This window comes from Dromiciops gliroides, chromosome 2 (assembly GCF_019393635.1).
Source record: "Dromiciops gliroides isolate mDroGli1 chromosome 2, mDroGli1.pri, whole genome shotgun sequence".
Taxonomy (NCBI): domain Eukaryota; kingdom Metazoa; phylum Chordata; class Mammalia; order Microbiotheria; family Microbiotheriidae; genus Dromiciops; species Dromiciops gliroides.
This window is the reverse complement of record NC_057862.1, coordinates 190,399-261,450: the sequence shown is the minus strand read 5'-3', so window position 1 is coordinate 261,450 and position 71,052 is coordinate 190,399. Positions and strand designations below refer to the sequence as shown.

The following is a 71,052-nucleotide window of genomic DNA, read 5'->3' as shown; positions in this document are numbered from 1 at the left end:
TCTAACTTTTCAGAAGTCATATTCATGTTCTTAATTTCTGAAAGCAGTAATTGAGTTCCCCTGCTATTATAGTTTTACTCATTATTTGTCCTTGCACCTCAATGAACTTTTCCTTTAGTTATTTAGATGCTATTTTATTTGGTGTACATACACACACACACACACACACACACACACACACACATATATGTACACCAAATATATATATATGATATACCAAAGTCTTAGTTCATTGTTAATGCTCCACTAAAGCTTTTGGAATACCCTACATATATATTAAGTATTGATATTGACTCTTTTTGTTTGTTTTGTTTTGTTTTATTTTGTTCTTTAGACTTATTTTTCAAATTACATGTAAAAGCAAATTTTGACATCAATTTTTTTTAAAACTTTGTGTTCCAATGTCTCTTCCTCCGTCCCCTCCCACCCCTATCCCAAGAACTCAAACAATTCAACATAAATTATACATGTTGACTCTTTACCTTTGGTGCCGTTAAGTATAATGTAATTTCTCTGTTTATCTCTTTTTATCATGACTATATTCACTGTAGACCTATCTGAAATCATGATTATTACACTTACTTTTAAAATTCAGCTGAAATAAAATGGATTTTGTTCCATCTTGACTTTATGTGAATTATTTTGTTTTGAGTGTTTCTTGTAAACAATATTATTTGATTCTGTTTTCTAATCCATTCTGCTATGGTCTTCTGCTTTATGGATGAGTTGCTTAACACTTGTTATCTATAAGTGAAGAGACCCATTTCCTGTCTCTTGAAGCTCTTTTCTTCCCTTTCCCCCTCCCCCCATCACAGGTTTTTCCTCTTTAAATATTTGAGTTTGTTTTTCTTATGGCTTCTAATTCCTACCTATCCTGCCCTCACTCTTACACCCCTCTCTTCACCCTCCCCCCCTCTCGTTGTCTTTAATCTTCATTTTGTTCAGGTGAAAGTGAGATTCATAGGATGCCCATTTCCTTTTTCATCCCTTCTACCATGATTTTATAATATTTATATGATGCACCTATATTATGTGATCATGATTTCACTCTACTTTCTCCTTTCTTCCCCAATATATTCTCCTTCTTTTTCCCATTTTTTTTCTTTTCTGAGACCATCAAAACAGTACCAAACCACCTACAGGCCCATTCTCTAAATCTCTGACCCCATTGGTATTCTGAGAAGACCTTTGTTTCTTGTTTCCCATTAGCATAAACCCTCCATTCCCACATATTTATTTCCAATCATGCAAACATGTATCTTTCTATATTTTTCTTGTTACTTGTATATCTTTGTCTTCTCAGTTCTGACCTTTCCATCAGGAAAACTTGGGAATGCTCTATGCCCTTAAAGAGTGATGTTCTTCCCCACAGGATTGTATTTAGTTTTGACAGGCAGGTTATCCTTTGTTAAAGCCTTTATTTTTTGGTTGGGGGACATTATATTGCAAGCACTCATGTCTTTTATTGTGATCATTGCCAAGTTTTCTGTGATTCTTGCTGTGGTTCCTTGGCACTTGAACTCTTTCCTTTTGGTTTTTCATTTGTTTTCAGTTGTGTCCAACTCTTTGTGATCCAATTTGGGGTTTTCTTGGCACAGGTACTGGAGTGGTTTGTAATTTCTTTCCCCAGCTTATTTTATGGATGAGGAAACTGAGGCAAATAGAGTTAAGTGACTTACCCAGGGTCACACAACTACTAAGTGTCTGAGGCCAGATTGAACTAAGAAAAATGAGTCTTGGGGGTAGAGCCAAGATGGCAGAGGAAGGGTAGTAAACACTCAGACTTCCTGACACAATTACTCTAAAAAACCCTCCAAACACAGCCAGAAAACAACTCCTGGATCAGCAGAATCCACAAAAAGATGGCTGAGATTATTTTCCAGCCAAAGACACCTTGGAAGTTCAGCAGAAGGGGGAGCTGGGCTGGGAATGGAGTCCAGCCCCGAGATCACATTGACACAGATCCAGCCCCAGGAAGACTGCACCAGAGAAACTTACCACTGAGCCTCCAAATGAGCTGCAGTGCCAGTGCCTTCTGGAACTAAACTCATAGTCTGGTGAGAGGGATGAATGGCTGGCCAGGGTAGAGTCTATGGGGGTGTATGTGGAAGCTAAGGGGGGATTTGGATGTCCTACCCAGTGGAGAACCAGGAAGAAACCTTGAGTGGTGTGTACAAAAATTAATTATTCATAACTATAACTAACCTGGAAAAATTATATATAATTGGATTTATGAAAAATTATGATTATATGAAAAAATGATAAATTTAGAAAAATTATAATTGGGCCATAAGTCCCATCTGGGTCACCATTAAATATGTGGAAATATTTTATTAACTAGGGCTAATTTTGGGGGGATAAACTATGGATGACTAAACTGGGGACTTTTGACTATTTGGCTATCTGACTGCGTTTAATTTAATATGGGCTGTTTATAAAGTTCCACCACACTGCTCCCAAACTGATAGACTAAAGATTAAGAAGCCTCTTAACCAAATAATCAAAGCAGAGTTTATTTATGAGATACTATTTCAAATTAGGAATACAGGGAAATAAAGTACAACCTGACCGCTTTCCTGCGGTCTCTTTCCCACTTGCTGTGCTTTGAACTTCTTGAATACAATAAGGGCCTTAGCCACTTCCGGCCTCAGGGCACGTTACACTTTCCCTGGTTTGTATCAAGGCCTGTAACCTTGTCAGCCCCACCTCTCCTTTTCCAAACCAAACTCTCCTCTGTCCTTGTCCCCGCTCCCCTCTAGTCAAGTCTATCTAGTCCCTCCTCCTAGTCAGCCCCTCCTCTCCAATCTTGTCTCTCTATCTAGTCCGGCCTCCTCTAGTCAGCCTCTCTCTAGTCTGCCCCCCTCCTCTAACTCCCAGGTCTATATATACCTTTTCTTCTCTCCACTCAAATCTTGGGGCTTCCTTCGCCCCCACAGACCAAGCTAATCCGCCAGCCAGAGCTGCAGCTGGTGGGGGGGGGTGGTGTGCTCTCGAGCCTCGTGCCTCAGCACAGGCCATCCGGGATCCTTCAGATAGCTCCGCTCAGGTCGGAGGGAGCTGGGGGCTTTTTTCCCCCCCAGCTGTCTGACCTGGTGTCTTGTATAGCCCACGGGGCTTTTTCGCTCAGCTGAAGCTGAGGAGGAGGGGGAGAGGCCCTGAGGGCCTAAGGCTTTCTAATCTCAGTCTAAAGGTAGGGTCCCCAAATCAAAATAAATTTCCACAGGTGGCAGGCCAGGTTGGGTAGGGGTGTAGGCTCATCAGAGCTAGCAACCAGGGCACATAAAGTTTTGCTGGCTGGTTGATTGGCAAGTTGGCCTGGGGTTATCTACAGATCAGAGAAAGGGCCAGGTGAGTGAAGAAACTGCCTTTCATTAAATTATAACACCTGAGACCTCCTGAAGCTTGGGACAGTATATCCTGGAAGCAGGACTCCATACTAAGGAGTTAAAAGTCAAGTGAAAGATGGGCAGAATGAGTAGGCAGAGAAAGTTGCAAACCATAGAAAGGTTCTTTAGTTACAAGGAAGATCAAAGTTCACCCTCAGAAGAGTATAGCAATGCCAAGGTCCCTATATCTAAGGCTTCCAAGAGAAATATGAATTGGTCTCAGGCTATAGAGGCACTCAAAAAGAACTTTGAAGATAAAATTAGAGAGGCAGAGGAAAAAATTGAAAGAGAAATGAGGGTGATGCAGGAAAGACTTGAGAAAAAAGTCAACAGCTTGAAAAGCTAAATGGAAAAGGAGATACAAAAGCTCTCTAAAGAAAATAATTGCCTAAGAATTAGGATTGAACAAATGGAAGCTTTATGAGAAACCAAGACACAATAAAGCAAATCCAAATGAATAAAAAACATAGAGAACAATGTGAAATATCTTCTAGGAAAACTGCTAACCTAGAAAATAGATGCAGGAAAGATAATTAAAATTATTGGATTACCTGAAGTCCATGATCAAGGAAAGAGCTTAGACATCATCTTCTAAGAAATTGTCAGGGAAAATTGCCCTGGTATTCTAGAAGCAGAAGGTAAAATAGAAATTGAAAGAATCCACTGATCACCTCCTGAAAGAGATGCCAAAAGGAAAACTTACAGGAATATTATAACCAAATTCCAGAGCTCCCAGGTCAAGGAGAAAATATTGCAAGCAGCCAGAAAGAAGGAATTCAAATACTGTGGAGCCATGGTAAGGATAGTACAGGATACAGCAGCTTCTACATTAAAGGATCAGGGGGCATGGAATATGAGATTCTGGAGGGCAAAGGAATTGGGTTTACAATGAAAATTCACCTATCCAGAAAAACTGAGTATAATCTTTCAGGAGAAAAAATGGGACTTCAATGAAAAAAGAGGATTTTCAGGTATTTGTGATGAAAAGAACTGAACTGAATACAAAATTTGACTTTCAAATGCAAGACCCTAGAGAAGCATAAAAAGATAAACAGGAAAAAGAAATCATGAGAAATGTTAAAAGGTTAAACTGTTTACATTTCTACAAGGGAAGATCATATGTCTAAATCATAAGAGCCCTCTGAGTATTAGGGCAGATAATAGGAATAAATTTAGACAGAGGGCACAGATGGGAAATGATTAAGAAGGGATGATACCTGTAAAGGGTTTATTTTTTTGTTTTTCTTTTGTTTTTTTTTTTTTGGGGGGGGAGTCAGGGTTAATTAGTGTCTTGCATCTGAGACTGAATTTGGGCTTGGGTCCTCCTGGGTCCAGGGTGGATGCTTTGTTCACTGTGTCACCTAGCTTCCCCATGATGACATCTTTGAGGTAAAATTTAGTGGGGAAAGGAATACACTGGGGAAGGAGATAGAGGAGTGGCAGAATGGGGTGAAATCTCACATGAAAAGGGGCAGCTAGGTGGCACAGTGGATGAAGCACTAGCCCTGGATTCAGGAGGATCTGAGTTCAAATCCGATCTCAGACACTTGATACTTACTAGTTGGTTGACTGTGGGAAAGTCACTTAACCCCAATTGCTTCACCAAAAAAAGAAAGGAAGAAAGAAAGAAAGAAAGAAAGAAAGAAAGAAAGAAAGAAAGAAAGAAATTTCATATGAAAGAAAGAGGAAAGGGCATATGGAATGGAGGGAGAGATGGTGGAGGTGTGGGGAAGTGAAGGAGCCTTATACACTTCAGAATTAGCTCAAAGATCTTAATCTCAGCAGAGTTGGCTCAAGGAGGGAATAACATACACACCCAATTGGGTGGAGTAATCTATCTAACCCTGCAGGAAAGTAAGAGGGGAAAGGGATAAGGAGGGAAGGGTGAAAAAAGGGAAGGCAGAGTGGGGGAGGGGGCAGTCAGAAGCAAAACACTTTTGAGGAGGTATAGGGTAAAAGAATATAGAAAATAGAGTTAATATCATGGGAAGGGAATAGGATGGAGGGAAACAGTTATGATGATTGATTATAATGGCAAAACATATGGTACTTACTTTGCTGGGCTATTGTGAAGAAAATTCTTTGTCAAGTTTAAGGTACTATATAAAAGTTATGATGAACAAGATGCTATCAGAAAAACCTGGAAAGACCTACATGAACTGAAGCAGAGTGAAATGTACTTTATACAAAATAACAGCAATAGTGTAAGATGGTCTACTGTGAAGGACATGACTATTTTCATCAATGCAATGAACCAATATAACTCTAAAGGACTTATGAAAATTACCATCCATCTACAGAGAAATAACTGATGGTATCTGAAAACAGATTGAAGCATAATTTTTTTGGTAGTTCCTTAATCTGAAGTTTTTATTTTGTCTGTTTTCTTTCACAACCTGGCTAATGTGGAGATGTTTTGCATGACTACTCATGTATAATTTATATCGAATTACTTGAGTTCTTGGGAGTGGGGGATAGGGAGGGAAGGAGGAAGAGAAGTTGGAACACAAAGTTTTAAAAAATTGATGTCAGGGGCAGCCAGGTGGTGCAGTGGCCTTGGATTCAGGAGGACCTGAGTTCAAATCCAGCCTCAGACACTTGACACTTAACTAGCTGTGTGACCCTGGGCAAGTCACTTAACCCTCATTGCCCTGCAAAAAACAAAACAAAACAAAACAAAATTGATGTCAAAATTTGTTTTTACATGTAATTTGGAAAATAAAATTCTAAACAAAAGAAAGAAAGAAAGAAGAGTCTTTCTCACTCCAGGTACAGCCCTCTGTATTCACTTTACTACCTAGCAGTCCCTTGATATATTATCTAGACCCCTTTTTTTTTATTGCAATTTTCAGGTTGCCCAACAATTCTTAATTTTCTTTGCTTGATCTGTTTTCTGTGTTGTTTTTTTTTGATACAATATTTCTTTGGTTTTCTTCCTCTTTTTTCCAACATTTTGACTTAAAATATTTATTTTCTTATTGAGTTTTTGATTTCCATTTGGTCTATTATAATTTTCAGGACATTCAGTTTTTTGGTGAAGTTTTCCAGTTTGTTGTGAGGTACCAGTTATCCTGATCATTATGTTTGTAGACCTTGTGAACAGTACCTTTTTTTGGTCTGAGGCTTTAATTGGATTTGTTGTGGGGTCACTATCCTCCTCAGGGTTCCCCCTGGGCATCCCTCACAGTATTTGAAGGTTTTCTTGGTTGTTTATTTCATCTACATCACTTTCTAGGTTAGGGTAGTGGGCTGCTTTTGTGTGAAGCTCCTCAACTGAATGATGTGGACAGGGCCTGCCTTGGTCCTGAGTATAATAACCAAGCCCAGGTCTTTCTTACTAGGTGTTCCAAGGCTGCTCTGGTCCTGGGCTCTGCTGGGAGGCATCCCCTCAGGCTTGCTACAGATTGCATCTGACCTTTGCAGATGTAAAGTTGCTATCTGTAAGGGGATAAAATTCTAGCTAGACTGTCTAAAAATCTAATGAGTGGTCATCATAAATTATAAGATTTAGCAAGAGTTTAGACTTTTAAGTATTTTTTTTTAATTAAAATTTTTTTTTTGTGGGGCAATGGGGTTTAAGTGACTTGCCCAGGGTCACACAGCTAGTAAGTGTCAAGTATCTGAGGCTGGATTTGAACTCAGGTACTCCTGAATCCAGGGCTGGTGCTTTATCCACTGTACCACCTAGGTGCCCCCCTTAAGTATTTATTAAGGAGCATAAGAATTTGGTGAGGAGAGAGAAAGAGGTCAAGATTCCTTCATCTATCTCTCTGTGGGGGCCAGCATCTCAGCTCCACTCAAACCAAGGTCCCAGGCAAAAGAGAAGAACACTAGCTCCTTCCTCCTTCCAGAAGCCCCCTCTCCAAAAGGAAACAGGGGCATACATACACACACACACACACACACACACACACACACACACACACACACACACACACACGGGCGCGCACGCGCACACATACAGCTCCAAGCTAATTGGCTGGTAGCTTTGATCGACAGTACCCATGAGCAAACATCACTTCCTGATAACAAAGTCACATGGCGATGTCCTCAGGCCAGAGCTCACAAAATGTTCCTCCCAGCAGGGGGCATTATCCAACTCTCACACAGAGGGCTCAGCACTGGACCATGGATGCTAAGGGGCTTCTGTCCTGAGTATTCAGGGACACATTGTACTCCCTTCTGTCCCAGTCTGGCTTGTGAATCTCAGGGTCTACACAGGATTCTGGAAGTCCTTCTCTGTGGCCCTGGGCAGAGTAGAAGAACTTGCTGGTGATGCTTCTTTCTTTGTAGACTGGCACATTACTAAGCCCTGCTGGGGTTTCTGCAAGGGATGAAGCATGCCACTGTCCTCCCACACCCTCTTTTATTATTCCTTTTCAACCCCCTCCACTCTCCCTCTCTTCTCAGATGAAATCACGACAGCTTTCTATGTGTTTTGTATTTGCCTGTCCATGTCACTTTCCCCATTAGACTCCTTGATGGCAGGTGAAATTTTGCTCATCTTCACATGTAGCTCCACAATCCTGAACAGTGCCTGAAATCTATATTAGGTACTTAATAAATGCTTATTGATTGACTGTTGATGCTTCTCCTGTTCTGTAAGTGCGAACATCTCCCCAGGCTTGATCTTGGGGCCTCTTCTCTGTCTACAGTCTCTAGGTGATTTGATTAGTTCCCAGGAATGTAATGACCTTCATTTCTATACAGATGACAGACACCCAAAGCTATACATCTAGCCTTCCTCTTTCTTCCAAGCTCTCTCAAGTCCAATATTGACGGCCATTTTTTGATCATTCCAAACTACATTTCCCATAGACAACTCAAAATCAGCATGTGCAAAATGGAACCTATTATCATTCCTTCTAAAGCTAACTCCGTCTACACTTCCCCATTTCTGTTGAGTGTACCATTGTCCTTCCACCCTCTTCCCCCCCTCTCCATCAGTTTCCAGGTCTTGGTGATTTCAATTCCATCACATCTAGAAATCAAAGTCTTCTCCATCCCGACAGCTTCTGCTCCAGGTCTCACCCTCACCTCGGGGACAATTACAGTGGTCTCCTCATTGGGTCGTTTTCAATGTTTTTCATCAGCAGATTTATGAAAACCCATTCTGTTCCAAGCTATCCACTCTTCTTTTGTCTTCCAAATTAGATGCCTGAGAACCTTTTCATGGGAACATTTCCGAATTTGCAGTTAACTCTGATCAGTCACTAAACATTTACTAAGCTACCTCTGTGTGCTAGGTACTGTGCTAAGCACTGGGGCTACAAAAAGGTCAAGAAGATATTCGCTGCCTTTGAGGATATGACATCTAATGGGGGAGCAACATAGAAGCTATATGCAGGACAAAGAGGAGATCATGCACTAGAGTTAAGAGGATTAGGAAAGACTTCCCAAAGAAGAAGGGATTTTGGGGGGACTTAAGGAAGCCAGGGAGGCTTGGAGTTGGGGAGGAGGGGGGAGAACATTCCAAGCATGGAAGACAGTCAGAAAAAATTGCCCAAGATGAAAGATGAAGAGTCTTGTCTTGTTTGTGGAGCAGCTGGGGGTGGGGTGTGGGGGTGTGGGGGTGTGGGGGTGTCTGATGTCACTGGACTGAAGAGCCTGGGGGATAAAAAATCTGGAAAGGTAAAAGGGGCCTGGGTAACAAAGGGCTTTTGTACCTGATGTGGAAATTTATTTTGATTTGGGGACCCTACCTTTGGGCTGAGATTAGAAAGCCTTGGGCCCTCAGGGTTTTTTCTGTGTGAGGGGCTGGTGCCCCTCCCCCTCAGCTTCAGCTGAGCCAAAAAGCCCCGTGGGCTGAGACACTAGGTCAGACAGCTGGGGGAAAAAGCCCCAGCTCCCTCTGCCCTGAGAGGATCTATCCCAGAGATCCCAGGCTTGTTCAGGCTGGCCTCTGTCGTAGCCCACACAGAGGTCCCTGGGGGCACAGCAGGGGGCACAGGCCCCTGGAGCCCTGGGTGTGGTACAGAGCATCCCCTCCAGCTGCAGCCCTAGTTTGGCTGGCGGATTAGCTTGGTGTGTGTGGGGGCGCAGGGAGCCTGAGATTTGAGGGGTGAGAAGGAACATATATAAAGGGAGAACGCCAGAGGACTAGGAGGAAGGGAGAGGCCGGAAGGTTAAGAGGTTGGAGAGGTATGGACAGAAAGGGGCTACAAGGATGCTAAGGAGACTGAGACTATGTAAAGAGAGGAGGAGATGGTACAGGAGGTTAGAGAAACCGAAGGACAGCAGAGAGCACAGAAGCGGTCAGCGCAGGGTACAGGTTGGAGAAAGCGAAGTTGGAGAAAGCAAGGAGGCCAGGGGGATGCTGGAGCACTAGGAGAACTCTAAAAGAAGGTCTGTTGGTACACAGGAGGAGGCTAAAAAAGTTCCAGGTACAGCAGGTGGAAAGAGACGTGCCAGAACACAATCAGGTTGTACATTTTATTTCCCTGTATTCTTTTTTATTTTTTAGTTTTTTTTTTTTTGGCGGGGCAATGGGGGTTAAGTGACTTGCCCAGGGTCACACAGCTAGTAAGTGTCAAATGTCTGAGGCTGGATTTGAACTCAGGTACTCCTGAATCCAGGGCCGGTGCTTTATCCACTGCACCATCTATCTGCCCTATCGCCATCTACCTGCCCTGTATTCTTAATTTTAAATTGTACCTCATAAATAAACTCTCTGCTGTTAAAATGGAAGAGGCTTCTTAAACTTTTGCTTACAATTTGGGAGAGGTGTGGAGAAATTTTTAAATGGCCTGTACTAAGTTAATAGCAATCAGATAGCCAGTGAGTCAAAAGGCCACAGATTAGTCCTCCAGTCAGATTAGGCCCCCCAAATTAGGCCCAGCTAGTCAGCAAAATATTTCTACACTGAGGAGCAACTGGTGTTTATTGACTAGGAGACTGATGCAATCAGAGCAGAGCTCTAGAAAAGTCACTCTAGTGACTGAATGGAGGATGGGTTGGAGTGGGGAGAGACTGGGGACAGGCAGCACCCTCCCCTCCCCCCCCCAGCAGCTAATGCAGTGGTCCAGGTATGAGGTGACCAGGGTGGGGACCAGGGTGGGGACAGAAAGAAGTGGATTCAGGAAATGTTTCAGAGGTGAAATTGGCATGAGGTGTGTGAGAGAGAGTGACAGGTCCAAGATGTCATCTAGTTTGTGAGTCTGAGGGTGTGGGAAGATGATGTTCTCAACTGTAATAAGGAAGGTGGGTGGGGAGGGTTTGGGGGAAAGATAATAAGTTTAGTTTTGGACATGTCTAGTTTAAAACGTCTACTGGACATCCATTTCAAGATGTCTAAAAGGCAATAAAAAATGAGAGATGAGGTGAGTAGAGAGGTTAGGACAGGAAAGGTAGATTTGAGAATTGTCAGCACAGAGGTGGTCATTAAATGCATGGGAACTGATGAGATCATCGAGTCAGGTAGTATAGAGGGAGAAGAGGGCCCAGGACAGGCTCTGTCAGAGGGTATGAGCTGGGTGAGGATCCAGCAAAGGAGACAGAGCAGGGGTGGTCAGAGAGGGAGGAGGAGAACCAAGAGACAGAGGGGGATGCCATGAAAATCTCAAGAAGAGACTATCAAGGAGGAGAGAGTGACCAACAGTGTCAAAGGCTACAGAGAAGTCAAGGAGAATGAGGATTGAGAAAAGGCCCTGGGCTTTGGCAGCCAAGAGATCATTGGTTACTGTGGAGAGGGCAGTTTGGGTAGGATGATGAGGTCAGAAGTCAGACTGTAAGGGGTTAAGAAAAGAGTGAGAGGGGGCATCTAGGTGGCGCAGTGGATAGAACACCGGACCTGGATTCAGGAGTACCTGAGTTCAAATCCAGCCTCAGACACTTAACACTTACTAGCTGTGTGACCCTGGGCAAGTCATTTAACCCTCATTGCCTCATTAAAATAAATAAACAAACAAACAAACAAATAAATAAATAACATTCAAAAAAAAAAAGAGTGAGAGAAGAGTTCAGGAAGAGAAGGGTTTTATAAGGGAAGGCAGAGGGAGAGGTTAAAAGCCATGTTATCTTTGGATGACATGAACTCAACCTAGAGAATACATCCTGGGTGAATTTGCCTGGCTAACCCCTTGCAAGCGCAGAATCACAGAATTCAAATATTTGAGATTATGGGGGGACTTCATTGACCATGAAGCACAGCCCATCCCTCAAAAGGTACCCTTCCTATCACATATACCTGTGGCTATTCAGCTTCTGCCTAGCGACTCATCCCATGCCAAGGCTACCTGATTTAATTTGGGAGAACACTAATTGTTCAGAGATTTTTCTTGATGTCAAGCCAAAATGTCCTTTTTGCAGCTTCTGCCCAACACTTCTGGTTTTGCTTTCTAGAACAAGTCCCAGGAGGGTTGCACAGGACAGTCCTTATGCCCCAACTCCAATTCTACCATTAACCAATTCTCAGAAGATGTGTCCTCGAGACCCTTCACCAGCCTGGTGACTTTCCTCAGGACACTCTCTCCTGACTGCTCTCCTCAGAATCTCATACAGTATTCTGTCTGACCAGGTCAGAGTCTTGGGTGGGGGACAACATTGACTCCAGGGTGGCTGAAGCTGGCTCTTGGATTTCAGTGCCCAACTAACTTGGCAGATGCCAAGTTAGAACTTGATTCATTGCTTTGATTGACTTAGAAATATAGACTTAGAAAGTGATGTCAATAATACACATTAAAAAAACCCAATAAACAAAAAATAAATGTTTTATAGATACCATCCCTTCATGTTCAATTCACACCTGTGCCTGCTATCTAAGTATATTACATTCAGCTGCACTAATACTGAGAAAGCTCTTATGATTTAGAAGTATTTTCTTCCCATGTAGGAATGTAAACGGTTTAACCTTTTAACATCTCTCATGATTTCTTTTTCCTGTTTACCTTTTTATGCTTCTCTAGGGTCTTACATTTGAAAGTCAAATTTTGTATTCAGTTCAGATGTTTTCATCACAAATACCTGAAAATCCTCTTTTTCATTGAAGTCCCATTTTCCCCTGAAAGATTATAATCAGTTTTGCTTGGGTAGGTGATTTTTGGTTGTAATCCCAGTTCCTTTGCCCTCTGGAATATCATATTCCATGCCCACCAGTCCTTTAATGCAGGAGCTGCTAGATCTTGTGTTATCCTGACCATGGCTCCACAGTACTTGAATTATTTCTTCCTGGCTGCTTGCAATATTTTCTCCTTGACCTGGGAGCTCTGGATTTTTGTTATAATGTTCTTGGAAGTTTTTCCTTTTGGGATCTCTTTCAGGAGGTGATCAGAGGATTCTTTCAATTTCTATTTTACCTTCTCCTTCTAGAATATCAGGGCAATTTTCCCTGACAATTTCTTGGAAGATGATGTCTAAGCTCTTTTTTTGATCATGGTTTTCAGGTAGTCCAACAATTTTCAGATTATTTCTCCTGGATTTATTTTCCAGCTCAGCTGTCTTTCCAAGGAGCTATTTCACATTGCCCTCTATTTTTTAATTCATTTGGATTTGCTTTATCATGTCTTGATTTCTCCTAAAGTTATTAGCTTCCATTTACTCAATCCTAATTATTTTTTTAAAATTAATTAATTTATTTTTGGTGAGGCAATTGGGGTTAGGTGACTTTCCCAGGGTCACATAGCTAGTATGTGTCAAGTGTCTGAGGCCGGATTTGAACTCAGGTCCTCCTGAATCCAGAGCTGGTGCTCTATCTACTGTGCCACCTGGCTGCCACTCAATCCTAATTCTTAAGCAATTATTTTCTTCAGAGAGCTTTTGTATTTCCTTTTCCACTTGGCCTTTCAAGATGTTGACTTTTTTTCATGCCTTTCCTGCATCAATCTCATTTCTCTTTCCATTTTTTATTCTACCTCTCTTACTTTTTCTTCAAAATCCTTTTTGAACACTTCTATGGCCTGAGACCAATTCATATTTTTCTTGGAAGTTTTGTATGTAAGAGCTTTGACTTTGTTATCTTCTTCTGAAGATGTATTCTGATCTTCCTTGTCACCAAAGAAACTTTCTATGGTTTGCATTGTTTTCCTGTCTGTTAATTTTCCTAGCCTATTTCTTTCTTTTTTTTTTTTTAGTGAGGCAATTGGGGTTAAGTGACTTGCCCAGGGTCACACAGCTAGTAAGTGTTAAGTGTCCAAGGCCGGATTTGAACTCAGGTACTCCTGACTCCAGGGCCGGTGCTCTATCCACTGCGCCACCTAGCTGCCCCAAAAACATGATTAGATGCTACAGAGTAGGTGGCAATGCCTTAACCGTATATGTGTTGTAAAGGCCACTAGGACCTCTTCCATCCTTATCAAGGGGAATGCTAACCTTCTCTCCTTTCGTACAACATCCTAGCCTATTTCTTGACTTTTAAGTACTTCTTAAAGTGGGGCACTGCTTCCAGGATGCACTGTCCCAAGCTTCAGCAGGTCCAAGGTGGTACAATTTGAGGAGAGGCACATTCTGCACTCACCTGGCCTATGTTCTGGTCTGTAAGTCACCTCAGGCCTGCTTGCTCTTTAACCCAGGAACAGAAATCTGGTTCACCATGGTTGTAAGCTTGGGTCTGCCTTCACCCCTCCCCCATCTGGACCGCTGCCACTCAAGACTGCTTCCTGGTTCCAAGCATGGGAAACACAACAGAGTTACACCTCAGTGCCAGCAGAGACCCCTGATATCTCCCCCTGACCAACTGCTCAAACTCCTCACTGGTCTGTGAGCTGAGTTCTAGAAGTAGCCATTGCTTCCTCTAGAACAGCCTGCCTGGAGCTGGATCTGTACAGTGCAGCCACAAGGCTGGGATCCACTCTCATCCTGTACAACAGACCTTTCCTGCTTACCTTCTAATCCATCTTTGGCTGGAAAATGATCTCAGGCCATCCTTTTGTGGGTTCACTGTCTATGGCATTATTTGGAGGCATTTGAAGACATCCTGTCCAGTAATGCACATTTAACTCAAAGCTGTCTACTACATTTTGTTAAATATTGACCAGCAATACGCCCAGTCTCCCTCTCTGTTCCTAGAAGCTGGTAAGGCTGACACCACACATTGCTCATTTATCGTGGTCATTGTAATTCATGGCTAATTCCTTGTAGTTCCTGTACCCACACACTCGTCCAGTTACTTCGCATTTATTTCTATTGCATGTCATATCTCCAGCCTCTCAGAATCTTTTTGGATCCCATCCCTATCACCCAGTGTATGTATGCTCTTCAACACAGCTCTGTGCCACCAAGACTGTCATTGGAGTCCTTGACCAAAAGGCCCAATTGCTTGAGACTCTTCTCCACTGAAGACATTGACTTATTAAGGACTTCTCTGTACCTCTGACCACTCAGCCAGCCTGGGGTCCATCTGGAGCATCCATCTTGTGGTGTGGTCAACTCCACAAGAAGAGCATGACATTTTCAAAAACTTATGAACTAAACCATGGTACAATGGCTAGAGCACTGGACCTGGAGTCAGGAGGGCCTGAGTTCAAATCTGACCTTAGACACTTACTAGCCATGTGATTCTGGATAAGTCACTTGCCTCAGTTTTCTCTACTATAAAATGGGGGTAAATATAGCAGCTACCCTGAATGGTCATTTTGAGGATTGAATGAGAGAATCTTTGTAAAGCACTGTGCAAACCTACATGTGCTCATTCTTGATGAGTCTCCACTGGTTCTTCATAATAACACACTCACTTTTCTTGGAACATCAGCCATTTGAAAAATAAATATTTTTATTTAAAGTTTTGAGTTCCAGATTCTAACCCTCTCTTCTTTTTTCCCCTCCCCACTCCCTGAGGCAGTGAGCAACCAGATAGAGATGATACGTGTATAATCATGTAAAACACGACCAGCCATCATTTTGTACAAGAAGACTCAAATAAAAGGGAAAAAATGAAAGACAGGAAGTGAGAAACATCCTGCTTCAGTCTGTTCCGTCAACATCAGTTCTTCCTTTGGAGGTGGAGAGTATGTTTCATTGATAGTTCTTTGGGATTGTCTTGGATCATTGTATTGCTGAGAATGGTTCACAGTTCTTCATCAAACAATATGGCTGTCTCTATGCACAATGTTCTCTTGGTTCTGCTCACTTCACTATACATCAGTTCATACAAGTCTTTCCAGGCCTTTCTGAAGTCATCCTGCTTGTCATTTCTTATAACATGGTTATATTTTATCACCATCATATACCACAGATTGTTTAGCCATTCCACAGTGGATGGGCATCCCTTTGATTTCCAATTCTTAGCCACTACAAAAAGAGCTGCTAAAAATATTTTTGTACAAATAGGTCTTTTTCTCTTTTTCATGGATGTCTTTCGTATATCTTTTTTATTTATTTATTCATTCATTTATTCATTTATTCATTTATTCATTTATTCATTTATTTATTTATTTATTTATTTATTTATTTATTTATTTATTTATTTATTTATTTATTTATTTATTTATTTTTTAGTTTTTTAGTGAGGCAATTGGGGTTAAGTGACTTGCCCAGGGTCACACAGCTGGTAAGTGTTAAGTGTCTGAGGCCAAATTTGAACTCAGATCCTCCTGACTCCAGGGTCTGTGCTCTATCCATTGAGCCACCAAGCTGCCCCCCCCCCCCCCCCCCCCCCCGGTCTTTCGTATATCAACCTATCAGTGGTGTTGTTGGATCAGAAGGTATGCCTGATTTTATAGCCCTTTGGGCATAGTTCTGAATTGCTTACTGGAATGGTTAGATCTTTTCACAACTTCACCAACAGTGGATTAGCATCCTGGTTTTCCTACATCCCCTCCAACATCCAACATTTTCCTTTTTTGTTATTTAGTCACTCTGATAGGTATGAGGTGGTACCTCATAGTTAATGTAATTTGCATTTCTCTTATCAATAGTGATTTGGAGCTAACAACTACAACACACAAAGCTGGTTGATTGGCAAATTGGTCTGGGGTCATCTAGGACCAGGAAACAGGTCGGGCGAGGGAAGAACCTGATTCTCCTTAAATCAAAGCACCTGGAACTTCTTAAGCTTGAGATACTGCAGCCTGGAAACAGTGCCCCACTTTAATGAGCTAAAAGTCTAGTAAAAGAAAGGCAAGATGAGCTGACAGAGAAAGGTGAGGAACATAGAAAGTTTCTTCAGTAACAAGGAAGACCAAGGGGCACACTCAGAGGAAGATGTCAACATCAGGGCCCCTATATCTAAAGCTTCCAAGAAAAATACGAATTGGTCTCAGGCCACAGAGGTGCTCAAAAAGGACTTTGAAGATAAAATTAGAGAGGTAGAGGGAAAAAAAATAGTGATTTGGTGCATTTTTCATGATTATAGATAGTTTTGTTTTCTTTGAAAACTGCCTGTTCATATCCTTTGACCACTTATGAATTGGAGAATGACTTGTATTTTTATAAATTTGACTCAGTTCTCTATATTATTTGAGAAATGAGGCTTTATTAGAGATACTTGTTGAAAAAAATCTTTCGCTATTTTCTGCTTTCCTTATAACTTTGGTTGCGTTGGTTTTGTTTGTGCAAAAGTTTTTAAATTTTATATAATCAAAATGATCTATTTTACATTTGTAATTCTCTCTATATCTTCTTTGGTCCTAAATTCTTCTCCTATCCATAGATCCATCAACCATCTTTTCAATGAGTACTCTAGAGTTCTCCCTGGAATTCCAGACCATTCGTCAATAATTTATTAGCTCCACTGTCCCCACTCTCCCATTTCTAGAAATAGGCACATTTGCCTTTCCCCATTCCTAATGTGTCTCTTCTGGCTTCTGTGACCATTCCTATGTCCCTGAATGATCCAGCAGCCACACCTGCCAGCTCTTCCAGGAGCCTGGAATGTGTTCTGGATGATAGCTCCCTGAAAACAGTTTCTGTTGTCCTTGTCCTCATCTTGCCAGACAAGGAGAATGAGGCTTCCAGGGGTGAGCTGAATCAGGAGTGCCTTCCCCTAGAAGCATCCCTAATTATCAGTTGAAAGGAGAGGGATTATTTATTCGGTCAAGATCGAACATGGTTTCCTTTAGGTCCCCTCTACCCCTTTTTGGGAAGAACTATTATAGATCCCTCCTCTTAGGCATGGCTGTGTTGACAATAAAGTAAAATGAAGAAATAAAAATATGAAAATTCATCAGAATTCAGTATGTTAGTTTAAAATGTCCTATTTCTTAAAAAAAAAAATCTTGTGGGTCAAATTTCTCAATTTCCTCTTGTTGTTCCTTGTTCCACGATCAGGAGAAGGCAAGGATAAAAAGGAACATCAGCTCTCAGAGTAACTTCTCCTTTTGAGGCAACACTGTCAGAGCAGAGCTGAGCCCCTTCACTGGGAGGCTGTGCACATCCCAAGGCAGAGAGATGGGCAGAGCCACAGCATGGCTCCCTGAGCATTATTGGCATGCAGGTAAAGCGTTCCTTTTTTCTCTCTATTGATGAGAGTTCTTTTGGACCAGGGAACATGGATGTGAGGGTTAAGAAGAGGCTCTGAAACATGGAAGGCATGTGGAAAATGTGAGTGAGCTCTGAACAGGGCTGGAGGCACAAGGCTAAGATCAGGAGTAAAGCTGACCTTAAGGAGTAAAGTCGGGGCTGCTAGTCAATGTTTAGCAACTGGCTTTCCAAAATCACAAGAAACCTATTAAAGTTAATCTGAGGGGTTTTTTTTTTTGGTGGTGGTGGTTGTTTTTTTGTTTGTTTGTTTTGTTTTGTTTGAGGCAGTTGGGGTTAAGTGACTTGCCCAGGGTCACACAGCTGGTAAGTGTTAAGTGTCTGAGGCCGGATTTGAACTCAGGTACTACTGACTCCAGGGCCGGTGCTCTATCCACTGCGCCACCTAGCTGCCCCACACCATCACTTTCTTAAGTCTAGGCGATCAACAAAACAAGAAATTAAGCTTGAGGAATATTCTCGCTGAAAAGTTCACAGTCTGGTCCAGAAGGGGTGGCAAGACAAGAGGGAGCAAGAATAGGCAAGAAAGAGGGAGGAAAGGACTAGAGGAAGGAGAGAAGAAGAAATCAGGAAGAAGTGTTTCTGTTTCCTCACCAGCAGCAGATAAAGGCCCTCTTTACTAGGCACCCACTTCATGCAACAGACAAGGGCAAAGTCATCTATCTGGTCCAAGGGTGGCGGGGGTCAATGAGTGGGAGAGTGTTAGGCTCTGACTATCACACTCATCTTAGAGTGGCTGCAAGTACATGTGTGGGATGCTGGGGACTTCTGTGAACCTTGGCAATGATATTTTCCATGAATGAATGCTGAAAGAGAACAAATGGACTGAGGGAGGGAAGCGATGGTCTGGTGGACCTGGCACTGATGGAGTATGTAGTTCCATGGTGTTTAGGGAGGAGATGGAGGGAAGGGAAAGAGAAGCCATGTGGGGAGGAATTGGAGGAAGAGTTGGACTGAGGCTATGGGTAAGAGGGAGAAAAGGAATGGTGAATCAAACGGGGGGCAGCACCGTCAAACACCCAAAGTTGGCCAGCTATCGTTCTGGGGCTAGTAGAAACAGTCCATGTTTTAGAGCTGGATGACTGTTTCATTCCTAAAAGCCCTTCCCTTCCTCCTTCCTCCTTCCTCCTTCCTCCTCTAGAACTTGTCCAGGGGCCTGGAATCATCACAGTGCTCTCTAGGAGCTCCCCTGAGCTTAGCTCTGAACTTTCCGCAGTCTAGGTCTGTGTCTCTGTTACTTTCCTTTTTAATGAAGGAGGAAGGTCTCCGTAGAGCCCACTCCCTTGCGATGCCAAGGTCCTGAGGTCACTCAAATTGTACTTGGTGTTCTTTCATCCCTACAGAACTGGGAAGATGCTGGCACCAACTGCCCTTCTGGGCTTGTGGACTTTCCCTCCTGTTGGTCAGTACCTGTTTCCTCAGCAGCTGTGTTGGTAAGTTCTGGGTCCCTCTGATCCCCGTTTTCCTAGCCTGGAGATATGAAGAAGCCACAGGGAGCCTATAGCACAGCCCGGCACAGAACAGTGGGACTGGCCCTGTTCTAGCACTGGGCAGCTTCTGGGGCACTTTGCCCCCCTGCCTTGTGAGGTAGACTGTGCATAAACCAACTGCTCCAATTTACATAGTGCCTTTCCCACAGGGCATCACAGGGCAGCTTGTTGGTGGAGCTAGCAAGCTGGATCTTGGGTCTTCTTGGCTCTTCTGTCCAAGAGCCCTCCCCAGAAGCCAGCTCACAAGAACTGAAAAGACCAGATGCTTGCCCCAGTCCTACAAATATATGGTAGAGAGGGATTGAGACAACTCCCCAAATTCCAGAAGAGTTCTCTGGAAAGGAATAGGAGAAAAGGGTGCAGGGGGAGGAAGCACATAAAATGGCCAAGGACAGTGGCCACCTAAGAGACCCACTGGGCAAAGGGTTGTAAAGGCTGCCCTTGCAATGGGGTGAGGCCTGGAAGGATTCTGAGCATCTGGGAGCAGACACTATACTAGGTGATGCTGGCATGAGGAAGTGCCATTCAGCAAAGACCCTCTTTTAAGGAAGCTTATGAAGGAGGCAGGTTGTGCAATGTGTCTGTGGGCTATCCTGGGGAAGGGAGTGTATCAGTGGCTTCTAAACTCTACCACCAGGCATTGCTCTGTGCCTCAGTTTCTTCCTCTGTAAAATGAATGGGCTCAACTTGATGACCTTTGGGGTTCTTTCCAGTTCTAAATGTTTGACCCCAGGACCCCTGGTTTAAAGAGTAAAAGGTTACAAATGTGGGGAGACAGTTGAGGGAGAAAAATGGGGGCCAGAGAACCAGATCTCAGCCAGGGCATCATTTGGGGGTTCCACCCAGTTTCTGTCCTGGCCTGGAGCTGGAGGCTGAGATGGCTGGTAGAATTTGGACAAGTATTTCTGAATGAGCAAAGGGAATAAATGGAGCAAGTGCCAAGGACCCTAGGTAATCTCCGTGTGACACGGCTTGATTCTGGTCCCATTCCCTCAGGGTCAGGTCCGCTACATTTGACCCCCACAGAGTTCTCTCAAACTTTCCCTGGAGGGTCTCGAGGGTCTTTCTTCTCTGCCCTAGCTCAGGCCCACACCAGTTGGGCCCCCCATATTTTGGGGGCCATAGTAACCAGCATTCCCATTCCATTGAGCCCCTCAGCATTAGATTAGCTCTCCTGAGGGATATTTGCTTCACACCCACGCGACAGACCAGGCCAGAATGGCCGCACATTTCTCAGCAGGTCCCCTAGCATCTTTTGCATGGCTGATGCCATTTTAGGTCGTCTAGGCATACGCTAAGCCCTTCCACAGTAGAATTCAGACCCTGTGTCCTTTGGACTCTCATCCAACTCAAGTCTGTGTCTCTCCTTCAGGGACTTTGGAGCCAGAGCTGAGGCTGGCCAATGGCAGTGGCCCCTGTGAAGGGTTAGTGCAGCTGAAGTCTCAGGGCCAGTGGGGGACGCTGTGCAGCAAGAGCTGGAGCAGAAATGAGGCCTCTGTGGTGTGCAGGCAGCTGGGCTGTCCCTCTGCTGTCAGCAGCTCAGGCTGGGCCAACACTATTTATGGATCTGGACTCTCATGGTCGAGCAATGTTTCCTGCCATGGGAACGAGTCAGCTCTCGGGGACTGCAGGCAGAGTCAATGGGGACGGGAGCCCTGTACCCCCAGGCAGGAGGTCCGAGTGAACTGCTCAGGTAAGACTCACTGGCCTCTTCCCACACCCCAGAGAGAGAAGGAAGAGCCACTTCCTGGGAGGCCCGGAAGAAGTGGGGGCACCAAGATGTAGCTCACATCAGACCGTGTTAGAGACCCCCTGCCCACTCTGTGGGCAGAGCTGGGCTGCCCAGGATTTCCCTGGACGGCTGCCAACCTTCCCATCTTCTCTCTCGTTTGACTTTCATGAGTCTCAATCAGAGTGGAGGGAAGAGCATCCCCTGTGGGAAGGGTCAATCCCGAGAGCCAAGCCCCAGTTCTCCTTCTCTCAGCGTCCCACATCTCTAAACACCCAGGTTGGCTCGCTAATCTTGGTGGGCAGACTTAGATAGAGCTGCCTCCACAGCTTTCATCAGTTCAGCCAAAGCCAAGCTAGGTATCCTCAAAGGAGCTTTATCAGGGGACCAGGAAAGGCATTGAGGTGGGCCAGCAGCAATGTCAATAGGTCTTCTGATCTCAAATACTCCTCCAGACACTGGCTTGTGGCCTGGGTAGCTCACTAAGCTTAAGAGGCACCACAGCCTCCAATCCTCAGCCAGACAGAACCAGGGTTTATGGCCTAATGCTGCGATGAGAGATCGACAAAGACTTGTGTGTCAAAAGAGCTGGGATCTCCCTGATGGGGTCATTCCCTTCCCTGCAGCAGGTCCCACCTCATCCCCTCCTTCTTTTCTGGTGAGGGTCATGAGCATGGGCTTTGGCAGATGGTCTGCCCAGCTCCCTCAAGGCCTTCTTCTACCTTCTGATTCTTGGGTTGTGTGTGTGTGGGGGGTTGTCTCCCAGCATGATCGCCCACATCCCTTTCCAGACATCTGAGCTTCTTTCTCACCCATCATCCACCACTATGGTGCTGCAGGATGCTCTCTCATTGTCCTTGGGGTCACTAGGTGCTGCTTCTGAGACTGAAGAGCCGGGGGGCTTTTCATCTCCTGGAGAAGCTGGGTTTCATTGATATGGTGCAGCCTGACCTCTACCTGGTCAGTCCTAGGCCCAGCTCACAATCTGCTAAGCTCTAGCTCCATAGGAGTTGGAGGAGAGGGCTGTCTGGAGCATGAAGGGAGAGCTAAAGAGGAAGGTCTGAGGTGTGACTGATTGTCCTGATGCATGAGTGAGGCGGATGAGAGAGAGAAGTCCTGGGAATTGGAGAAGGGTCTAGGCTACGCCAGGGGGAGGACCTGAGGGAGGAGAGCTAGGTGATGAGCGAGTGTGGCAGAGCGACATCTGAATGTGGCTTGGGGGGTACAGCCACTTCCTCCCCTGAAGCTGGGGATCCAAGATGGCGCAGCCATTTTGGCAAGGGGCCAGGAGGGGTATCTGGAGGGGCTGGGGAGGAAGAGACGGGCTCTGAAGTAGAACTGGCCAGTCGAGGCAGCTTCAAAATGGCCCAGGGGACAGGGGAGGTGGGACAGACCAGGGGCGGGGGTGAGAAGGGGCAGGAGACCTCACTGGGCTTAGTTCTGAGGGAGCAGAGATTCATTAGCCACAGCACAGGCCAAGAGAAACTGCACTGGCTCCCAGCTCTCCTTTTTCTTTTCTTTTTTAGAATTTTATTTTCCAAATTACATGTAAGAGCAAATTTTGACATCAATTTTTTAAAAAACTATGTGTTCCAACTTCTCTTCCTCCCTCCCCTCCCACCCCCACCCCAAGAACTCAAACAATTCAATATAAATTATACACGAGCAGTCATGGAAAACAGCTCTACATTAGCTAGGTTGTGAGAGAAAACATAAAAACAAAACTTCAGACTAAGGAATTGTCAAAAGAAATGTGTTTCAGCCTGTTTTCAGATACCATCAGTTCTTTCTCTGTAGATGGACTGCAATTTTTCCAAGTTCTTCAGAGTTATATTGGGTCATTGCCTTGCTGAAGATACCCACGAGTTTCCCAGTAGATCATCTTACACTAATGCTGTTATTTTGTATGTGGTACATTTCTCTCTGCCTCAGTTCATGTGGGTCTTTCCAGGTTTTTCTGATAGCATCCTGTTCATCATAACTTTTATATAGTACCTCGAACTTGACAAAGAATTTTCTTCACAGTAGCCCAGCAGAGTAGGTACCGTTTGACATTATAGTCAATTATCATAACTATTTTCCTCCATCCCGTTCCCTTCCAATGATATTTACTCTGTTGTCTATCTTATTTTGCCCTAATCCTCCTCAAAAGTGTTTTGCTACTGACTGCCCCCTCCCCCGCTCTACCCTCCCTTCATTCACCCTTCCCTCCTTATCCTCTTCTCCTCCTACTTTCCTGTAGGGTTAAATAGATGACTCCTCCCAATTGGGTGTGTGTGTTATTCCCTCCTTGAGCCTTTGAGGTTAAGGCCTTTGAGCTAATTCTGTTTTCTAAATTTTTCTTCCTCCCTCCCTCCTTAACTCTCCCTATGAAATCAAGCAATTCAATATATGTCATACATGTGCTGTTATGCAGAACATCTTCACCTTTCTCAAAAGTGTTTTGTTTTTTGCAGCTCCCTCCCCCAAACTTCCCTTTCCTCCTTCCCCTCCCACTTTTCCTCAAAGCAAGAATATATTACTATACCCTTGAGTATGCATATTATTTCCTCTTTGAGCCAATTCTGATGATAGTGAGGTTCATTCACTCCCCCACTCCTTCCTCTTCTTCCCCTCCACTCCATAAGCTTTTTTCTTGTTTCCTTCTTGTGAGCTACCTCTCCCCAGTCCACCTCTCCCCTTCCCCCTTCCCCAGTCTCTTCCTCCTACCCCTCAACCCTATTTTAAAGATGTCATCCTGGGTTAGCTAGGTTTCACAGTGGACAAAGCACCATCCCTGGGCCCAGGAGGCCCAGGAGGCCCAGAGCCCAAATCTGGCCCCAGACACAAGACAACCTACCCTGTTTGCTCCACAAAGAACAAGGATAGGCAAAAAATAAATACTTTACAAATACCATTCAGTTCAAACCTGTGTCCTCTGTGTATTCCTTACTGAAAAAGTTCTTATGAGTTGGAAGTATTATTTTCTCATGTATGACCGTAAATAGTTTAACCTTTTAATGCCCCTCATGATTTCTTTTCCCTGTTTACCTTTTTATGATTCTCCAGGGTCTTGTATTTGAAAGTCAAATTTTCTATTCAGTTCAGGTCTTTTCATCACAAATGCAGCGCCATCCATTTTTAGGGCTAGTTGATCTGGCAGGTGAGTTGTTACCCACTTCCATGGCCCCTGTCCTGGCTCCCAGCTTTCCTGTGTCCAGGACCAGCCCCTCCATCCTGGGACAGCCAATCTACTGTCTCCTCTTGGAGCCTGATCCCTCCCTGGTGTGTGTGGCCATTGTAGGGCAGGGGTGCATTCAGGTTCTGAGTGCAGCATGCACACCCAAGGGTGTGTCTCTGGGATCAAAGAAGAGGGTACTTGTAAAAAGCACTTATCTCAGTGCCTGACACACACCAGATGCTACATGAGTGCATACCCACTTCCCCTTCCCCTTCTCTGGGCATGCTGGCAGAGCAAGGTTGTGCCCAAGAGCTTGGGTTAGAGATGCCCGAGGTCCATGCACATGTGCAGGGGTTCGAGAGGGAGCTCAGGTGTCTCTGATGGTATCTCTGAAGTCAAAGGTGTAAAGACCCAATGAGTGTAGAGGCTCCTGGAAGGATCCAGTTTGAAACAGGAGGTTCTAGAGAGTGTCAATAGGATTAGAAAATGGAATTAAGGCAGGATCCCCAGGAAGGGCAGGGCCAAAAGCTCAAGGTCTCAGAAGGAAGGGAAGTGAGACTATCCAGAGAGGGGAAAGAAAAGAGAAAGGGACATATTTGCTGGGTACCCCAGTCCCTAACTTCCATATCAAGCTCTCTGCTTGTTTACTTCTTGTGGAAAACTACCAGAGAATTTAGGACTCTGGCCACCTGGCAGTCTAGGTTCTTGGTGTGTTTGCGTGAGTGTATATATGTGTGAGTAAATGTGTATGTGGGTGCATATGTGTGACTGTGTAAATGTGTGTCTAAGTGTATATGCACAAGAGTATGAATGTGTACAAATCTGTGAGTGTGCATATGTGTATGTATATTGCAAGTGTGTATTGTGTGAATGTATGTATGAGTGTGTAAATGCATGGGAGTGTTTATATATGCAAGTGTCTGTGCACATGTGTATACAAATGTATGACTATATACATGTGCATGCGAGTGTGTAGGAGTGCATGAATGTGTAAATGTGTGAGTGTATACATGTGTGCATATGAGTGTGCATGTGTGCATGAGCATGCAAATGCGTGAGAGCATCTTTGAATATATGTTCAAGTGTGTATGTATGTGAATGCGTGCATGAGTGGGTAAATGTGTGTGCGTGTATATGTGACTCTGTGTGTATATGTGTGTATCTCTGCCTGACACATTCTCTCTGGTGACAGAAGCTTTGTCCCCATCACAGAAGGAGCAGACCTGGAAGTGAGGCTGGTTGGTGGCCCAAACCAATGCATCGGACGTTTGGAGGTGAAGTTCCAGGGTCAGTGGGGGACCGTGTGTGACGACCTCTGGGGCAAGGAAGATTCGGAGGTCGTGTGCCGGCAGCTGGGCTGTGGCACAGCGTACCACATCCAGAAGTCACTGGTTCCTGGCACTGGGACTGGCACCATTTGGATGGATGATGTGGGCTGCCATGGCAATGAATCTTCTCTCTGGGACTGCAGCCACCGAGGATGGGGGCAGCACAATTGTAACCACCATGAGGATGTGGGGCTGGTCTGCTCAGGTGAGACCTGTGGGGAGGCCCTCCCTGAAGCAGGCCCTGGACTCAGGACAAGGCCCTAAGCAGGGGGGCTGCTCCATGTCCTTGCCTGACCCAAGCCTAGTTGCTTGTCTGAGTGTACGCCATCTGGGCAGGAATCTCTTGCTCCCCTGCCCTACAGACCACCTTGCTGGGTTAACTACCCGGCAGGGCGAGGCTCTGGCTTCCAGAGGCAGCCCGTGGTTTGGTCTCTTAGGAGCTTCCCAGTACTGTCTGAGTGCTTGGCCAGGCCGTGGTGGCTCAGGCCCTCCATCCAAGCCCCAGCCCAAGCCCAGGGGTGGGGGGGGCAGGGTTTGGGGGTGGCCCACCCCTTTTTATTCACTAATTCTTGTTCTTCCCAAGAATTCTCTGGAGGAGCAGGAGATGGGGGTGACTCTAAAAGAAAGAGAAGGAGAAAGCAAGCTCTGCCTTAGCATCTCCAGTGCTCTTCCCCACATCCTCCCAGGCACGTCTCAATGATAGCACCTGCTGGGCCTATCAAGCGTGGCCCTGGGCTTCCACCTCTCAGTCCTGAGGACCGGCCCAGATGTGATCAAGTCCCTCCTTCCACAGGAAAGCCCTGTGTGTGAGGGAGGGCTTCTCTCTGCCCTCCTCCCCAACCTTTGCCATGATATGTTTTGTACGTAGTTAAATGCTTCCCCCTCATCTCCCATAATCAGGGGCTCCCAGAGGGCGGCAACTGTCATCTGCATCTCTAGGTGGCTGGCACGCAGTAGATGCCTAAAAGGGTTTGTTGGTTGACAGGCCCCAAACTAGATTCTGGGTCGGTGATGATAGTAATGGGCAACAATCCAGGGGATGTTTTCTAGGGATCCCCAAATGTCCCTTACAGGATTCAGACATGCCCGTGCCCTTCAGGGTCCACGGCTCACTGAGAACGTGCGTGGGGCCACACCTGAGAACACTGGTGTTCCACACCGGGAGAACCATACTTTGTGGCCCTGAGATTCCATCCGTGCTCTTGTGAGGCAAATGTGCTGCAGGTCCCCTGGCTTTGTGCCAGGGTCCTCCCTCTGCAGCGCTCCACCAGCAGCCCTCTATGGCATGGCAGGAATGACTGTTAAGTTCCCTCCCCATTACTGATGTTTCTCTCCCCACCTCTTGCAGACGGAGCAGATCTGAAGCTAAGGCTGGTGGGTGGAACCAAAAATTGTTCCGGGTTGGTGGAGGTGAGAGTTCACGGACAGTGGGGTAGAATCTGTGACAACAGCTGGAACACCCAAGCGACCGGGGTGGTGTGTAGGCAGCTCGGATGCCCCGCCCCCCAGAATGCTGTGAGCTGGTTTAATGGCTCGGAGGAGGTGGAGCAGATTTGGTTCGGGAGCGTTCGCTGTCATGGGAATGAGTCAAGCCTCTGGAACTGTGACTACAATGGATGGTCTGGCTGTTCGTTCCAGCACCATGCGAAAGTGATCTGTTCTGGTAAGACACCTGGACCCTGGAGAGGGGAGGAGGAATGAGGGTCACGTTCAAGAACGTTCTTTGTCCTTACTTCTACCCAGAGGCAGCTAGCCGAAAGATGAGTTCAAATCCAGCCTCAGAAGCTTACTAGACATGGTCTGGCCTTAGGGAAATTATTTTGGCAGCCATGGTGAGGGGTAGGGTTAGGAAAAAAAGATTCTTCTACCTGAAAAGTGGTCAGGACTTGACCTAAGCTCCTGAATGTGTGGTTGGAGAGAAGGCAAAAGTAATGAGGTTGAGCTAGTGATTGATGGGGTGAAGGAGGGAAAGTAAAACAGCATCTGTCTTATGGATGAACTTGGGTGCCCTTGATGGAAATAGAGAAACTAGTGGAGGGATGAGCATGGAGGAGAGTAATAATTCTCATGTTGAGCTTGGCACACTGAGGGACGTCCAGGTGCTATTTGAGGGGGCTTGACCAGAGCTCAGATGAGAGATTAGATTCTGGAGTCACCAGTGAAGACAGGGATGATTGGATCTGTGGGAGAAGACAAGGTCACCCAGGGAGAGAGTGTTTGCAGCAAGCAAAAAGAAAAGGGTCAAGGCCAGAGCAATTGGCATCAGCACACTGTATGCCCCTTTCTAGGAAATGCAGCTTGATGGGCGGTGCATGGGTGGTCTCCTTCCCCTCCCCTTTGTGATGAGAGTACCTTTTGCTTAGATCTTAGATGACTCCAGGAGACCCCTTCTTACCCACCCTTTCTCTGCTTGTCCTGCCCATGTGTTCAGAGGTGGTTCATGTGACCAAGCCCATTTCCCAGACCCAGTCTCTTGGCCAGCTGGTGACCCCCCAGATGCAGCATTCTTTTCACAGCCTGGACCCCAGCGACCTCGGGGTGTTTGTCCAAGACGTCACAATCTGTGACAATACCTTTGAGGTCTCTCTGGTGCTAAGCGTGATTCGCATCCACATCAATCACCAGAAGGGGGGCTTGGATACAGCCTCAGCCCTATGTCCTAACAAACAGGCCAACAAGCCCCAGTCCTGGAGCCGCTGCTCCTGTGATGGCCCCGGCTTGGTCTGTCCCCTGGCATCTTCTGCCTAGAGGGAAGGCAGCCGCTGCTCCCTCTCTGAACACTCACTTTTCCCCTTGAAGAACCTCCGTTTCCCTTGCTCACCTCCTGTGTGTGGCTGTTCCTTTTCCTTCCTCTCCTCCTCCTTGAGACCCCAATGTAACTCCAACTTCCTGAGCAGAGGCGAGTTTTCCTCTCACCCTTGATGATTTGCATTTCCCTTTTTTAATATCTCCCTTTCCTTCCTAATGAGGGTCGGAGAGAGATGTCCCTCCAGGTCCTTCAACATCCCTTCCAGGAGGGACGCTTGTCAGCCAGTCAGCAGGCATTTATGAAGTTCTCACTCTGTGACAGGCCCTGGGCTACCAGTGGAGGCAAGAACAAAGACAGCTTCTGCCCTCCAAGGGCTTCGTGGAGGAAGACCATGCAGAAAGAGCTCGGTCTCTGGGCTGTGGCAGAAGCTCCCTCCCCTCTTTCCCATGCCCCACAGTTCTAGAGCAAGCAGAGGAAGTGTCGCCCTATCCAATCCCACCGATATTTCCTAAACTCGCTTTCACAGAGGAGCCTAGCCAAAGCCCTGTGGGCACAGGCAAAGGTTCTGAGGTTTGCTGGTTGCTTCTGTCATGGGTTCTGCTCATTCCATGTCCTGATTCTCTGTCCTTACACTGAGGAGGAAGCATCCATCAAGAGGGAGAAGAGAAGAGCAGCTAGGACTGGAGTCAGGAAGACCTGAGTTCAAATCCAGCCTTGGACACTTAGTATCTGTGTGACCTTGGGCAAGTCACTTAACCCTAATCACCTCAAAGAGAGAGAGAGAGAGAGAGAAAGAGAGAGAGAGAGAGAGAAGAAGAAGAAGAAGAAGAAGAAGAAGAAGAAGAAGAAGAAGAAGAAGAAGAAGACGAAGAAGAAGGAGGAGGAGGAGGAGGAGGAGGAGGAGGAGGAGGAGGAGGAGGAGGAGGAGGAGGAGGAGGAAGAGGAGGAGGAGGAGGAGGAGGAGGAGGAGGAGGAGGAGGGGGAGGAGGAGGAGGGAGAGGAGGGGTAGGAGGGGTAGGAGGAGCAGAGAAGAACATCTACTCCACATCTGGTCACTGATCTACAGGCCAGGTCAGACACAATCAGGAAACCTGCCTGAGCTGTGTTTGGGCTGGGGCTGGGGGGTGGGGATTCTCAGAATCCCTGCTGGGCTCAGAAGCTCACAGGGAGTGGATAAGGGAGGGAGCAAGGCCCTTTTTTTCTTTTTTCTTTCTTCCTTCCTTCCTTTCTTTCTTTTTTTTAAGTGGGGCAATGAGGGTTAAGTGACTTGCCCAGGGTCACACAGCTAGTAAGTGTCAAGTGTCTGAGGTCAGATTTGAACTCAGGTCCTCCTGAATCCAGGGCTGGTGCTTTATCCACTGTGCTACCTAGCTGCCCCCAAGGCCCTTTTTCTTATTGGGAAAGGTCTGACTCTTGGAGATCTTTCCTGTGACTTAAATCTCTCTCACTTACAGAAGAGAACGATTTGGAGCTGAGGCTCGTTGGGGGTGGCAGTCGGTGTGCTGGGACGGTGGAGCTGGAGATGCAGGGACTGCTGGGCACGGTGTGCCAGTCGGCGATGAACATGGAGACAGCATCAGTGATTTGTAGGCAGCTGGGATGTGGGTCTGTGGTCAGCATCTCTCACATGGACGACTTTGGAGAAGTGACGATGCACAGAGGTCTCACTGGCATCTCCTGTGATGGGAATGAGGCATCTTTTTGGGACTGCAAACATTGGCGTTGGGGAACAACGTCCTGTAGCGACAGATCGAGGGTGATCTGTTCAGGTAAGTCTTGGTGCTAGACACAGACCCTAATGGGCTCTGGTCTCATCCAAGGTGATGGCCAATCCCCAAACCACTCATGCTTCTTCTGAGTCCATGGTCACCCTTGGTGGGATAACACCAGAGACAACCCAGCCCCAAGCATGCTACCTCAAACCCTGATAGGCCTGAGAATTTGTTGGGACGGTCCCTGAGGAAGCTAGGGAGGTTAAGACTTTTAATGATGTCTTTGCCCAACTAGACTCCAGGGTGGAGCAAACCCTGATGATTCTTGGGGTGCCAGAGACCCTCTGCTAGGGGCAGAAATCTCCCGACCCTTCCTGAGAAATTCCTGCACACGTGTGGCAACCTGAACAGCAGACTAGCTCCACTTCCAAAGGTGGCATGACCCCTAGAGCAAAGCTTCTTAAATTGTGGGTCTCAACCCCATATGGGGCTGCAAAACTGAATGGGGGGGTCATGAAACATTTGGCAACAGCAAAAGATTATGTATATATATTTTATATGCCTATCTACCCCGGGGTCCTATAAAAATGTCTCAGGCAAAAAGGGGTCATGAGTGGAGAAAATTTAACAAGCCCTGGCCCAGAGGAGTCTCTCCTTGGCAGTCCCAGAATAGATCCACCTAAGGACAGGGAGCTGGTGCTGCTGCCTCACTTGCCTCAGCTGCTGGCAAACTATGGCATGGACCCTTTGAAGGTCTCCTAAACTACTCTCCCCCTCCACCCCACCCCCCACAGCCACTACATTTTTCTTTTCATTTAACGAAAATTTATTTCCTCTCTCCCACATTCATTCTGCTATTGCACACACACACACACACACACACACACACACACACACACACACACACACACACACACACCCCACCACCACCACCACCACCACCACCACCAATGACAACAACAATGTAATAAGAACTCAGAGTCAAACAAAATAAATCTGTACATGGGCCTTATCCAAAAAAATATCAGCCACCCCATAGCCTGGTTCTATCCCCTCTCTGTCAGGAGGTGGGTATCATGTTTCATGACTGGTCCTCTGGAATCATAGTTGGTCATTGTATTGATGAGAGTTCTTAAGTGTCTTGACAATATTGTGGTTAGTGTACAAAGTTTTGGGGGCTCTACTCTACTCTGCATCAGTTCATGCAAGTCTTCCCAGGTTTCTCTGAAACTATCCTCTTCATCATTTCTCAGACCATCTTCTTATTCTAGGGAAATCATGTAACATAATTTATTTAGCCATTCCCCAATTGATGGGCAGACTCTCTTCTTCCTGCTCTTTGCCAGCACAAAAAGAGCTGCGATAAATACTTTTGTACATATTTTTTCTCTCTTTCTTGAGTTTCTTTGGGGTATAGGCCTAGAGGTAATATTGCTGTATCAAATGTGTGCATAATTTACAGACACAATCACAGTTTTTGATGGTGTCTTCTCCAATCCGATGGCTATGAAGTGGAGCCTCAGGGTTGTTTTCATTTGCATTTGCATTTGCATTTGTCTGATTATTAGTGATTTGGAGCATTTTACAATATGGTTATTCACAGCTTGGGGCTCTTCATTTGAAAAATGACTTTTTATATTTGTCATGGGGTGTAGACTACCCCAACCCATACCCCATTTTCCCCCCTTTACATATTCTTTGATCATTTATTAATCATACAGTCGTTCTTGCTATCATCAATTTCAGTTCTCTCTCTCCATAGCCATATGTGTACACATATACAAATAGACATATGATCTATATGAGTGGGTGTATATTTATCTACTATATATGTGTGTGTATCTATCTAATTATGTCTATATATGTGAAAAATACTTCTTGTAGTTTCATGAAGTTATTCACTTCTGTTTAGTCTATTCTACATTTCAGTGAGCCTGTTGCTTGAGTAAAGTTTTATACCTCTTGTGCTAATGTATTAATTATCTTTCCACATCTGTCCTCCATAGCTCTCACATCTTTTTAATTCTTTCCTCTACCACTCTCTTTTAAGGCATAAAATAATTTTAAACTCTTCAACAAAACCTCTTCATTTCTTCTGGGAATTCTAGTTGAACTTGTGTCTAAGCTATTTTTTTTTGAGGCTTTGCTTGTAGATATTTTGGGGTCATTCTCTTTTTCTGGCTTATCCCTGTCATCATCATAGTGCTTTGTGGTGAGGTTCTTTTGGGTTTATTGATTCTTCCAACTTCTGGAATTAGTACTTTGTGGTAGGGCCAAGTTTGGAAGATTTCTAGAGGGAATGTCTGGGTCTTGTATAGATTTGTCCTGTATACTCATGGGTCCTGTTGCTGCTTTCTCAGGGTATTGAGTTCTGTGTTCTTCAAGAATCTCAGGGAAGACTCAGTCTGGGGACTGGCAGGCCTTTAGTGTGTCCAGTGCTGTATGATACATTGAAAAGTTGGATCACTGCTCTACTGATCTGAGTTTTGCAAGCTCCTGACTAAGGTTTGGGTTTGGGCAATATAACCATCTGCTTGGTCCTGGTTGGAGCTCCAACAGACTGCAGCTGGCCTGGCCACTATTAGCTATCTATAAATTGGGGTGGATTCAGAGGCAGAACTGAAGGCTACCCTTTTCATCTGAGCTTTCTGTCCTGGTTATTCAATTGTAGGTCTCGGATCAGGCTTGGGGCTGGATCCAAAATTGTACCCAGGTTGCACGGGGTCCTTCTGGCTAAATCTTGCCTCCAGTGTCTGGAAAAATGACTCATTGTGCCTTTTCCTTCCTGGTCTGGAGTTTGTCTAAGCCTTTGTTGGAGGAGTTGTGGGGGTGGTGATCAGTGAGCTGGATGGCAGTGCTTTCTCCTACTTGGCTGTGTTGGTTAGCTTCTTCTCTCCTGATCTTTAGAAGCCTGTAAAGTCACAGCCTATTCTGTTCTGACTCTACTACTCCAAAGACCAAACAAATGCAAATAGACAAGGAAGAGAGGTGCCCGCTTCATGGCCTTTGTTCCTGGCTGTATCTCTCTCCACACCCAGGAGCTTGTGTTGCCTCACATACCCCCATGAAGAGAAGGCTCATCCCTTTGTGCTCACTTGTGTCTCAGCAACCTACCAAATAGACTTCCTCTTCACTGTGTGCTGAAGGGGAGGAAATGGTCTCAGAATCCCTGCTGGGCTCAGAAGCTCACAGGGAGATTTCCTCAGGCTGAGCACACTCTGATGGCCACGAGGGCTGGGCTCTTGTTGGCTTGTCCACCGTCACACATGGGATGGTCACTTTGTAGGAACAGTGATTTATGCATTCCCCCCAAGATCTGGCACACAACAGGTGTTCAATAAATGCTTGTTGAGCAAATGGCATAAAATAAAGGAAACCCACAAGTCATTATTTTCGAAATGGGCAGCTTTCATGGTCTGGCAAGGAATAGGGGCAATGAGTCTTGGCCAGCGTGAGCAATGGGGGGATGATAGGAATGACTTACATTTCTAGCTATTGTTAATATTGTGACCCTGAGTGCTTAGTCAAAGAAGTGTCATTATGCCCATTTACAGACAATGGAATGGAGACATTAGGTGACAAAATGGCTGACGAAGACAAGTTTCCCATGATTCCGCATGTTTACCCTATATCAGATTGTTTGCCATCTCAGGGAGGGAGGGATAGAAGTTGGAACTCTAAACAACAATGAAATGGAAAATTTGTTTTTACACGGAATCGGGGAAAAACAACATATTAAAAAAAGATATTGGGGATTTGCCCATGGTCATACAGTGTCTTCAGCAGAATTGCTTTGCCTGGCATTCTTTGCCCCGGAGCGGCAGGGACCGGCTCTGAAGTCTTTTTGTTCCCCAGAGCACATGAAGGCGCAGCTGGCTGGAGGGGACTTTCCCTGCTCAGGAAGAGTCATGGTGAAGCATAAAGACACTTGGGGCTCCGTCTGTGCACACGACTTCCCTCTGTCCACAGCCAAAGTGCTGTGCAAGGAGCTTCAGTGTGGTTCTCTTGTCTCTGTGGTGGAGGCGACTCACTTTGGAGAAAGAAACATACCGATCCTGGATGAAGAGTTGAGGTGTAAAGGCAACGAGTCCCATCTGTCCCTGTGCCCCAGGGTGCTCCTCCCAGAGGGCAGCTGTACTGATGGCAGGGACATCGGCGTCATCTGCTCACGTGAGAATCAGAGAACGCATCGCCTCTATCCTTCCCCTCTCCTTTCCCCATCACCTGTACTCATCAGTTCTTGGAGGAGGTGTCCAGAGCCATGGCACTGGCTGTTGACATCCGGGAGAGCTGTGCACTTCCTTCCCATATCTGTTCTGCCTTGTCTTGTGATTCTCTGTCAGCTTGCCTTGGGTCATTGTCCCCAGTGTTCTCTCCCTGGGATGTCCCCTTCTCTACTCTCTAGGGGACCCAAAGCCACCGTGCCTATGCTTAGACCTCCCCCTGTTCTGCTGCACCTGATTTGACTCTGGGCTCTACTCCAAGGCATTGTCTCCTCTGCAGGGTACATCGACTCCCGGCTGGTTGATGGAGGCTCCAGGTGTGTAGGACGAGTGGAAATCCAGATCCAAGAGGGCTGGGGAGCCCTGTGTGACTCTTCTTGGGACTTGGCTAATGCCAATGTCCTTTGCAATCAGCTCCAGTGTGGTGTCGCTCTCTCGATCCCCAAAGGAGCCCATCTGGGGGAAGGACGAGGCCAGATCTGGCCTCACATGTTTCACTGCTCAGGGGTGGAGTCCCACTTGGGGGATTGTCCCGTGACTGCTCTGGGGGCTCCTGCATGTGACCGTGAAAGCACTGCCTCCGTGATCTGTTCAGGTAACAAAAGGGAATCCACTGTGGGGCCATAATCCAGGGGTAGAGGCCTCACCCTTGGAAGAAAGGGGGAGGTCTTGGGGAATCACAGGTGAGGGAAATGGTCACTCCCAAGAGAAGGGAGGAACCATGAAGGATGAGGCCACTCCTGCTTGGGCTGGATCAGCCATTCCACTCAACCCTTCCCTTTTGCCCCCAACCTGGCCAACCTGTTCCCCCTCCCCATATATGCCTACCAGAAGACTGAGCAGATCCATGTTTGTAGAAAACCGGACTGAGCCTATGGCCCCATGCAATGATACCGTGCACAACCCAGCTGGGACCACTACTCGCATGAGGAATTCTACAGGATGCTCTGGTGAGAACAGGGGGAATGCCTCAGAACCAGCTAGTGTGAAGCCCTGCAAGCATTCACTGAGTCTTACCAGCCTCTCTCTGTAGAGATCCGTGAAATCCGTCTCATGGATGGAGGAGACCGCTGTGCTGGCAGGGTGGAGATCTACCATGAAGGCTCCTGGGGCACCATCTGTGATGACTCTTGGGACCTGAATGATGCACATGTGGTGTGCCAACAGCTGGGCTGTGGAGTGGCCTTGAATGCCACCATTTCAGCTCACTTTGGACAAGGATCAGGGCCCATCTGGCTTGATGACCTGAGATGCTCTGGGAATGAATCCCAGGTGTGGCAATGTCCTTTTCGAGGCTGGGGTCGTCACAACTGTCGACACAAGGAAGATGCCGGAGTGATCTGCTCAGGTCTGTCAATTAGAGGAGCAAGGGCTTAGGGAGAGTGGAAAAGAATGGGCCCCTGGAGAGGGAGAAGCTCCCTATTTAATTCTGACCTTGAGCCAGGATATCCAGGCATTGAGTGGGCTTTCGGTACCCTTCATCCTGGCTGCATCCCCTCAGCCCTAAAATCACCAGCAAAGTCTGACTGACAGTTCCTGGATGGGAGGAGGTTCCTACCCTTTGCACAAAGAGTCCACTGGAAGTTTACCTTCCTGGCCACAAGTCAAGAACAGGTTTTCTGTTTTTTAAATAGTATTTTCCCCTACCCTTCCCCCCAATTATATGGTGGAGTTTTTTTTTTTTTTTTTGGTGAGGCAATTGGGGTTAAGTGACTTGCCCAGGGTCACACAGCCAGTAAGGGTCAAGGGTCTGAGGCTGGATTTGAACTCAGGTCCTCCTGAATCCAGGGCCGGTGCTCTATCCACTGTGCCACCTAGCTGCTTCCCCCCAACTATATGTTAAAATTTTCTTTCACTTTTGTTTTGTTTTAAAGTTTTGATTTCCAAATTCTAGCTTGACCTCCCTCCCTGCCCTCTCCCCTCCCTAAGACGGTAGGTAAAGCAGTCTGATGTCGGTTATACAAGTGCATATGAAAAGGAGTGAAAGAGGTAGATGGTGGGAAGGGTTTAGGGCCAGTGTTTGCCAAGGTGTGAGGGGTGACTGGACAAGGGGAAATTTGGGATCAGAGAGTAGAACATGGTAGAGATAAGCACTGGTTCACCAAAGGACCCCAATTTCAAAATGAGTAGGGTAGGTAGTGCAGGGGCTACCGATCACCTGAGAGGTGGAGGACATGGGGGTCCCAGGGAGGGTGAAGAACAGAGCTAAGGATCTGAAGCCACTGGGAAAGCTGGAATCCTAAAAAATTGTGATCAGATCAAGGAATTCCAGAGTCCATGGACTTGGATTCAGGATGGGAACCTCTCTGTGTGTAGCCAAGCCTGGGGGATGGAGCAGAAGAACTGGGAAGTTTGGCATTTGCAGAAGCCTCAGTTGGCATGTGGAAATGCCCAAGCATGGAGGCAGGAACTGGGGAGGAGGGAGTCTTCCTTTTCCTCTAGCTAAGTGCTCCCAGGGTCACTTCCTCCAATGGAATCTGTTCCCCAAGATCTCTAGATAAGCTCCAATGTCTTTGCCCACTTTTCTTTCTCTTTCTTCAACTCCTTCTAATGAAAAGTCTGTCTGTCAGACTGGTATCACAGAGTCCTTCCATGAGGAGAGCCTCCCTGTCATTCCTAGTCACCCTCCCCTTCCCCCAACCAGTCTTACTGAATTGAATCTTGAGAGGTGGCGGAATTGTCATGAACACAACTCTGGGCCATCGTTGACTGACTCTCCCTGAGTCTTAGTGTCTTCATTTGGAAAAAGGCCTTGTATTGGATGATTTCAAAGGACCTTTATAACCATTGTTTAAAAAAAAAAGGAATTCCCATTGACTAATATGGAAGCAAAAAAAGTACTGACCAAGCCCTACCCCCAGACCAAGGGAAAAACCAAAAGGACCCAACTGATGAGTGCAAGTGATTGTATATGCAAATGTCCACATCAGTTACTGGTCATTTTTAAAAAGAGAAATAAAACCTAGCTGTTCTCCTTTAACAAGGCCCCAAGGAGCAAAGCATAACAATGTGGTTCACATGAATTTATGGTCAATAAGCACATGTGAAAATAATGACAGAAAGTGTGATTTTCCAAGGTGGTGCAGGCGAAGGGGGGAGGCAGCAGCTCATCCCAACATGGGGCTGTCCATGGAAGATGCCTGGATTGGGCATCACCTTCCATGTTGGAAACCCCTTCACGGGGCTTCGTAAGCCAAGGATGTGCAGCTCCCATAGAAGTGATTGGCGAGAGGGAGGGAACCCTACCCCAAGATATTATTTAAGAAATCTCTTCGGCCACTAATGCCTTTTCTCTCTAGGGGTCCTGGCTTTGAGACTGCACAGCGATGCCAGCACTCAGGACTGTGCTGGACGATTGGAGGTCTTTTACAATGGGAGCTGGGGAGGTGTCGGCAAAAGGAAAATGACTGCCATCACCCCCAACCTGGTGTGTGGTCAGCTGGGCTGTGGGGACAACGGGACAGTGCAAGATGCTCCCTCACACCCGATGAATTCCAGGCCCTCATGGATTAATGATATCCAGTGTCCTAATGGGCCTGCCTCCCTCTGGCAATGCCCATCTGCATCCTGGGAGAAAAGATACCTGAGTCCAGCAGAAGAGACCTGGATCACCTGTACAGGTGAGTGTCCTTGTGTTTCCTCCTCTCTCTGCCTAAGGCCCAGGGAGGCTCAGGAGACCTAGGCCTGGTAGCAGATTCATTCTGCCCACCTTTCGGCTTGTCCAAGTTCTCTTACTTTTGGGAACAGCCTGTGCTCTGGGGGAGCCCAAGAGCAGATAGCGAGGCTTCTAACCCTAATTCTCTCAATCAGACAAAGGATATTTGTGTCAGGTCCCTGAGCCTCAGTCTCTTCTTCTGGAGAATGAGAATTTCTGGTTTAATGATTTTATAATAATGCCGGGCAGCTCAAATTTTCTACAAAATTTTATTAAGATAATTAAATTGATTGTCAATAACATTTATTGATTAAGTCCATCCAATTGATTAATTATTAACTACTAGATGCTAGGCACTTTGCTAAGCACTGGGGATCTAAGGGCTTAGAAGAACGCATGGTCCCTGATTTCAAGGAGCTAATAGTCATAAAGGGGAAACAAGCAAACAACAACAACAGGGAAACAAGATGGAGATGGGAGGGTCAGCAGGGGGAGGAACTTAGCATGAGGAGTTCAGGAGAAGGGAGGGCTTTATGAGGGACTCCCAGATCTACTTATCTGGCTTCATAGAAGGGAGGACTTTAGGTAGCCATGAAGGAAGACCAGGGGGAGAGGGGGGACGGCTCAAGAGAATGATGGGAGATGGAACATCTTGGAGGAACAGCCAGGAGGCCAGTGTGGCCAGATCATAGAGCACATGTTGGGGAGGGAGGTGGGGCCTGGGGTACAAAGGGCTTTGAAGGTCAAACAGAGCATTTCATATTTGCTCTTGTAGGAGAGAGGGAAGTGCTGGGGTTTATTGATTAAGGGGGTGACTTGGGAAGAATTGTGATTTAGGAGATCCATTTTGGTGCCCGGCTGGAGGGTGGCCTGGAGAGAAGGGAAGCTTTAGGCCAGCAGACCCTGCAGCTGCTATTGAAACAGCCCAATGATGAGGGGACGAAGGACTGTCCCAGGTGAAATCAGCATCAGAAGAGAGAAGGAGGGCTGGTATTTGAGAGTGGTTACAACGATGAAGGCAAGAAGCCTTGGCAACAGGTTGAATAGAGGGGGTGAAAGAGAGGGAGGAGCTCAGGATGACACCTAGGCTGGGAGCATGAGGAACTGGGACGGGGCTGGGGCCCTCAGGAACAGTTCCAAAATGAGGACAGTCAGGGAGAAAGAGAATGAGTTCAGGGTCTCCTATGTTGAGGCTAAAATGATTAGAGCAAGTGCTTTCAAACCCAAACAGAAAGAGATCTCTCAGGCACAGACTGACTCAGAAAACCTCCAATTAACATTATTTACACTGCATATTGATATATTTGTCAAACACTTCCTGGTGACACCTCTGTTCCAGAGGACATTTAGTGTGAGATGTCTAGTAGTCAGTCAGAGATTTGAGATGGAGGCCAGATAGGGATGACTCCAACTAACAGTGACTGGACCCCAAGCAGGTGGGTCCCATGGGATATTCTCGGGCATCTTCTTGGGCTCTTCTGCATTTCCAGGGAAGATGCGACTCCAAGGAGGAAGCTCCCAGTGCTCAGGGCGTGTGGAGGTCTGGCACAAAGGCTCCTGGGGCTCAGTGTGTGATGACTCCTGGGACCTGGCCGATGCTGAGGTTGTATGCCGGCAGCTGGGCTGCGGCTCGGCAACAGAGGCCCCACCAGAAGCTGCCTATGGACAAGGAATTGGGCCCGTCTTGCTGAGTAATGTTCGTTGCCAAGGAAATGAGTCATCTCTCTGGGACTGTCCTGCCGATCCTTGGGGGCAGGCAGACTGTGGGCACAAGGAAGATGCTAGTGTGAAGTGCTCAGGTAAGTATCTATAAGTCAGGCTGACACTGAGAACAACAGCTCTGGAGGGCTTTGGGGAGTGAGGCTGTCACATCATGGCTTGGGGTCCTGGGAAGGGGGGGAGGTGAAAAGAAGGAAGCGCCCTTCCTCCACGATGTTGAAGTCTTTGTTGGTCTCTGGAGACTCTGTCTTTGCCCATATAACTGTGGGAGGAGACTGGGGGACTCTGGGAGTCTATGGGACTCTTGGACTGACCCTGGGGGCTCTGACAGGAAGCAGGCTCCTCCGGCTCTCAAGTTCAGACCCCAGCTTTCCCCCTCCTTCTTCCTGCAGGTGTTTCCAAGGCCCCCGGATTTTCTGAAGGTACATCATCCCTGTCCATCAAGTGGCTGTGATGAGGGTCATGACAAGAGGTGCCAATTATGCCACTAGCTACACGGGGAATAGAAGTTCAGCATTGGCCACTGCCCTTTGGCAGGTCTTGGGCCGTTTAGCAAGTAACAGCATATCCCCCATCAGATATCCACCTAGAAGGTGCTCCCGGACTTAGTTCTCTCCCTTTCGGCCCCTGCTGACTCTTCCCCAAATTGTCCAGGGTCACAGGATTCCACAGTAGTGGGTATGAGAGCTCTCTTTGGTGTGTGCCTTCCCCCAAAGGGAGATTAGGGTGACTTCTAGGACCTGTGCCCTGTCACCACAGTGATTCAGGAGTCAGAGCCTAGGACCTGACTATTCATCTCTCTCTCTCTCTCTCCCTTCTCAGGACACAAAGGCTCTTCACTGCCCTGGATCTTTGGGGGCCTGCTGCTGGTCTTGCTCCTCTTTGCTCTCTTCTTTTGGGCTCAGGCTAGAAGGCGAAGACAGCGAGTTAGTGGTATGATCCTCCCCCCTCCCCAGTGTCCCCAGGAAGGCCCCCAGACAGTAAGGTCTCTGGGCGTCAGGAGGATGGTGGCTTCAGAAGTGGTGTGAACCGATGTGGGTGGTCTGGGAGAATCAGAGTAGGGAGGAAGCATGTTTGAAGTCTCCAGTGTGAGACAACCTCACCTCATAAGAATGTATGATTGGGCTCTGGGCAGGCTATGGGGATCACAGGCTGAGTTCGATGGGAGGACTCCTTTGACAAAGTGACCTTCTCAGGGCAGAAAAGTCACAGGGAAGCTGGGCAGGAAATAAGGTCATGGAGGTGACTGAGCCTTTGAGGCAGGTCGGAGCAGGCAAGTGGGCCAACTACACTGGGGGCCCTATGAGAGGGTGAGGGTCGTGTGAGCTATGCCTGAAGCTCTGGCTCAGGCAGGATCCTCTGTTCTCAGCCCTCTCCAATGGAGGGGACCTGAACCACATGGCCCTGTACCAGAAGACGGATTTCAAATGGAAGGATGACCAAAACTTGCTCAGCAGTGCAGGTGTGTGGGGCTCAGGGGCCACTATCTCAGATGTGAAGGACCCCCCCTCAATTGAAAGGACATACAAATACACCTCCCCACACACCCCAGTGAAAATGGGGGGCATGAAAGGCAAGCATACAAACAGGAGAACTGGTGCATCCCACAAGACCTGTGCTTTGAGGGACACAAAGCCTGAGCGCCCTGGATGGAGAATCAGCTCAGAGTTAGCACTGAGGAAGCACTCAGGTTCCAAGGCCTGGGCAAAGCCCTGGTAATACAAATGGAAAAATGAGACACCCACCTCGCCCCTGGCTCTCTAAGGGCTCACATTCTAATTGAGGGAGACAGCACACCTAGAAAATGGTCACGTACTGGGGCAGTGGAAGAGAGAAACTTGTGACATTGGGGTGGGGTCATTGAGGAGATTCCGTTCCCTCCTAGTGGGCTCTGGCACCCTGGATGATTTTCAGGGAGACCAACTTCAAATTCTACCTCTGATACATGGACCGGGAGTCAGGAAGAGCCAAGTTCAAATCTAGCCTCAGATACTGACTAACTATGTGACTTCACCTCTGCTTATCTCAATCTCCTCATCTATAAAATGAGGATAATAATGGTACTTACTCCCCAGTCTTGCTGTAAAGTTGAAAGGAGATCATATTTGTAAAGTGTTTGGCAAAGCCCTCTGTGATTGAGAGTTATCATCACCCTCATCCATTCATTATGGGATCCTGGGCGAGTCACTTAATGGTGACTCTCCTAAGACAATGACCAAAGGGGACATACCTATCTATATTGGCTGAGGGTCTTCATCTTTTTTAAACATTTTAATTTAGAGTTGAGCGGTCCAAATTCTACCCCTCCCTGAGCCAGTGAGCAACCAGATATAGATTATACCCGGGAAATCATGTAAAACATCCCTAGTCATCATTTTATACCAGAAGACTAGAACAAAAGAAAAAAAAAATAAAAGACAGTGGAAAACAGCCTGCTTCAGGCTGTGTTCCATCAATACCAGTTCTTTCTCTGGAGGTGGATGGTCTGCCTCATCAATAGTCCTTCAGGATTGTCCTGGACCATTATATTGCTGAGAATAGTTGAATCATTCACAGCTCTTCATCCAACAATATGTCTGTCTCTGTGCACAATGTTCTCCTGGTTCTGCTCACTTCATTATGCGTCAGTTCATAAAAGTCTTTCCAGGCCTTTCTGAAATCCTCCTGCTGGTCATTTCTTAGAGCACAATAATAGTCCATCACTATCATATACCGCAGCCTGTTTAGCCATTACCCCAATAGATGGGCATCGTTTTGATTTCTTTGATTTCCAATTCTTAGCCACCACAAAAAGAACAGCCACAAATATTTTTGTACAAATAGGTCCTTTTCCCTTTTTTTGATTGTTGGGATATAGACCTAGCAGCGGCATTGCTGGATCAAAGGGTATGCCTGATTTTATAGCCATTTGGTTATAGTTCCAAATTGCTCTCCAGAATGGTTGTATCAGTTCACAACTCCACCAAAAGTACATTGGTGTCCCAGTTTTCCCACATCACCATCAAGACCCAACATTTTCCATTTTTGTTATACTAGCCACCCAGATAGATGAGGTAATAGCTCAGAGTTGTTTTATTTTGCATTTTTCTGATCAATAGTGATTTAGAGCATTTTTTTATATGACTATAGGTAGCTTTGATTTATTTGAAAACTGCCTGTTCATATCCTTTGACCATTTGACAATTGGGAAATGACTTTTATTTTTATAAATTTGACTTGGTTCTCTCTGTATTTTAGAAATGTAGTCTGTTTCCCCATCAGAAGTTTCCTGCATTAATGAAATCATAGAGTATCCCCCTCCTCTTAAATTTGGCCCTCAGAATCAATTTGTGGGAGACAATAGAAGGCCCTGCTTGTGATCAGAGGTGCACCAGTATTGGGGGAAAACTTAAATGCCAGTGAATGATAACTGAGCAGTTCTCAGAGGAATACTTGGAATCACCTTATTCTCTTTGCCTTAGGCTCATCAGAATACTCATGGCCCCCAGCCCATGGCTCACTAGCAACACTTTCTCTTTCTTTCCTGTCTGTTTATTCTCCCTCCTGCCTGCCCCCTCCCCCCACCATACAACTCACCCACCTAAATGCTGGGCGCTGGCTTCCTGATATGCCTCCCTACCACTTGTTCCTGGAGGGAACATTCTGGGCTTGTCCTGCACAGAACCCGTAAGACTCAGCAGTAGACCATTCCCTAGGTTGTCAGCAGAACAGCTAACTCAATAAACCCACTGGATAAATCCCCAATGCCACCCCTGCTGCTAACTGTCCACGGCCCCATCCAGTCCCTTTCCGGCTTGTGAATTCCCCAGCTGCTAAAGGTTTTAGCTCAGACCTTCTCTAAATGGCTTTAGGAAAGAATAAAGAGGCTGTGAATTTGACCCCTTTAATCTCTCCAGAGGTCCCTGATGGATGTGATGATGCTACAGAGAGCAGTTCCAATATCGTCTCGAGGTCAGAAACCCTTCTTGTTCCCTGGAGAAACAAAAAGGCCGTCCACTTCAGAAGGTAGCTCCAGGACAAGCCAAGTCCCCACAGGTGAGGAGGTGTGTCTGCCAGTGGCTGTACTCACCAAGGGCACTGAGACCCCACCTGTTTCATCCCAAGCACAGACCCCTCAGGAGTCCTGAGGTTCCACACTTCTCAGCATCTCACACTTCTGCTGGAAGTGTCATCCACTGTCTCTAGGCCACTCTCAAAGAACTTGGTTGGTTAGGACATTGCCCCCAATCTTTCCCTTAAACTGACCCCTCTGAAGCTTGTCCCCATCACTCTGGCGCAAGCAGAAAAACAGTCTGTCCTCTCTTCCACATGGCTGACTTTATTTAATTTTTTTTGGTGAGGCAATGGGGGTTAAGTGACTTGCCCGGGGTCACACAGCTAGTAAGTGTCAAGTGTTAGAGGCTGGATTTGAACTCGGGTCCTCCTGACTCCAGGGCCGTGCTCTATCCACTGCCCCACCTAGCTGCCCCCACATGGCTGACTTTAAATTACTTAATGGCAGCTGCCATGGCTTGGCCGTCCCCACCCAATCTCCTCTCTTCCATGACTTATCACAGCGGGTGGTGTGGCCTCGGGGCCCACTGGACACTTCTCAGCCCCCTGCTTGTGCTCTCAGAGCACCTGGGCTCAAACCCCACGGTGACCCCAAGAGTCTCCTTGTAACCCTTCCCACCTTCAAGCTTCTCCACAGAGCCCACCATGGCCCTCCCCTTTGGCCGACCTGCAGTGGGGACATTAACCTCAAAAAGAAACGGATTCCTGAGGGCCACGTCTGGGTTTAGAAGTCAGACCCAAATTAACCTTGGCTGTTGTTTTGTTAACCGGCTCCCACCTGCCCTTTAATCTGGTTCTTAGGTTCTTAGCGTCTGACCTCTATGGCCCAGGGGATCACCACGGACTTTTCATACTCCGCCTCCCACCCCCCTTGCTGCACACTCCCTCTGGCCCCCGGTGTGCTGTCCACACGCCTGCCCTGCCGCTTTCCTCCTGTCTGCTGGCTCTGGGTCTCTCTCTGTGCAGCTGGAACGCCCCTCCCCCGCTCTTCTGCTAGATACCCAGGCTTTCGGGAAGATCCATTTCCTGTGTCAACTTTCAATGCTTGCCAATGATCTGGCTTTCGGGGGATGGTCCTTTGGTGATTTAAATGTTCGTCTGTCTGAATGGCCTCTGAGGGAGATGATGCGGTTCAAATGACAGTGAAGAAACAGTAAACACACGTAAGCACTTCTGTGGGAAGGCAGTCACAAGGCAGCAATGTGAGGCTTTTAGTCACCTGCTCAGAGACCTCATGTCTGTGTCTTAGCCAGAGAGGACCCGGCACTCTGAGCTCCCAGGTCGTCATCACCAGGGTAAACAATAGACTCATTTGCAGGGAGGAAAATGATGGGAGAAGACAAGCAGAGTCTCTAGAGGAAGAAGCTGCACCTTCTGAAGGCTTGGTCTGAGGGGCAACCCACAAACACTGAAAGATAAACCAGCCCTCAACCAACAGGCCACAAGGAATGTAATAACGCTATTGGAATTTCATGGTGACCAACTTTCATGATCTCTGATAGTGGGAAGCCCCAGTGGCAGTCAAGAAAACCCGGATGGGAAGCAGGACCGCTGACCCATGGAAGGGAGGGGTTCATGATGGAGAGCACAAATGATTAAACCACTGGGAAAGTTGAGGGTCAAATGCCAAACGATTTTTAGAAACGATGACCACACAGAAAGGTTACTGAAAGAATTCAAGTGGCCACCGGCCTGCCTTCTCATCTCTAGAAGACTTTGATGGGAACGGTCTATGTGTTTATCCAAGGGCTCCTTAATGAGCCTTTCCACCAAAAGAAGCCATGACTACCTCTGGACCATTCTCTTTGGCAAGACTTCTTAACCTGGTGTCCACAAACAGTCTTGTTGTTGTTTTTTTGTTTTTTGTGTTTTGTTTTTTTTTTTTTTGCGGGGCTACAGGGGTTAAGTGACTTGCCCAGGGTCACATAGCTAGTAAGGGTCAAGTGTCTGAGGATGGATTTGAACTCAGGTACTCCTGAATCCAGGGCCAGTGCTCTATCCACTGCCCCACCTAGCTGCCCCCCACAAGCATTCTTTAGGATATTTGGATGATTGCATTTCAAGCTAATTGTTTTCATTTCTGATATTATGCACATTATCTTGTGCTTCTAGAAGCATTATTGTTGTGAGAAAGCCTCTGTAGACTTCACCAGCCTGCCAGAGGTGTCCATAACACAAGAGGAGTTAAGATCCCTCCTGGGTGGGCAGGGAGATGGCGACAGACTCAGCCCGTGGTCTGGACACCCCAGCTCTATCTCTGATTACACTGGTGTAATAGTAACATCATCTAAATCCAAAGTGGAATCATTTCCAGTCGAAGGCTTCCTTAGTTATTTTCCATGCTTCATCTTTGTTCTAAGGGAAATGTCTTCCTGAGTGTGCACCTGGCCAGTTACCATGTGCGCATCCGGTGTTGCTCCTAAATTCACTTGTCTGTCACTTGTGAAGAGGGATTGTGGGCCTCAGGGAGTCCCTAGAAATCTTGTATGTTTCCATGTATGTTTCCAGCCCTTTGCATGACCCGGCTCTGCTACTCACTTTTGTATGATTCATTTTTAAAAAATGGGTGGGAGGGCAGCTAGATGGCGCAGTGGATAGAGCACCGGCCCTGGAGTCAGGAGTACCTGAGTTCAAATCCGGCCTCAGACACTTAATACTTACTAGCTGTGTGACCCTGGGCAAGTCACTTAACCCCAATTGCCTCACTAAAAACAAAAAAACAAACAAACAAATAAAAAATGGGTGGGGGGAACTGTACTAGAAGACCTCAGCCACTACAATGCCTTAGCTCTGAATCTAGTATCCAACTGGTTGTAGAAAGAGAATGATGATTCCAGGTCAGACAGTACAAAGCTGAGGTCTCTTCCTGGGGATGGATGACCATAATAAATGAAGGAAGTTGGATCAAGTGGGAGGGCGAAAGTGGTTTTGTCTGAGCAACTGGGTGATGCAGTGGATAGAGCACTGGCCCTGGATTCAGGAGGACCTGAGTTCAAATCTGGCCTCAGACCCTTGACACTTACTAGCCGTGTGACCCTGGGCAAGTCACTTAACCCTCATTGACCCGAAAAAAAAAAAAGTGGTTTTGCCTCCTGTCTTGATTCTGGATCAGAATGCTTGTCAGAGAGGCTCTTGGGAATTTCAGATCCCAGGTCAAAGAGCTGTCCTGGATTGAGGGCTGAGAATTAGATGCAACCACCTTGAGTGCTCACCATAAACTTGACCTTAGCCTCAGCATGGTGGCTCTCAGCTTGGCTGTGGTCATTCACATATTCTATCCATAGAGAGCTTTCAGGCCAGACTTACTGAGGTCAGGCTTAGGTTTCAAATCATTGACCTGAGGCAAAGTCAAGGTGGCCATTGGATGTCAGAGCTGGATCTTGGAGGCCAGCACGTCCATTTCAGTCCTCAGGAGTCCACAGAAGGCATCCTTGGATATTTTTTCTAGTTGATTTTCTAGCTTCACCACCAAGTCCATGTGACTTTGGTCCAGCTGGTATCTGAGCCTGTTTTTTCACCTACAAAATGAGGGGCTGGGTAGGAAGGCTTCTAAGGTATCTGTAATACTTCGATGCCACAGATCTCCTCATTGTACAAAGGAGGAACCCAGGGTCCAGGGCATTAGCTTGCCTATGATCAGATCTGATGCCTAAGCAGCAGAAAAGGAATTTGAACCCAGAGACCACCCTCTGCCCACTGCACCACACCGCCTCCTGTCCTCTGGCTGACCAAAGCAAATATATCCGAGAGGTGGAGGAGCAGGGTTCGGCTTCTCCGGGGGTTCATTGTGTGAAGGGGGTGCCCTAGGATCTATGCTGAGACCCAGCAGTCACCATTGCAGTAGAGTGTCAGGGAATGTCCTTTTCCCAAGCAGACCTTCTCTTCTGACCAGCCTCGGGCTCTCCCAATCTGACCCATTCCTGCCCACGTGACGCCATTTTATTGGTTTAAGGCCTGCAGTGGGAGGGTACAGAGAAGGCAAGGACAAGCACTTACTCTCAAGGAGGGAATAAGAAGCAGCAGGACAGCCAAATGACTCTGAACCCTGCCCAGTAGGGGTGTGGCAAAGTGTGCAGGTTGCTGGTGCAGTTCCAGGAGCAAGCCCTGCTCTCTTGGACTCGGGTGGCACTAGACACGGCCTTCTTCCAAAAAGTGAACAAACACGCTGCAGCCTTAGGGCCTGGACAGCTCAGCTAGCAGGACATGCATCAAGCTTCAGGGCTCCCCACTGAGTTCCACACAGCATTTCCAGGGTCTAGGATGAGGGTTGGAAGAGCCTGAGCTGTGAGCCCCTGTGCTCAGTGAAGTTCAGAGGGGATTCACAGCTCCATGCTCGGGAGCTGGAGGAGGGTCCCAGAGGTGCCATTCTCAGGAGGCTCCATCGTATGGAGCAGAAGACAGACAGGGCATGAGCCCTGCTTCAGATATGTGATGGGCTTGTCCCTCTAGGGCAGCACCAGGAGCGGAGCCTGCCAAAGAGCAGCTCCCAGCTGGACCTGGCTCTCTCCTGTGAATCCATTACACTTGTTTCAGGGGGGCAGATTCATTCAATTTGGCAGACTGGCACCCACCTGGAGCCATAGCAGAGAGGCTTCAGGCCTGGGGATGCCATAAGGCTGTCTTCCTACAACCTGCTCATCCAGGAGTCTTTCCTTCCAGTTAACATCCAATGTTCTTCTGAGTCTCCCACATGGTGGACTGCTGGGTGGTCCATCCTCTTGGAGAGGATGATTGTCACATGCTCAGGGGTCCTCAAGAATCAGTCCCCCACCTGAATTCCTTCTCCAGCCCATTCTTGGAGAAGGCACATTTCTGCCCCCGCCCATCCTATTGCCCAAGGTCCTGCATCGCCATTTGCCTTACGGAGCCTTTCAGGAGTGAAGAATCCCTCCCTCAATCTGGGGGAAGGGTTATCGACACCATGCTCAGCCAGGGACTGGTCAGTGAGCACCTGTTAGAGATGAAGGTGAATGGGACCCAGGCTGTGCTACTGTCCGGTATGTCTGGACAGCCATTGGCTCAGAAGGATGGGTTCTGTTTTCCATCTTTTTGTTGTCCACATGGTAGCGTGGCTGAGTCAACTAAGAGGGTCTCTACAAGGACCAAGTCTGTGGTCCTATGATGGAGGATTGCAGTGAGAGCTTGGAAGGTCCAAGTTTGAATTCAGCCCAAGATGGTGACATGATGCTGGGCAAGCCTCCAACCTCTCTTCATCTCCATTTTCTCCTCTGTCAAATAATAATAACCATGAAGGTTGTGGTGAGACCCATGTGAGCTAACATCTGCAAAGTGCCCTAAGGCAGGTGTGTTTATTATGACCTCCTGTTTAGCTTCAGGACTTTCCATGCCTGATGACAACTCTTGCTCACTGGTCTTATTTTTCTTTCTTTTCTGGGATACTGTACTAATGCAGTAGATTTACAGACCTTTGTTCCAGCAAAGAGAGCCAATCAATCAATCAGTTACTTAATAAGGATTAAGTGCTTACTAATTGCCAAGCCTTGTACTGGACAGGTGCAGAAGAAGTAAAAGGACTCCCCGCCCCCCTTCCAGGTCATCAAGATTCCTGCTTTTAAGCACCTTCCATTCTAATGGGGGAGACCACCTAACTAATCAGAGGCAACCCAATGAATACAGTGGAGACAGAGAAATCCAGAAAAGGCTCTGAGAAGAGGGGGTCTGGGAGTGTGGGTGTTAGTGAGTCCAAGAATTTGAGGTTAGGAAATGACTTTCCCTGCATGAAGAACAGCTGAGTGAAGGCTCAGGGTGGAGAGGAAACTGCTTCCTGAAAATGGTGGACTCTCCAGGGTCCTTGTTGTTCATGTTGGTTAAACCTCTGCAGGAAATGCCAGGGATGGAGGGGAAGATCTTGGATGCCTTGTCCCACATGCTCTTCCACTACTGTAAGTTTGGGGGAAGCTTTGGCACTTGGGCCCAGGGCCTTCTCCAGCTGAGGCAGATCTAATTTTGTATTAACTTTGGCTTTCGCTTGTGCTAGTTAGATGGTCTCTGCACCTACATGGATGGTTCTGAGGTCTTGTCCCACCTTTGGAGGAAACATTCTATTTGAATGTTGGTTGCTCTCCCTGTTCTCAGTGAAGAGGAAAAGGGCAGGTGCCCTCCTCTTTCATTTCCTAAATCCACCCTGCTATTTCAAGATGCTTTTCCAGAGCCTTTCTGAAGGCAAGTGACACACAGTGGGACAGAGAGAGAGAGAAGGGGGCTTCCATCACTCTTCTGGACTTTGATGCTGAATGAATTTTCCCTCATTAGGGTTTGCTGAGCACCACAGAAAAAGCCACCATCTGTGGAGTGCCTGCCAAACCCAGAACCCAACCCCTCCCCCCTCCCCTTGATGGTGGCTGCCATGCTCTTGGCTTGGTTGGAATCCATTCCTTACATTTTCCTCTGTATCCTCTTTCACAGATGTTGGTGCATAAGCTGTGATTCTCTTCATTTGAACCTTTTCAATTTCCTTCACCCTCTTGAGCCCTGAAGAATGAGATGGGGGAAGTGGTCAGGGGTCATTGTCTGCCTCCTTCTCTAAGTGGGCCTTGGGAGACATACTTCACATCCTGGCTCTATCTGTCATGAATTCACAGGTCTTTGGGCAGCAGAACTCACTTCTGGACTAGCAATGGTTGCTGTTTATAGACTTGCTGTGTGAAGATGTGGCAGGGCCAAAGGCCATTTCAGGCAAAGCTGTTGGATTGATTAAGACATCACAGACCATAGCTGCAATCAGATAAAATCCTTGCTAACCTACATGTAAATACATGGGCCTCAATTTCATCGAAATCAGATCTTTTCTATCCTTTTCTTGGAGATAGCTGGGTGGCACAATGCACCAGGACTATGCCAGGGCTGGAGTCCAGAAGCCTCAAGTTCAAATCCATTCTCAGACACTTGCTAGCCCTGTGACTCTGGGCAAGTCATTTAACCTCAGTTGGCCTTCATTTCCTCCTCTGTGAATGGCATCTACCTTCCAGAGTTGTCATGGGAATAAAATGAGCTAATACTTGTGAAGCACACAGTAAATCCTACATGTGTGAGCTATGATGATGATGTTTCACTCTGTATTCCGTTACTGCATTCATTCCCATTCTCCTTTGCTCCTATGTGCTCATAATCAGTATCTTCCCCTTGGGGTATGCTTTTTTCCACTTAGGCAATTACTTTTAATGCTGTATTATTTGATTATTAATATTAAAATGCACTATCAAAAAATAAAATGTACTATCCCCTTTTCTGAAGCTCACCTTCCTCCCATTCTAGCTGAGGAATGAGATCATTCTCTAGGCCTGGTTTTTCTTGTAAACACAGGCTAACCTGAGCTCGTCTGTGCTCCTAAGAAATGACTCTTGTGCCCCCGCACTTTCCACCAAAAGTTGGGGGTGACCTGGCCTACGAAGGGGAAATGAAGCCAGAGAGATTGGGACTGGGCCCGTTTTCCAAGGTGACCAGGCCAAATTCCCCAGCCATTCTTCTCTTCACAGGGATGAAGTCATCGGAGTTGAGAACTCAGCCGGCCCCCTCATTAAATGTCCACCAATCAGGGCTGCCTTTCGATTGCCAGGGCAGTCTGGTAATGTGTTGTCAGAAGAAACCTGGTTTGAAAGAGGCCTGGGACCTCCTCGGGTCACCTAGACAGAACACTGACCTCAATTTATTGGTTATTTGCCCACCTTGCTGATAAATCGATAAATCATACCCTATACCCGGCTTGCTATATTAGAGACTTGGTGAACCTGACCTTGGGTGAGATCTAAGACTTTCTCTCTGGTGGAGCCCAATGGGAGAGACCCTTCACTCTATTGCTGGGACCATGTTTTTCTATATAAACCTCTGATTTCTGTTTTGTTATGGATTTGGCTAAATTGTTTTTCTGAGATGAGTGCTATTTCCCATGTGTGTGCATGGTGGACCTGGTATTTGGAGGGAAGGGAGTCAAGTCTTGGTATAAAGCATGGGGGCCTCCTCCCTGCCCCCTACCTCAGACTGGCACAGAGATTGAATCCTAGCCCAGTACCCCGTCGCTCCGAGGACAGCAGTGGCCACTGGCCCCAGCTTCCTGCTTTTTCATCTGGGAGAAAGGGTGGAGACCGTCGCAAGGGGCCTCCCGAGCCACACAAAGACAACCCCTCCTAGCATAAACTCCTATGACAGGAGGAAATAAGCACCAAAGAGAAAGTCTCAATCTCTTCAGAAAACTTTAGGCCCTGGAAAAACAGGAGCGGGCCCTCTGTGGCACTGCTGGGTCAGAGCAGTCAGAAAACCCACAGGACTATGTCTCCAGGCCAAAGGAATCTGGGAAGCGAAACCACGGCTTGGTGGCCTCAGGGAATGGCGCTCAGGAGAAGCCAGACTGGGGACGAAGGCCCTGTCTGGGCTCTGGAAAGCTGGTCCGGGCTGTGCTTGCCTACCCAGGCGGGCCTCAGCCACGGGCCTCAGCCACGGGCCTCAGCCACGGGCCTCAGCCACGGGCCTCAGCCACGGTCCTAATTCCGCCTCGGCCAGCCAGGGCACTCCTAGTGCGGGAGGATCCGAAGGGGCGCCGTTAGACCCATCGAGAGGATGGGGATCAGGCCTCGGGGCGGGGGGGGGGGGGCGGTGCGGAGTGCTATTGCAGCACCCGGGATCCAGGAGGGTCAGAGGGCAGGAGGGCTGGGCGACGCGACCCAGCACATTCCTGTAGCGACAGGCTGACTGTCAGAGTGGGGCTCGGAATAATCCCTCCTCCCCTCCCCCCGCCCCCAAGCTCTGGGTTCCATCCTCATTCAGGGGCTGGGCGGGGGAGGGGGGGGCAGAGGTGGCCCTCTCCTCTCAGGCCTCTGGTACTGCGGTCCCCGCGAAGCGAAGCAGGAAGGGCGGGGGAGGTAGGGGCTGCTCCCCGACTGCCTCCCCGAGCGCCCAAGAGCTAGCACACAGACCGTAGGGTTCCCCCTCCCCCTCCCCCTTCGTTTTCAGGAGAACGTGGAGAGCCCGGAGGGCGTGGGGCGAGGATGCGAAACAATCGGGCTGGGGCTGGGCTGTAGTCCACCTGAAGGTGAGGAAAGACCGGCGCGGGAAGAGAACTGTCTGGACCTCGTGGCGCAACGGCAGCGCGTCTGACTCCAGATCAGAAGGTTGCGTGTTCGAGTCACGTCGGGGTCAAAGAAAGTGGATTTTGTTTTTTGTTTTTGTTTTGTTTTTGAAACCCTGCGTGAGGCTCGCAGCTTCGGCCCTAACCCCAGCCCTGAGCCAAGGCCGTGCTGGTCCCTCGGACCCTCGGCACACCTTCCCCCCCCCCCCCCCCCGCTCCCGAGAGTTCCACGGCCTCTCCGGCCATCCACATATCTCCGCCCCCCACTGCCATCCCTCGGAAAGCATTTTGGTAAAAGAAAAAGTGAAAATTCAGCAGAACTTTGCAAGGTCCTGCGAATATCGGATCCGATGCGTGCAGTCTCCCCCCAGCTCGCCCCCAACCACCTTTTCAAAGCAGGAAAGGAGGGGAGGCATGGAAGGGTCTTCGCGCATTTGGTTGGCCCTTGACCCTTCAGTCATCGACATCTAACGCCATGGTTGAGTCTCCGGAGCCTTTGGGAAGCCCCTCTACCCCTGGGCAGGCACCGGCACCAGAGTGGTCCCTATCTCCACGAGCTGTCCATATATGCCCTGCTCTGGGGACCTGAGGCCGGTCCGGGACTTTGCCCCTTCCCAGCCCTAGGTAAATGTCAGCACCAAGACGCTACCCAAGGAAGGGCCGGCGAACCACGAAGAAAAGAGGGAGGGAGGTAGTCCGGAGCCCTAGAGCCAAAATGGGGCTGTGGGAAAGCAAAGAAACTACCAGGGGTGGGGTTCGAACCCACGAAAGCAGATGCTTATTGGATCTTAAGTCCAACGCCTTAACCACTCGGCCACCCTGATACCTAACATTTAGCCTACATGACTTCCTTCAAGTCACTTATTACGGCAGATTGTTATCTTACAATGTGTCTCCAGGCGGCAACTGAAATGTTCCTGGAGTGAGGGGTGGGGGAGATGAGGAAAGAAGAAAGTAATGGAGAATCAATGCAGTAATGAAGGTGGCGTTTATGGAAGGAAGGAAAGAAGGAAGGGAGGGAGGGAGGGAGGCAAGTTGGACAGAAGAAGGGTAGAAAAGAGGGAAAGTAGGGTGGAATAAAAAGTAGGATGAATAGAAAGCAGGATAGAAGGAAGGTATGAAGAAGGAATTTGTGGAAGAAATTTGATGAAGAAAGGAAGGAAGGAAGGAAGGAAGGAAGGAAGGAAGGAAGGAAGGAAGGAAGGAAGGAAGGAAGGAAGGAAGGAAGGAAGGAAGGAAGGAAGGAAGGAAGGAAGGAAGGAAGAAAGGAAGGAAGGAAGGAAGGATGGAAGGAAAGTTGGATGGAAGGAAGGAATAAGAACATATGAAGTAATAAAGGAAACATTTGTGGAAGGATGAAGGAAGGAAGGAAGGACGGACAGGAAGAAGAAAGGAAGGAGAGAAGCAAGGAGGGAAGGAGAGAGGCATTTGTGGAAGAATTGAAGGAAGGATGGAAGGAAGGATAAAAGAAGGAAGGAAGAAAGTGGCATAGATGAAGTAATGGCTGAGGCATTTGTGGAAGGAATTCATTTAAGGCCTAGGTAGGCTGAAGGATGCTACTTCATTACAGATCCTTGATAGTAGGCACACCAATCTTCAGAAGCAAATGGCCTCCCAGGTAGTTTCACCTTGATTTAGTTTCTTAGATTTCCATTTTTTCTTTAGCAGTTGGACTGACAACTTCTCATGACCTCCGATGAGTAGAAAGTCTAAGGAACTTACATTCCTGCATGTAACTTGTATCCCCACTACAAGTCGTCATTATTAACCATTTCAAAAAAGAAATACCTCATTCAATGATTTCTGAGTTAAGCTAATGCGAACTTGTTAGCCCCTCAGGAGCTCCCCAGGACAGCCCAATGCATGATGTGAAGGGAAGCTGTCCCTGTACACAATCTCCTGTATTAGAAACATGAAACAAAACACAATTTGGGTGACATTGATTCAATTGAACCCATTTCTACATTGCTTTACCTAAAAGTTCATTCATTCTAGAACCCTCAAGTCAATAACAATGGGCAACAATCAGTGCTCACCACACACAGACACTGTGGTTTGCCCTTTACAGTTATGGGAACAGGAAAGCATTGTCTGCCTGAAGCCTTATTCCAACAAAACCTCCCACGCTCCACCTTTTTTTCTTTATCAACAAGGCAGACACAGCAAGGACCTGGAGAATCCTTTCTGCAAAGTGTAAGAGTGAAAATTGTAGGTGATTAGGCTAGCAACTAGCCAAGCAAATGTAGGTGTAGGGAGGAGCTGAATCTTCCCAACATCCAAGATTCCTCCTAGCTCCCCACTAAAGCATCCCTATGTGCAACAAGCAGAATGACCCTGAAGAAGTCATCCACCTTACTCCCAAAGCTGCCCCTCCCCATGCTAGAGGAGCACTCACCCACCCATTTCACCAAGGCATTTACTTGGCAATGGCCAGGGCCCAAACATAGCACAGATATGTCAAAGATGTTGGTACTTTCAAAAGTCTCTGTTGCTTCTCTTAGAGCAGAAAGTTTTCATTAACTTTACCCTGTATTCTAAGTCAAATATCCAACAGCATTCTTCATGTTTTAACCATTTTCTTTTCTCAATGTACAGTCTAGTGTATAAAAGCAACTTCCATATTGATTACTGGAACTTAAATGTGTCAAGAAACTAGGAAGTACTTTTTCTTCAACTGTGAAAGCTCTTCATTCTTAATTGCCTCCCGCCTTTTACAAAACTCGTGCTATTTTCCAATATTGTAAGTTATTAAATTATTGTATTTAATTAAGCAGTTAGGAGTTTTAGGCTTGTCTCTCATCAAAAGAAAAGTTAATTTTCTGATGATTTAAAATAAACAGATATACTTATCACACTAATTTAATTTTTGGATCCAACTAAATCAAACATAACCACCAATGTTAACACTTTAAAATCTCAACTTTCATAAGGGCCACTAAGTGCCAGGATTTAAAATTTAAGGGCCCACTGTTATCAATTAACTTATGCTTTTAATTTTATAAGATTAACTCAAATTGAAAAGTGACAAGATTACAGTTGCTGGGCACCACATTGGTTCTGTTAAATGTAAATTAAACAACAGTACCTTATATAAATTCTTGGATGTTTGTGTGATATGCCATTGTGTCCCTCTGTGACCCCATTTGGGGTTTTCTTGGCAAAGATATTAGAATGGTGTGCCATTTCCTTTTGTGGCTCCTTTTACAGATGAAGAACTGAGGCAAAGAGGGTTAAGTGACTTGCCCAGGGTCACAGCTAGTGTTTGAGGCTAAATTTGAACTCATAAATATGAGTCTTCCTGATTTTAAGCCCCCATGCTCTATCCACTAAGCCACCTAAGTGTCTGATCTTTGATATTTGAGAAGACTGATATAGCCTAGATATTGCCTTCCCTATACAATTATATAGACAATTACTTTATATCATTTTTTATCATTTCACTGACTCCTTGATAGTAAAGGAGATATTATCCTTTACGATCTATAATAAAATTTACCTATTGTCAAATGGTCAACAATGATTTGAATTAGAAAGATCTTTTGAATTGTAGCATAATAATTGTTTATTTAAAGTACCTATTTTTTAAAATACAATTTTGACTTCATATATTAATTAGTGTTAACAGGAATCCCATTACTGAAAAAAAACAGTATCTGATGGAAAATGTAATTTTCTGAAGGGCTCAAGATGTAGCCTTTTCTCTATTTCCTTTGAAATCACTCAAAAGCTAAGTCCATTTTGTCTGTTTTCTTCCTTGGAAACTCTTGCCCTAACTTAAAACCTTCACAGGAAAACACTAAATTTTATTCATTTTTCAGTTGTTTTCTAATTTTAATTTGTGTGTGAGTCAAGGGGGGTTAAGTGACTTGCCCAGAGTCACACAGCTAGTTAGGTGTTAAGTGTCAGAGGTTAGATTTGAACTTACGTCCCCTGAATCCAGGGCCAATGCTTTAGCCACTACACCACCTAGCTACCCTGTTTTCTGATTTTAAAATAAGCTTTTCTCTCCCTGGGAGCCTTTTGGGGTTCATCTTCAATCTGGGAGTCCCAGTGTAGGGGCTGATAATAGGGCTCACCTCACTTGGTGTCCAGGTTAGTTGCTTAAAAGCAATAAATAGCAGAAGAATAAATAAATCCCAACTTTACTTACTTTTATTCTTTTGGAGAGAGAAAACTGAAAGTGGTCTAAAATCGTCCTGTTCTGCCTTTTAATCAGAAAAAAAAATCCCATTTTCATTCTGCAATAAATTTGTCAACCCCTTGAAGTGCTATTTTAAGTGGATCTTTTCCACAAAATGGCACCCCCAAACCATCAGACTCATAGACTGAAATTGCTCGGGAAAGTGGACCTGAGCAGTTAGAGATGCAATTTCAATCTTTAATTCTCCAATATATTAATTTGATGTTAAATAGCAAACATATTTCATTTTTTGAAGTAACCTGATAGATTTGCCAATTTTTGTTTTAGTCAAACATTACAATATTTTATTCCTATTTTAAAAATATCTATAGTCGTACCCCCAAATCTCATTAAAATACTCATAAAAACATTCAAATAATAATTTATAAATTTTCAGTAGAGAAAATACTTTTTTTAAACCACAAATTTAGTCTCTAACTAGTTTTTTAATCTGTCCTTCATCTCCATGATTGCCAATGTGGCTAGTGTGGGAAATATAAAGAGAAAAGAGAGACATCTTTTCTGAAGACTTTTGAAAGTTTCACTTTTTACAATCTCCTTCCCTTGCCTTATTAAACTAAAGGAAAAAGCTAGGCTGAGTTGTCAAATACTTGGAAACACCTGCTAGCATAGTTGAGCACAAAGCACAGATAAGACACTTACCCCCATTCCCTTTTCTGTCAGTTTTTATTTAGACCCTCCCAGAATCCCATTTTTATTCTGATGCTGTAAGTCCCTCTCTTTCTTTCTGCAAACTCTAGTAAAATGCCCCCTGTTGTAGCTACAAAATCATACCCGTTCCCTGAGGTTTTCATGGAGCCTGAGGCATTGGGGCAGTGCTTTCTGACTAGACCTCCTTTGACTCTTTTTCCTTCCTTCTAATTGGGCAATTTCTGGGGTAACAAGATGGAGATTTAAGTGATCATTTTTCTGGGATGGGTAATATCAGCTACTACTAGCAGCTGGTCCCTCTTCTCTGAAAGAGGTTAGCTCTCAGGTGTACAAAAAATTAATTATTAATAATAACTATAACTAACCTGGAAAAATTATATATAATTGGATTTATGAAAAATTATGATTACATGAAAAATGATAAATTTAGAAAAATTATAATTGGGCCGTAAGTCCCTTCGTGGTCACCATTCAAATGTAGAAATATTTTTGAATTGACTAACTTAATTTGGGGGGCTAAAGCTGACTGGAGGACTAATCTGGGACTTGTGACTATTTGGCTATCTGACTTCGTTAATTTAATGTGGACCGTTTATAAAGTTCCACCACACTGCTCCCAAACTGATAGACTAAAGATTAAGAAGCCTCTAACTAAATAATCAAAGCAGAGTTTATTTATGAGATACTATTTAAATTAAGAATACAGGGAAGTAAAGTGTACAACCTGACTGCTTTCCTGCCCTCTCTTTCCCACCTGCTGCACTTTGAACTTCTTGAATACAATAAGGGCCTTACACTTTCCCTGGTTTGTATTAAGGCCTGTGACCTTCTGTCTGTCTGCTCTGTCAGTTTGCCCTTTGGCCTTTCTTTTGCCTGCTCCTAGTCCTTCTCATCTTCTCCTGCGTCCTTGGAGCCCCGGCTCTAGTCTCCAATCTTTGCCATCTCCTCCCATCGGAAACCCTGAGTCTTGTCTATCTAGTCCGTCCTCAGCCTGTCCTCTAGTCTGTCCTTCTTTATCTAGTCCATCTCCTTCCCCGTCTCCTTCCTTTTTCTAGTCTGTCCCCCTCTAGCCTCCTTCCTTCCTCTAGTCAGCCGTTCTCCCCCAGTCCCTCTCCCAGGTCTATATATACTTTTTCTTCTCTCCACTCAAATCTCGGGGCTTCCTTCACCCCCACAGACCAAGCTAATCCGCCAGCCAGAGCTGCGGCTGGTGGGGGGGGGGCAGTGGGCACCAAATTTCACATGCCTCAGCACAGGCTATCCGGGATCTGCTCAGGTCAGAGGGAGCTGGGGGCTTTTTTTTTTTTTTCTCCCAGCTGTCTGACCTGGCATCTTGTATAGCCCACGGGGCTTTTTCACTCAGCTGAAGCTGAGAAGGAGGGGGGAGACCCTGAGAGCCTAAGGCTTTCTAATCTCAGCCTAAAGGTAGGGTCCCCAAATCAAAATAAATTTCCACACGGGGCAGCTAGGTGGCTCAATGGATAGAGCACCGGCCCTGGAGTCAGGAGTACCTGAGTTCAAATCCGGCCTCAGACACTTAACACTTACTAGCTGTGTGACCCTGGGCAAGTCACTTAACCCCAATTGCCTCACTTAAAAAAAAAAAAAAGAGGTAAGCTCTCTCACCACAGTGGAAGAAAGAGGGTGGAGGAGTAAAAGAGGATGGTACCCACAGTCAGGACAGAAAAGTCAGAGACAAGCCCTTTAAAGAGTGGAGGGCCTGTTACATCCGATCGGGTTGGCCCACATCAACTACACATAATTCATTTGTTCAGTGGTCATTCTCAGTTTCTATAATGTGCAATAATCCAAAGTATTAAATTCAGGGTTAGGATTCCCATAGGAATAGGGAAGTTAAACTCCTACAAACTCTCCCATTGAGGCTAAATCTGACCCATCAACATTAATCCCAGAGACTAGATACAATTCTCAATCGATAATTGAGACAAAATAAAGTGGGACATCCATTCCCAGTTTCACAAAACCATTTTCACCCCTGGTTTATAGCATCAGTTTCAGCATGGAACAAACCTTTCATTACCCAAAGATGAAAGTGGTAGAGGCTGCTGTCCCATCTCTATTTCTGCTCACCATCCTTAGCGGTCATTACCTTTGAAGGAAATGAGGTAAGCAGCTGAATTGACAAGCAGAGCCCCAAAGTGTACTGTTAATTACAGGGGGGAGGACGAGTCACCCCAAGGCCAAATTCTGCCTGGCTTTTCAGTCATTCCTTGTTGAAGTGTGGTTCCCCTCTCTCAGCGTGGTGGTTTACAGAAGATTGTCGGGCACAGCTCTCATCTTGTGACCCCATCGCATCAGACAAAGGCAGAAAAACAGATGCAGGACTTGGAGTAAATGAGCTCTAATATTTGAGAGTTCTAAGACTTGGGGGGCGGCTAGGTGGCGCAGTGGATAAAGCACCGGCCCTGGATTCAGGAGTACCTGAGTTCAAATCCGGCCTCAGACACTTGACACTTACCAGCTGTGTGACCCTGGGCAAGTCACTTAACCCCCATTGCCCCGCAAAAAAAAAAAAAAAAAAAAGACTGTATGACATGCCGGCCTTCTCAGGACATGCATTGTGCTGTGACCTGGCAGATTGTCATGCTCAAGTCATCAACCCAGCAATCTCCTACCACACAAAGGAAAAAGTGAACTTGACAAAGAGAACTACACAACAAAAGTATGCTCTCAAAGGTGCTGGTGGGAGGGAATCAGTGGAGAAGTAGATAGGGCACTGGCCCTGAGTTCAAAGGTGATCTTAGACACCTAGAAGTCGTGTGACCCTGGGCCAGTCGTTTAATCCCAATTGCCTCAAATTGCCTTCCCCTCTCCTCCTGATCTCTATTTTGCCACTGGTCCCAGATGGCTCTGGAGGAGAGAGTGAGGCTGGTGACCTTGCACAGCCCTGCCTCACTTCAATCCAGTTCAGTGCAAGTTCTGACATGTGTCATGGTCCTCTTGGAGAACAAAGGACCAACAACAGCAACAATAAAGTTCTTGTGAGGCCGAGTCTAGTTCTCATGTTCTAGGTTTCTAAGATTCTATAACATTGTCTGTTTTTCTTGACTTGGCAGGTTCCGGATGGTCACTGGCACAGAAACACCCTGATTGCTAATGGGTCTGGTGGGGAAGCACAGCCAGAGCTCATTCCTCTAAAGATTTGTCCAGGGATGATCCTCTGCCGCTGATGCAGAAGGGTCAGAAGATGACATCTGCAGGAACAGAAAGTGCTCCCACATTTTACTTCATGCCATTAGAGAAAAACAGGCTTTACAAAATCACTTCATTGAAATTGTGTGGGATCACGGAATGGAATTTGTAGATTCCTGTTGATTTTTTATTAGAATAAGTTTCTGTGAAGTATTTCCTTAAAAATTGCATTGATGGGGCAGCTAGGTGACACAGTGGATAAAGCACCGGCCCTGGATTCAGGAGGACCTGAGTTCAAATCCAGCCTCAGGCACTTGACACTTACTAGCTGTGTGACCCTGGGCAAGTCACTTAATCCTCATTGCCCTGCACCCCCCCCCCAAAATTATATTGAGCATTTTTGTGCCGGCTAAGATAAGAATTGGAAATCAAAGGAATGCCTGTTAATTAGGGAATGGCTAAACAAGTTGTGGTCTATGATGGTGATGGAATATTATTGTGCTATAAGAAATGACAAGCAGGATGATTCAGAAAGGCCTGGAAAGACTTGTATGAACTGATGTATAGTGAAGTGAGCAGAACCAAGAGAACATTGTGCACAGAGAAAATTATTGGTGACCACTCATTAAATATTCTAGACAGTATAGCTAGAATTTTAGCCCTTACAAATGACTTAACTATTATCAGCAATATAATGATCCAAGACAATCCAAAAGGACTAATGATGAAGCAGATTATCCACCTCCAAAGAAAGAAGTGATAACAATGGAACACAGACTGAAGCATGCTATTTTTTCTTTATTTCTTTCATTTTTTTCTTTTATTCTAGTTTTCTTATACAAAATGACTAATATGGTAATGTTTTACATAATTGCACATGTATAAGCCATATCTGATTGCTTACTGCTTTAGGAAGAGGGCAGGAGAGAGAGAGGGAAGGAGGGATGTGTTTGGGACAAACTGCCTCAGTTTACTCAAATAACTTGAGGAGACCACCAAGTCAAGCAGAGACAGGTTTGTTACATCCTCATGAGGATGGGCAAGACCCAATTACACATTGAAGTCTTGCAAAGATATGCCCAATCTTTTAGGTTTTTATAGTAATCTTGAAAAGGAATGTCCCCATGTGCACCTAGGGTGGGTGAGCTCACAATCTAACATCTAATCCTGTCTCACCCAAGGTGTGTGCCCAGCTTGTAATCCATGTATGGAGACATGTCCAAGAACAAAGGGGAGAAGGGAAAGGGGTACAAGTCTGAGGGATGTCAAAGAAAGAGGGAGGCAGAAATCACTCCCTTATCTGACTGCAATTAATCCATGACAGGGACTGGGATTCTGACAAGTGAGAGGGGAGTAAGCCGGCTATTTGACGACACGATTTTTATTACAGGCCATAAACTAAGGTGTAGCTGGCATGTGGGAACTAAGCAGAAGCAAAGTAAATAGTGCTAATTGGTAGAACTGTGACAAGTAATAAAACTTACTGGGGGACTGTATGTCTTCCAAACCCCATCCCCAAAGTTTATGGAACTGACCCAAGTCCATTATCTCAACAATAAAACTTAAAGGAGACAGTGAGAATTTAACAAGCAATTAACTTTTAGGCAAAGCAAGAGACTGGAGCCGGGGGTGGGGGTGGTGGGGTGGTGGCGTTGGTATCTTTCAGACTCTATCCTCAGAGTTTAATCTGACTCAAATCCATAATTATCCCATACAGATGAATTTGGAACTCAAAATTTTATATAATTTTTTTTGTGTGTATGTGTGAGGCAATTGGGGTTAAGTGACTTGCCCAGGGTCACACAGCTAGTAAGTGTTAAGTGTCCGAGGCCAGATTTGAACTCAGGTCCTCCTGACTCCAGGGCCAGTGCTCTATCCACTGCGCCACCTAGCTGCCCCCGGAACTCAAAATTTTAAATAAAAATGTTTACTATTAAAAAAGAGTTTAGTATCAATGCCAAAATAAATGCTGGCTTTTCCTCAACAATAATTCGGCTGAAGGTCACTTTCTATCACATCTTTCTATTTTGCATCATTAATGAAAAATAGTATTATTACAACTTGGTTAATGGTGAATATTAGGTATAAAATGAAAAGAAGTCCCCTCCAGCTTTCAATAATTTGGGGAACTTTTACATTAATTCTTTCTTTTTCTTTCTTTTTTTTTTCTTTGGTGAGACAATTAGGGTTAAGTGACTTGTCCAGGGTCACACAGCTAGTAAGTGTCAAGGGTCTGAGGGTGGATTTGGATTCAGGTATTCCTAAATCCAGGGCCAGTGCTCTATCCACTGTGCCACCTAGCTGCCCCACTTTTACATTAGTTCTTTACAGAATTTCAGAATTATACAACATGATATATGTTCTTTTTTGCAGACCTAGGATTCTCTAATCATCTACCTGTCCTGGTTACTGAAAAATGGAGCCCAGTGCAATAGGTAGGGAGGTGGTTGAGAGAAGAACCTTCTCCTTATAACAAACTGTTGGGGGACCACTCTGTAGATCTTGTCTGTCTTTTCTAAAACTCTGTACATTATATGTGTCTACTATATTCAAAGTCCTGTGTAGGACCAGAAAGGGAAAAGTGGCCTTGTTTCCTTTCCCTGTGAATTCTAACTTTGGCCTAGCTTTGATTCACTCTGATTTTCTTGTGCTCTAAAAATTGAACTAAGAGAATTCAGGAGGGAATTCAGGTTAGCTCTTTGCAAAAACCTTGTCTCTGTGTGTGTGTGTGTGTGTGTGTGTGTGTGTGTGTGTGTGTGTGTGTGTGTGTGTGTGTGTGTGTATACTCTTTTGGAGGAAGAGAGAAGGAGACTCTACAGAGATGTGTATTTCCAGTGTTGCCCAAGCACAAAGCATGGCTCTGCTAGAAGTGAATTCAGGTTTTCCTGCCTGCTCTCTATCCACTGTGCCCAAAGCTGTCTCTTAACTGCCTGCTTAGTTGATTTGTATCTTGTTTATCCAATGACATCAGGAAAATGATGTTTTGACTTGCAGTGAATTGGATTGAAGGGAGGCAGGGCTGTGCAGTCACCAGCCTCACTCTCTCCTCCAGAACATCTAGGTCCAGTGGCAAGGTATAGAGCAGGATTGCCATTTGTATCTAGAAATGGAAGAAACCTACATTCAGTGATAATCTTAATGATGTGTTATTGAAAATACAACTGATATGAAAGTATTGAAAGAAGTTAATTTTATTTTAGTTCCTTACTTTCTTCACTTCATACCAGAAGTGATCTTCAGACTAATCAATAAATACAGGTTTAAAACAATTTTGGGGGCTGCATCAACTTAGAGAAGCAGTTGTTCCCAAAGTTGGGAATTTCCTTCCCTCCCTTTAACTTTCCTTCTCTTCCTTTCCCCCTTCCTATTCCCTTTTTCTCTTTCTGTTACTCTTTTCTTTCTTTTCTTCATCTAGCTATCTTTCTTTTTGAGTTGGAAGAAGGAGGAGAAATTGACTAGGTCCATAAAAGAGCCCCAAACTAAGATGACAAAACTTTATCAAAAGATTTTATGAGTTTTTTTTTTTTACATATAAGGTATTTTATTTTTTCCGTTACATGTAAAGATAGTTCTCAACTTTTGTTTATACAAGCTTTACAATTTCAGATTTTTCTCCCTCCCTTCCCTCCCTCCCCCCTCCCCTAGACAGCAGGTAATCCGATATAGGTTATATCTATATACATATACATATAGATATATATATATACACACATATATATATATACACACATAATAACATTAATACTATTTCTGCATTAATCCTGCTACAAGAGAAAAAATCAGAGCAGTGATGCAAAACCTCAAAATAGAAAAAAAAAAAACAGCACCCAAAACAAAAGAAATAGTATGGTTCAATCAGCATCTATACTCCACAGTTCTTTTTTTTTTTTTTCTTGGATTTGGAGATCCTCTTCTATCATGAGTTCCCTGGAACTCTTCTGTACCATTGCATTGGTGAGAAGAATATAGTCCATCACGGTAGGTCAACACTCAATGTTGATGATACTGTGTATAATGTTCTTCGGGTTCTGCTCATCTCACTCATCATCAGCTCACATAAGACCCTCCAGGTTTCTCTGAACTCCTCCTGCTCATCATTTCTTACAGCACAATAGTATTCCATTGTATTCATATACCACAACTTGTCCAGCCATTCCCCAATCGATGGGCACCCCCTCAACTTCCAATGCCTTGTTACCATGTAAAGAGCAGCTATAAATATTTTTGTACATGTGGGTCCCTTTCCCCCTTCCATGATTTCTTTGGGAAAAAGACCTAAAAGTGGAATTGCTGGGTCAAAGGGTATGCATAGCTTTATCACCCTTTGGGCATAATTCCAAATTGCTCTCCAGAATGGTTGGATCAGTTCACAGCTCCACCAACAATGCATTAGTGTTCCAATTTTCCCACAGCTTCTCCAACATTTATTATCTTCCTTTTTTTGTCATTTTAGCCAATCTGATAGGTGTCAGGTGGTACCTCAGAGTTGTTTTAATTTGCATCTCTCTAATCATTAGAGATTTAGAGCATTTTTTCATATGGGAATAGATAGCTTTGGTTTCTTCATCAGAAAACTGCCTGTTCATATCCTTTGACCATTTCTCAATTGGGGAATGACTTGGATTCTTATAAATTTGATTTAATTCCCTATATATTTTAGAGATGAGGCCTTTATCAGAAGTACTGGCCACAAAAATTGTTTCCCAGCTTTCTGCCTCCCTTCTAATTTTGGATGCATTGCTTCTGTTTGTACAAAAATTTTTTAATTTAATATAATCAAAATCATCCATTTTGCATTTTATAATATACTCTATCTCTTGTTTGGTCAAAAACTGTTTTCCTTTCCAAAGATCTGATAGGTACACTATTCCTTTCTCTCCTAATTTACCTATGGTATCACCTCTTATGTCTAAATCATGTATCCATTTTGACCTTATTTTAGTATAAGGTGTAAGATGTTGGTCTATGCCTAATTTGTGCCATACTATCTGCCAGTTTTCCCAGCAGTTTTTGTTAAATACTGAGTTCCTATCCCAGAAGCTGGAGTCTTTGAGTTTATCAAACACTATATTACTAGTGTCATTTACTACTGCATTTCCTGAGCCTAGCCTATTCCAGTGATCTACCACTCTATTTTTTAGCCAGTACCAGATAGTTTTGATGACTGCCGCTTTATAGTAAAGCTCCAGGTTTGGTACCGCTAACCCACCTTCCTGTGAATTTTTTTTCATTATTTCCCTGGATATTCTTGATTTTTTGTTTTTCCAGATGAATTTTGTTATTATTTTTTCTAGCTGTATAAAATAATTTTTAGGTAGCCTGATTGGTATGGCACTGAATAAGTAAATTAATTTAGGCAGTATTGTCATTTTTACTATATTAGCTCTGCCTATCCATGAGCAATTGATATCTTTCCAATTATTTAGATCTGATTTGATTTGTGTGAAGAGTGTTTGGTAGTTGTGTTCATAGAGTTCCTGGGTTTGTCTTGGCAAGTAGACTCCCAAGTATTTTATATTATCTACCATTACTTTAAATGGAATTTCTCTTTCTATCTCTTGCTGCTGGACTTTGTTGGTCATGTATAGAAATGCTGATGATTTATGTGGATTTATTTTATATCCTGCTACTTTGCTAAAGTTGTTAATTGTTTCAAGTAATTTTTGACTTGATTCTCGAGGATTCCTTAAGTATACCATCATATCATCTGCAAAGAGTGATAGTTTTGTTTCCTCCTTGCCTATTCTAATTCCTTTAATTCCTTTCTCTTCTCTGATTGCTAAAGCTAACATTTCTAGGACAATATTAAATAATAGGGGTGATAATGGACATCCCTCTTTCACCCCTGATCTTATTGGGAAGGCCTCTAATTTATCTCCATTGCATATAATACTTGCTGATGGCTTTAGGTAGATACTGTTTATTATTCTAAGGAAAGCTCCATCTATTCCTAAACTCTCTAGTGTTTTTATTAGGAATGGGTGTTGTACTTTGTCAAAAGCTTTCTCTGCATCTATTGAGATATTCATATGATTTTGGTTGGTTTTCTTATTGATGTGGTTGATTATGTTAATAGTTTTTCTAATGTTGAACCAGTCCTGCATTCCTGGTATAAATCCCACCTGGTCATAGTGTATTATCCTATAATTTTCTTTCTCTGTTTTTGCTTTGCCTGGTTTTGGTATCACCACCATATTTGTGTCATAAAACAAATTTGGTAGAACTCCTTCTTCACCTATTTTTCCAAATAATTTGTATAATATTGGAATTAATTGTTCTTTAAATGTTTGGTAAAATTCACCCATAAACCCATCTGACCCTGGGGATTTTTTCTTAGGGAGTTCATTAATAGTTTGTTCAATTTCTTTTTCTAATATGGGTTTATTTAAGGATTTTATTTCCTCTTCAGTTAACCTGGGCAGTTTGTATTTTTGTAAATATTCATCCATTTCATTTAGATTGTCAAATTTATTGGCATACAGTTGGGCAAAATATTTCCTAATTATTGCTTTAATTTCCACTTCATTGGTGGTAACATCACCCTTTTCATTTTTGATACTGGTAATTTGGTTTTCTTCTTTCTTTTTTAAAATCAAATTAACCAATATTTTATCTATTTTATTGGTTTTTTCATAAAACCAGCTCTTAGCTTTATTGATTAATTCTATAGTTTTTTTGCTTTCAATCTTATTAATTTCTCCTTTAATTTTCAGGATCTCTAATTTAGTGTCTAATTGGGGATTTCTAATTTGTTCTTTTTCTAGCTTTTTAAGTTGCATGCCCAATTCATTAATCTCCTCTTTCTCTTTTTTATTCATGTAAGCATTTAGAGCTATAAATTTTCCCCTAAGCACTGCTTTGGCTGCATTCCATAGATTTTGGTATGTTGTCTCATTATTGTCATTCTCTTGGATAAAGTTATTGATTGTTTCTATGATTTCTTGTTTGGCCCATTCATTCTTTAGAATGAAATTATTTAGTTTCCAATTGATTTTCATTCTACTTTTCCCTGGCTCTTTCTTACATGTAATTTTTATTGCATCATGATCTGAGAAGGATGCATTTACTATTTCTGCCTTTCTACATTTGATTATGATGTTTTTGTGCCCTAATACATGATCAATTTTTGAAAATGTGCCATGTACTGCTGAGAAAAAGGTATATTCCTTTCTATCCCCATTCAATTTTCTCCAGACATCTATCATGTCTAACTTTTCTAGTAATCTATTCACCTCTTTCACTTCTTTCTTATTTATTTTTTGGCTAGATTTATCTAATTCTGAGAGGGGGAGATTCAGATCCCCCACTAGTATAGTATTACTGTCTAATTCCTCTTGTAACTCATTTAACTTCTCCTCTAAGAACTTGGATGCTATACCACTTGGCGCATACATATTTAATATTGATATTACTTCATTATCTATAGTACCTTTAAGTAAGATGTCATTTCCTTCCTTATCTCTTTTAATGAGATCTATTTTTGCCTGCACTTTGTCTGAGATAAGGATTGCTACCCCTGCCTTTTTTACTTTAGCTGAGGCATAATATATTCTGCTCCAGCCTTTTACCTTTACTCTGTGTGTATCTCTCTGCTTCAAATGTGTTTCTTGTAAACAGCATATTGTAGGGTTCTGGTTTTTAATCCACTCTGCAATTTGCTTCCGTTTTATAGCAGAGTTCATCCCATTCACATTCACAGTTATTATTACTGACTGTCTATTCCCCTCCATTCTATTTACCCCCTTTGTACTTTTCCCCCCTTCTTTCACCCTATTCCTCCTCACCGACATTTTACTTCTTACCCCTGCTTCCCCCGATCTGCCCTCCCTTTTTATCACCCCCCTCTCTTTTCTTTACCCTTTTCTCCCTTGCTTTTGTCCTCCCTTATATCAGTTCCCCCCTTTCCCTTCCCCTTTTGTTTCCCTAAAGAATGAGTTAAGTTTCTTTATCCCAATGAATGTATATGTTATTCCCTCTTTGAGTCAAATCTAATGAGAATAGGGTTGAAACAATGTTCCCCCCTCCTTTCTTTCCCTCTATTGTAATAGGTTTTTTTCCACCTCTTCATATGATATAATTCATCCCATTCCACCTCCCCTTTCCTCTCCTCCCCATAGACTCCCTTTTTAACCCCTTAATTCTCTTGTATCATCACATCAAAGACAATTTATATTTATACCCTCTATGTAAAGTCCTTCTCTCTACCCAAATACATTTACAATTCTTAAGAGTTATGAGTATTATCTTCCTGTGTAGGGATATAAACAGTTTAACCTAATAGGGTAACCTTTTTTTTTTTTCCCCTCTGTTTACCTTTTTAAACTTCTCTTGAGTCTTGTATGTTGAGATCGAATTTTCTATTCAGTTCTGGTCTTTTCACCAGGAAAGATTGAAAGTCCCCAATGTCATTAAATGTCCATCTTTTCCCCTGAAAGAAAATGCACGTTTTTGCTGGGTAATAGATTCTTGGCTGCAATCCAAGCTCCTTTGCCTTCCGGAATATCATATTCCAAGCCTTGCGGTCCTTTAATGTTGAAGCTGCCAGGTCCTGAGCAATCCTGACTGTGGCTCCATGATATTTAAATTGCTTCTTTCTGGCTGCTTGGAGTATTTTCTCCTTCACCTGATAATTCTGGAATTTGGCTACAATATTCCTTGGAGTTTTCCTTTTGGGGTCTCTTTCAGGAGGTGATCGGTGGATTCTTTCAATGATGATTTTATCCTCTGATTCTATGATATCAGGGCAGTTCTCCTTAATAATTTCCTGTAATATGGTGTCGAGATTATTTTTCTGGTCATGGCTTTCAGGCAGTCCAATGATTCTCAAATTGTCTCTCCTCTATCTGTTTTCCAGATCAGTTGTCTTTCCAATGAGGTATTTCACATTTTCTTCTATTTTTTCATTTTTTTTATTCTGCTTGACTGATTCCTGGTGTCTCATGGATTCCTTATCTTCCAACTGTCCCACTTTAATTTTTAAGGCATTGTTTTCTTCAGTGAGAATATGCACTTTTTTTTCCATTTGGCTAAGTGAATTTTTTAAGGTATTGTTTTCTTCAGTGAGATTATGCACCCTTTTTTCCATTTGGCCAAATGAATTTTTTAAGGCTTTGTTTTCTTCAGCTTCCTTTTCCAAGCTGCTGATTCTTTTTTCATAGTTTTCTTGTTTTGCTTTCATTTCTCTCCCCATTTTTTCTTCTACCTCTTGCAATTGATTTTTAAAATCCTTTTTGAGCTCTTCCAGGAAGGCTTTTTGTTCTTGCGACCAATTCACCTTCCCTCGTGAGGCTTCAGGTGTAGACAATTTGAGGCTATTGTCCTCATCTGAGTTTGTGTTGGCTTCTTCCCTATTGATACAGAAGCTCTCAATGGAGAGGGCTCTTTTTTGCTTCTTACTCATTATTGCAGCTTATTTATTTATTCTTTAAATTGAGGTCTGCTCTGGGGGCACCAGGGTCCCTGTTTTGGGCTTCTTGTATAGGTGCTGTGTGACCGGGCTTTTACTCTGAGGCCTTTATGGTGTGTGGAGATCCCCCGCCCTGCACTTCCTGTCTGATTGTGCTCGGCCAGCCAGGCGACAGACCCCGGCGTCTGATCCCGCCTGACCCGTTCGTGGCCCTCTCAGCCGGTGCAGGTAGGTTTTTCCACTGTCCTTCTTGGCCACCAGATTTTTGAACCAGGTTCTAGGGGCCTCAATTGTTCGGCTGTGGCCCGCAGCTCCTGCTGACTTGCCCCGACCTCCTCGGCGCTGGGTTACTGCCCTGCGCTGGGTCTCCCTTTTGCCCGAGTCAGACCGACCTTTTCCTGAAGTCTTCTAAATTATCTCTGGTTGGAGGACTGTGTCTCTCTGTCTCTTTGCAGGTTCTGTAGTTTCAGAATCTGTCCAGAGGCTTGATTTAATGTTCGTTTTGAGGGAACAGAAGGAGAGCTCAGGCAGCTTGCTGCTTCCTCTCCGCCATCTTGGCTCCATGAGTTTGTTTTATAAATGACTAATATGGTAATGGTTTGTATAATTGTACATGTATAACCTATGTTGTTTACCGCTTCAGGGAGGGGAGAGGGGAGGAAGGGAAGAAAGGATAGAATTTCCAACTTAAAACTTTAAATAAAAATGTGTATTAAAAAAAGAGTTTATTTTGTAAACTTAAAAATAACCATAGAATCTTTTTATTTTATTTTATTTTATTTTTTGGTGAGGCAATTGGGGTTAAGTGACTTGCCCAGGGTCACACAGCTAATAAGTGTCACCTAGCTGCCCCAAAACTATAGAATCTTAACAGTCATCCAGATCATGGCCTTATTAATTGGTGGTGTTTTATCAGAGGTCTAGAATTTTGATCCCACTAAGACAA

At 45.3% G+C, this 71,052-nt stretch overlaps 1 protein-coding gene and 3 non-coding genes across 4 annotated transcripts; 2 read left to right on the top strand and 2 right to left on the bottom strand.

Moving 5' to 3' along the window:
- Positions 1-13,585: 13,585 nt before the first annotated feature.
- LOC122745131 lies at positions 13,586-13,713 on the bottom strand. The gene has a single exon (XR_006355416.1). It is a non-coding gene; the product is annotated as a U6atac minor spliceosomal RNA (small nuclear RNA).
- A 3,971-nt stretch (positions 13,714-17,684) lies between these two features.
- LOC122744433 (scavenger receptor cysteine-rich type 1 protein M130-like) lies at positions 17,685-50,820 on the top strand. The gene is made up of 17 exons (XM_043989919.1): positions 17,685-17,751; positions 19,139-19,228; positions 20,658-20,978; positions 25,387-25,707; positions 26,851-27,165; positions 29,706-30,020; positions 33,819-34,133; positions 34,467-34,781; positions 35,044-35,136; positions 35,220-35,534; positions 37,486-37,806; positions 39,332-39,640; positions 39,953-39,982; positions 40,383-40,493; positions 40,930-41,022; positions 43,457-43,595; positions 50,040-50,820. The coding sequence occupies exons 1-16, from the start codon at positions 17,706-17,708 to the stop codon at positions 43,567-43,569; spliced, it is 3,423 nt and encodes a 1,140-aa protein (XP_043845854.1). The 5' UTR covers positions 17,685-17,705; the 3' UTR covers positions 43,570-43,595; positions 50,040-50,820.
- A 1,874-nt stretch (positions 50,821-52,694) lies between these two features.
- Positions 52,695-52,766, top strand: TRNAW-CCA. The gene has a single exon. It is a non-coding gene; the product is annotated as a tRNA-Trp (tRNA).
- A 670-nt stretch (positions 52,767-53,436) lies between these two features.
- TRNAL-UAA lies at positions 53,437-53,519 on the bottom strand. Its single transcript has one exon. It is a non-coding gene; the product is annotated as a tRNA-Leu (tRNA).
- Between the last annotated feature and the right edge of the window lie 17,533 nt (positions 53,520-71,052).

Excerpts from the sequence above, each read along its gene's own strand:
- LOC122744433 (XM_043989919.1), top strand. The coding sequence starts at position 17,706 with ATGGGCAGAGCCACAGCATGGCTCCCTGAGCATTATTGGCATGCAG. Across the intron at positions 20,979-25,386 it reads GGTCCGAGTGAACTGCTCAG|AAGGAGCAGACCTGGAAGTG; the intron begins GTAAGACTCACT and ends TCCCCATCACAG. Across the intron at positions 25,708-26,850 it reads TGTGGGGCTGGTCTGCTCAG|ACGGAGCAGATCTGAAGCTA; the intron begins GTGAGACCTGTG and ends CACCTCTTGCAG.